At 32.5% G+C, this 72,089-nt stretch overlaps 2 protein-coding genes across 2 annotated transcripts; both read right to left on the reverse strand.

The window, feature by feature from the left end:
• Positions 1-23,466: 23,466 nt before the first annotated feature.
• LOC140054998 (uncharacterized) lies at positions 23,467-43,125 on the reverse strand. Its single transcript, XM_072100143.1, has 5 exons — positions 43,096-43,125; positions 42,739-43,048; positions 40,034-40,069; positions 39,634-39,687; positions 23,467-34,892 (listed from the first exon to the last, which is right to left on the reverse strand). Exons 1-5 carry the CDS (start codon positions 43,123-43,125, stop codon positions 23,467-23,469), a joined length of 11,856 nt encoding a protein of 3,951 aa, XP_071956244.1.
• Positions 43,126-56,367: 13,242 nt separating this feature from the next.
• On the reverse strand, positions 56,368-57,063 carry LOC140055003 (uncharacterized). Its single transcript, XM_072100151.1, has one exon. The coding sequence runs from the start codon at positions 57,061-57,063 to the stop codon at positions 56,368-56,370; it is 696 nt and encodes a 231-aa protein (XP_071956252.1).
• Between the last annotated feature and the right edge of the window lie 15,026 nt (positions 57,064-72,089).

A 72,089-nucleotide genomic window follows, 5' to 3' on the forward strand; every position in this document is an offset into this window, starting at 1 on the left:
GATGTTGATCTTTAACATATTTAAAGTAATTGTGTATCAAAGGACGATATGTTGATAAATCATTTGTAAGCCAATGCTTTAAGAATTTACCTGCATCAGCACCAAGAAATCCAACTGCAAACCTGTTTGCCGTTGTTAAATATGGACACTTTGTTACTACATTCCACTCAATCTCATATTGTTTACATTCAATCATTATTTCACTATCACACAGTTTATATAAGTAAAATCCTACTAGAGATTCTTGTATTAACTTGTGCGTAGGCATGTACATTTCACCGTCAGAATTTGATCTTAAATGTGATGCTTTTTTGTTAACAAATCCTAGTTTAAGTGCCAACTCAACCATTTCTCTACTATCATTAGCTTCCAAGATTCTTCTTGTTATTGAGAGCTGATTTTTTTTTAAGCAATCATACATACACTTTCCTAACAAATTCATAGCATTTACATATGTTTCTGGGATATTTTCAAATGTATAAACTCGTTCTAGGTGTTTATGCTTAGCAATGGATTGCTTCAATATAGAGCAAAATATTTCTTTGAAAAGGTCGGCATCATTAGAAGGAAGATTTTGTTGCTCTTCCCAAATAATACAAATCGAGAGAAGTAGCAAAGGATTTCGGCACAATGCATATGCCAAATTGTTCTTGTCAACCTCTAATTTTTGCCTAAGGTCATTTGCCAATCCAGGTTTTTGAAAATACTGAAAATGCTTGTCAATATACCTCTTAATGCTATCTTTATTAAATCCTTTAACCCTCGCATGCACATTACACTTTCTAATAAATTCATCCATGTTTTCTGATCGCGATGTCAGTAGCACAACACTCTTTCCTAATGTTTTACCCTTAAATATATCTAACAAGCTGTCCTTCTTACAACGTAATTCATCTAAACCATCTAATAACAACACTATTTTCTGGTCGTATTTTCTTACAAATTGTTTGATTGCGGGTGCATCTTGTTGAAGATCTGTTTCCATATAAAAATCGTCCATATCGATTTGTTTTTCAATCAAATCAAATATGGTGTTGCCTTCATCTAGATCCCTTACATTTAATAAAAACACAAGTTTACCTTCAAATGCGATTGGCTTCTCTTCAGTTGTTTTGTATGCTAAGTATCTTAACAGAGTTGTTTTGCCAATGCCAGCCTCGCCATCTATAAGAACTTTACATCCACGCGTGTATGATTCAATCGTGTTTAATAATTCTGGTAACGTCGTTGGGTGGCTGTCTCTCGTCTTGTTGTTTTCTTTGAGGAGGTCTAACTCAGTGAAGATGTTAATGTCGATAGTGTCTCTGCTATTCATTATTGATGGTGTGAATTCTTGGTTGTCAATCTTGCACAGTTGTTTTTGTCTTGCAAGTAAGTATTTTTCTATTATTCCTATGAATATAAATATTACCGTATTAAACGTGTGCTTAAAAGGCCCGTTATTCTTAGAATATAACCTAATTTTGCATCATGTGCAAGGACATGTACTATGTTCTTTTCGTGGAATAGATTTTTTTTTTTTTTTGGAATTTCTGCTAAATTGAACCATCTGAAATTTGACCACAAGTTATGAACACCACGTAAATGTGATGTGGTACCAGTCGTACTGTCCGAGCTGGGAGGAATACATTAATTAAAATAGCACTTTTAACTGTTGATGGAAAGAAAGATAAAAACTGACTGGTAAACTGAACCCATGTCTACATAAATTATTAGTATATACCTTCATTCTCATCTTGAATCAGTAACGTTGTACTAACTGAAGTATCTGTACAAAAACAACTAAAATTATTTTAATGTGTTTTATTTATGGAGCAAGGGACTAGAGGCGCATCAAGCACACCATTTTCCCGGTTTTTTTCAACAGTTTAGAAAACAAGAAACTCCCAAATTAAATAGACTTGACGGTTATAAAATAGATTAATACATTCATTCAACCATTTTTTCCTACTTTCTGCTTGCTTTTGATAGTATGTTTGTGTATTCATTGATATATGTTTTATCGGGTTCGTTTTTATAAAGAAACATAACCACATTTACTTCATTGCCGTATGCACTCCACTTTTCACTTTACATTGGCCGGTGGGCCAGAACTGTTTTGAATATTTTGAATAAAAATATAGTATCACTAATTAAAGGTTTGAAGTAATAGTGCAACTTTCGGAATCCTAGATATACCACGTTTCTAAAATTATTCTGCTTGGCCAACTAAAATTTTTTATTTTGAAAAGTGTTATATTGGTTTACTGTATGGAGTACAGGTTCAGGCCTATGCAAGGTTGGGTCTGAGTTTTAAATCTACATTGGCCTTAATTGTTTAAGTTTAGTTGCTAAATGTAGTTAACCTAGGACATATTGCCCCTAATCTGATACTACTGCCTACCAGTAGTATGCCTATTAGTAGTAATCGTGGAAATTTGAACATAAAATACCGCATATAAAAAATACAAAGCACTCAACACGTAATCAAAGATAAACAAGATACAGAACAAACAAATTAAATACACACGCCGGGCTGCGATTTTTTTTTTCGTACATAAGTTGGGGACCCCATCATGAAACGTCACAAAATAAACATGAATAATTCATCAGTTAAATTTTCTTGTTCCGTGTGCACCCAAGCGTATAGCAACAAGAAGTGATTACACAAGTGCGGTACGATTCTAGGCCTATCTCCGCTGTTGTTGCGGCGTGCGATTTCATAATAGAATAGCGGAGTTTTGTGTGGATTGTCGAAATAATCAGCCTTTAGTTTATGGTGTTTTTAATATAGTTTATTACTAAAGAATTACGTGTTAAAAGTATAGTTTCTATTGATACTATTAGGCCTAATTACTAGTCTCTAAACCCCTGTATATTCTAGTAGTAGCTGTGTGGGTGTGTGTGACTTGTGTCTTTGGGCTATGTCCAATTACTACTTAGTTTAATGTTTTGCCTAGCTGTCGATTAGCCTCGACACATTTTGCATAGTGGACGTGTGTGTGAAGAAGAGTGCGCGAAGGCAATCACGTGAATTGACCTAGAATCCTAGGCCTATTATTGTAGAAAGAATCGTATCGCAGTTGTTGTTCCGTGTGCACCCAAGCGTTCTTGGACATAGCCCAAAGAAAGCTTAGACCCACAAGAATAAAGAATTTGTGTACTGTATTTTTTAAATTCTGCTATCAATTATCAAACAATATGCAATGTACTCAAAGGAACTTTAAAAATGCGCGTATATGAACACATGAGATGGGAAGATTTGACCCACGAGAATAAAAAATGTATTTTTGTGTAATGTTTATTGTTTAATTTTGCTGACTTATTACTCGGATTGTGTCATACCAAAGATAGTGTAACTATTACCAAAGATAGTGTACGGTATAATATAGTGTAACTATCTTTGGTCATACCTAACACACACACACACGTCACACACATCCACACAGCAACTACTAGAATAGACATGGGTTTAGAGACTAATAATTAGGCCTAATAGTATTAATAGAAACTATAATTTTAACACGTAATTCTTTAGTAATAAATTATATTAAAAACACCATAAACTAAAGGCCGATTATTTCGACAATCCACACAAAACGCCGCTATTCTTCAACAGCGGAGATAGGCCTAGAATCGTACCGCACTTGAATTGTGTAATCACTTCTTGTTGCTATACGCTTGGGTGCACACGGAACAAGAAAATTTAACTGATGAATTATTCATGTTTATTTTGTGACGTTTCATGAGGGGGTCCCCAACTTATGTACGAAAAAAAAAATCGCCGCCGGACTGTGCAATACTTTACCAGTTCATGAAAACACAATGGTTTGTCATGTAATAAAAGATTTTGATCTTTTAGGTTTACATAATGGTAAACAAAATTCGTTACTGTGTGTTAGACAAGACGAAGTATATTTTGCAAATTCAAAATCATTCATTATATCATAAGTATTAATATTCATTTTATTCAGGGAAAATCATCTACATTAACATATCTATCAAAAAAACAATTTTTGGAGATCAACTGATGTTACATATTATAGTAATTATGAGATAGACATTTTATTTTACACATAAAAACACAGGAAATGAAATACAAAAGTGTCATTTTCTCAAAATGTTCTTTTCACATAATTTTACACAGTTTTATAATAGACTTTCCCCAGTCTGTTGATTGTATGACCTAATGTTTAGAAGTTTTGTTGGGGTCTATGTAATTATTGAAACATTTTTGTTGTTCAATCTTTCAATGAACACAAGTTTTTTGAGTTTGAGTTTCAAGAAATCTCAAAAGAGACACCTGAGTATCGAGTCTTTGTTTTCAAAAACTCTAACTATTGGACTTTATCAAGGTTGGAAAGAGTGGTAATTGGGTTCTCTTTCTTGAGGCCTTTGTATCTATGCTATCTTGGCGGACGGTGATAACAGATAGGCCTTAGGCCTATGAAACTCCTTAAATAATCAGAACCAAATATTTTAAACACTGAGTGGATGATCCATAGATCCAAATAGAATCATTGGTATAACAAGAAACAATTACTGTAATTAAGTTGTAAATTCTGCATGAAATGGTCAGACTGATCACGAATCACACAGAATACACAATATTCTTTCGACATGACAGATGAGGACTCACATGTAATGTAACTTATTGAAAGAAAAAACAGTAGAATGTCATGACCCACTGAGAAAGCTCTAAACCGAATTTCTATAAGGCAACTTTTTTGATAAAGTATATCAAAACTGAAATCTGCTGACCAACCATTGGAGTTGGTGAATATTATAGAGTATGATCATAGCCCAATTTTATTATCTTTAGCCAAATCTGCGTTGAAATACCCAGAGATGTTCCAGAAGAAAATTTACAAAGGATTCAGTAAACATGGCTGTAAACATTTGGTGATTACGCAAGTATTTATGCAAGTTACCTAGATATTTTTTTGTGTTGTTGTATTTGAGCATTACATTGAAAAGGTGTTGATAAAAGCAGTGAAACGATTGAAACGGATAGTCCCAAAGTACTAATCTGTATTTCCATGAGTTTGGAGTCACAATTCATCAGTTTGGATGAGAACAAATGTCACCTTACAGTATAATGAATATAGAGAGCGAAATACAGAGGGTGGATTTTCAGAATGCAAGGCCAACAAGGAGAAATGATGTTCTTCTATGTCAATCACACAGAAGCTTATGCGCTTATACATGAAAGTTGATGTAATTATATGCACGTTGCAACTCCAATAACAACCGTATTAAACTATGGACGATGTCTGGTATAGTGAAAAACAGAGTGGCTGAAACCCTATTAAGAATAATCTAATCAGCTTCCGTGCCTTTACAAGCTGCAGCACGTCATTATTTGCTGGTTATGGGAAGAAGTGAATGAGTTGGTGGCCAAGTGGTTAAGACAGTGGAACCGTAATACATTGCCATATTAACATCGAAATGCTACCTCTAACTAGACTCAGTGGCCTTATATACCAATCACACTTAAGTGATATATTTCCCTTCACTATTAAGTATTTCACTTTACTTATTAAATATTTAAGTACTGTATTTCCCTTGACGGTTTTTAAATGTATTTTAAGACATTCCAATTCCGGTTATTTTGATACTCTATGACTCATTCTCCCATTTCCAGGAGTGATTACAAATAATTTAAAGTTTAAAATCTTCCCAGTACAATTCTGATCTTGTTGACACCACCACACTATAACCATTAGCCCCAGGCTATCCTCATAAAAATTGTATTTATTTAAATTATTATTACCGATTATCTAACAGGTTTGTGCTCTATTTGACCTTGAAAATGAACTTTAAAGTTGAAAAATTGATGAACTTGATTATCTTCCGCAATGCCAATAATGGTTACATTTTTTTTAATTAGCTTATAAATTGTTGAAAACAGCTTAAACCCTATTTGACCATATTTGACCTTGATATAAACTTGAAAATAACCTTTGACTGAAATTTGAGAGCATCATCCACATCTATCTTTTATGTCATCCCATATCGGATATCTACATGGTTTCCTGCTATACTATAACCATCAGCCAGAGGCTATCCTCATGAGAATAATATTTATTTTAATTACTATTAATACCGATAATTAACACTCTATTTGACCTTATGCCTTTGAAAATGACCTTCAATGACTATCTTCCGCAATATGTCAATAATGATCCAATAATGGTTACATTTGTTTTAATTAGCTTATAATTCGTTGAAAACCCTATTTTACTATATTTGACCTAATTACCTTGAAAATGACATTTAACCTGAACTTTGAGAGTGGCATTAACAGAAAATGCCTCCATGATATATAAGCTCACATTGGCCTCCCTACTATATTATATTATGTATAACAAGCGTTTACATAGTTCATTATGTAAAATGAACATCTAAATGCATTCGTTTCTTTTTTATTAACCAATAGTGCATGTTAATCTTCTTTTATGTCTGCGTATGTTTTATTTTAAAACAATATCGTGATTTTCAAACCATCATCAAACATGAGTCTTAATTAAATAATAAACATTAAAAAGGCTCTCTTCACTAATTTTATTTCTTTAATTGCGTAATAAAAATTGTTGCAACATCGCGGATATTCAAATTAAAATTGTTTAATTATTTGTATATGGTTAATATCGGATGATTATTAAAATTAAACTATATATTATTAAATAGACAGTAGCAGTCTAAAAAGTAAAAACCGACAAATTCAAAAGCCTAAGTAATTAATTGTCATGGATTTTCATGGAGGTTTATATGTTTTCAATTAAAAATTTCAAATAAACGTTTGTTACATTTTTTCACATATAGGCCTAATTTCAATATAAAAAATACAGTATTTAAAAAGAATCTAATCCTGTCTAATGGAAGTGATCTCAACGTGTTAACAGTTATTATATTCAATTTATTATATTGAATGAAGGTTTTTAGTCATTGAAAAAATCAGCACTAAATCTATCTCATCATTAAACTAAATAGTAAAATCAAGGCAATGAAATACATACCTGTACTAAGTAGGCCGATTTCTTTCTGGGCTCGTTCCCCAAGAAGACTTGCAAACTCAGTTAACTCTTTTGGTAAAATGAGTCTCTTCTCCAACTCAAATACCACATCCCAGAGGCTTTTTTGTGGATCTAGTCGATAATTTGCTGTAACCCTCCGTGTCGCAGCAGGAGATCCAGATTGTTTAACAGCCCGAAAGAGTCGTTCTCGGTCTGGTTTCAACTTATTTTCACCAGTACATTTGATATTGTTATCTGTTATATACTGACGTACAAGATGTTCAGCATCTTTTGGGCCGGTTAATCTGGTAATCTCCAACAAAAGGTTGACATCATTTGGTGTAATAACACCACGGCCACCTTCGCTATCGAGCTTGTTGAATAAATCATGTGCAATGGTTTCTGCATCAGCAAGGTCTCCTAGTTGCAGATGATCACCTAGGCAAAATCTCAACAATTTGTAGTCTTCGCCTTCATAATGCTTACTAAGTTTGGCTTTCAACCCTCTAAACTTACTCTCAAGGTCTGACATTATTCAAAACATGTGTTTGTCTGCAAAAACAATTTAATTTGAACATGTCGAATGTAATCAAGATTATATGTATATATGTTTCATGTTGTATTTTTTATTTTGGTGGTTTATTGTGCGCTACTTATGGCTGTCGTCTAATTGTATTTTACCGTCATGAGTTGGCTACAGAATTAGAGTTAGAATTTTATTAGAGGAATATAAATATATATAATACAGACCTAAACTGCTCTTTATATATATAGTTTTAACCTTTAACACACCTCCTACAATGCCCTTTCCTACATTCACAAATTTTGCACTGAATAAACACACATTATAAAGTTACAAATACAGTACTCACTGTGCCGAGACCACTACCTCGTGGTATTCCGATTTCAATGTTTCTTTTTTGTTGGACATTTTATTATCGTATCATCAACCTGTGTTCTTTCACTAAGGATTTTTTTTTCAATAGTGTGATCAACTGTATCGACTAATTGGCAAATATCTAAGAAACATTTTTCGATCATTCAGAGATTCAATTCATTCATCAATCAATGATTGTTGGACGATTTTATCTAAATGCTTATTAGTCTATATTTATTAATATTAATTTAAGCTGAATTGTTTAAATTAGATGGTGATGGTACCATCTAGGTCGTGCCCACAGATGGTTCTTGAATACACAGTAATTTCAGCGTAAAAAAACTAGCGATTTCAAATGTACGTACTGCAGGACTATAAAACATTGTCGTTTACAGAAATAAATAAATAGACACAATGATTTATGTAGTCAACCAAAATTAGCACCCTGGGAATTTCTTCCGAAAGAGAAACTTGTCACAAAATGAGTCCAAATTTTTGATTTGGACTCATTTAAACAAACTCAATTTGTGTTTTGTATCTAACATTAGGATTGAGTGTTGGGGATGATGATAGGTACAAAAAGAAACCATTTTTAAATATATTCTTTATATTAAATTATTCTGTATATTTCTGTATTATCCACTCAGTAACGAAATATTTTTAGGCCTATAAATAATATACGACTAAATAGAGTAAAACATTTCCGATTTAATAATTTGTTAAAACTGTCACTGTCATAGTCGATTGAAATAGTAAAGTACATGTAACGACCAGTACGACGTTTATATTTTTTGTAATTATTAATTAATACAAACGTTGAGAAGCAACTGTCAGCAATAAAGTATTATATTACTATGTGTTTATAATCTAAAAGAAGACCCACACTCACAGTAATAAAGTTTATTAGTATATTTGTTTATACTAGATGGTTCTCGAATACACAGTAATTCCATCGAGAAAAACCTGGCGATTTCAAATGTACGTACTGCAGGACTATAATACATTGTCGTTTACAGAAACGAATAAATAGACACGATGATTTATGTAGTCAAATAAAATTAGCACCCTGGGAATTACTTCCGAAGGAGAAACTTATCACAAAATGAGTCAAATGTTTTAATCTGGACTCATTTAAACAAACCCAATTTGTGTTTTGTATGTAACATTAGGGTTGAGGGATGGGGGAAGAAGATAGGTACAAAGAGAAAACATTTTTAAATATATTCTTGTTCACTCAGTAACAAAATATTTTTTAATGTTTTATAGGCCTATAAACAACTTAACACCAATTATCGTAAGAAGAGATAGGAAAATGCGAAGCATCCTCGTATTATACGGGCGGGTATTTTCAAGATAGACATCCATTAGACAGTGTATACCACGATCGGAAAACACTCCTGGAGCAAATCGTTGAACCTAAATTCGTTTTAATTGTCAATAACTAATTATCAAACTCAATTTAATTAGTAAACAGGGTTAAATCAGGTGGTTAAAATCAGTACCGAAAGTACGAACCAACTTTATATACCATCGAGTAAACATTCTAGAAATAACGCACAATTTACCGAATTTTGCCCTTATGTAAATTTATATATAGATTATATCTAACAGTACCAACACGCACAATAAGAAATTTTCGATTCAAATGGCGATCAAAAGTGATTGATACCTATTTACAGTATTGTATAGCATTACAATACTATTTATGTTTATTCTCCAAATGCCCATAAATTTACCTACTTGTGTTAAACCATGGAGGTATGCAAGCGTGGTTAAACCAAATAATTTGGAATGTTCCATTCATTGCAAATCAATACATTTGTATAATCGTATATTAAATCTATCAAAATAGTATTTTTTAAAGAAAATCGGCCTGTCTTCAACATTATGATGGTGTACTCTAGCTGTTCTGTTAGCTATCTATATATAAATTTACGTAAGGGCAAAATTCGGTAAATCGCGCCTTACTTCTAGAATTTTCACTCAATGGTATATAAAGTTGGTTCGTACTTTCGGTACTGATTTTAATCACCTGATGTAACCCTGTTTACTAATTAAATTAAGTTAGATAATTAGTTATTGACAATTAAAACGAATTTAGGTTCAACGATTTGCCCCAAATAGGGGTGTTTTCCGATCGTGGTATACACTGTCTAATGGATGTCCATCTTGGAAAAATACCCGCCACAAAAATGCGAGGAGGCTTCGCATTTTCCTATCTCCTCCTACGATAATTGTTTTTAATAGCTGAAAATCGGTTGAACAGCTAGAGTACACCATCATAATGTTGAAGACAGGCCGATTTTCTTTAAAAAATACTATTTTGATAGATTTAATATACGATTATACAAATGTATTGATTTGCGATGAATGGAACATCCCAATCTCTCAGTCTGCCAGAGTTTGGTTTAACACAAGTACTGTAGGTAAATTTATGAGCCCTTGGTTTAACACATACGGTAGGTAAATATATGGGCCCTTTGAGAATAAACTTGCAATACTTTGACAATACTGTAAATAACTATTTTTGGAACTCATTTGAATCGAAAATTAGATAATAATAAACTGTTAGATATATAAACACATTATTATATACAAATACACTTTATACTGACAGTTCCCTCTCAACGTTTGTATTAATTAATAATTACCAAAAATATAAACGTCGTAGTGGTGTATCGTGACATGTATTTTAATATTTCAATCGATTATGACAGTGACAGTTTTAACAAAGTATTAAATCGCAAATGTTTTACTGTATTTAGAGGTATATTATGTATAGGCTTATAAAACATGAACAAAATATTTCGTTACTGAGTGGATAAAGAATATATTTAAAAATTGTTCCTCTTTGTACCTATCCGCTTTCCCATCCCTCAACCCTAATGTTACATACAAAACACAAATTGGGTTTCTTTAAATGAGTCCAAATCAAAAATTTGGACTCATTTTGTGAAAAGTTTCTCCTTCGGAAGTAATTCCCAGGGTGCTAATTTTAGTTCACTACATAAATCATCGTGTCTATTTATTCGTTTCTGTAAACGACAATGTATTATAGTCCTGCGGTACGTACATTTGAAATCGCCAGTTTTGTTACGCTGAAATTACTGTAGGCCTATATTCGAGAACCATCTGTGGGCACGACCTAGATGGTACGCGAGCGAAGCGAGCGTACCATCTAGTTAAAAACAATTATCGTAGGAGGAGATAGGAAAATGCGAAGCCTCCTCGCATTTTTGTGGCGGGTATTTTTCAAGATGGACATCCATTAGACAGTGTATACCACGATCAGAAAACACCCCTATTTGGGGCAAATCGTTGAACCTAAATTCGTTTTAATCGTCAATAACTAATTATCTAACTTAATTTAATTAGTAAACAGGGTTACATCAGGTGGTTAAAATCAGTACCGAAAGTACGAACCAACTTTATATACCATCGAGTAAAAATTCTAGAAGTAAGGCGCGATTTACCGAATTTTGCCCTCACGTAAATTTATAATATAGATTATCCGCTAATTGATCTATAGTCAATCTTTGTTTCTTATTTTATCTTACTTATAGACCCAAAGAAGATGATGGATATGGTTATATTTAGACCTAAACAATTATACGATTCACAAACAATTACACATTACATAGAAGTAGCCAATTCTTCTAAAACAGGAAACTTCCAAAATCCACACAAACTTGTTGCTCAAGAAAAATGATTTAAAAAAGTATTTCTCTGTTTGAAACCATCTACCGCTCGGTACTTTACACATTGGCCAATCAATGTCACTTTGACCCCGTCCCCAACAAAAATCATTCCGTGCACCTAAATCATGTTCAAGACTTACCTTTGAATATACAAGCAAATATGACAAGCAAAATTTTAAAGCAATGTAATATTTCTAAATGATAAGATTTCTTTTATTTTATTTTACTTTGTCGACGAATTACGGAACTAGAGCGTGAAAATTAAGCATAAATAATACTAATACATATTTCGTTTATGACAAAGTTAATCGCTTAAGATTATTTTATTGAAATTAATATAAATAAAATAGTTAAAACGACATATTTGAACTCATGAAACAGTTACATTTCACTGATCAATCACATACGTCCGTTCTCCCTTTTAGTCTAAGTTTTACTACTAGAACTAGTGAGCCCTGTTAGAAAATAAAAGGAAGAAAAATTATAATAATAGAAAACCCGACTGCTTCTGGTATACTAACCTTCTCACGCAAGGTACCTTATAATAGGTCTGTAAATCCTGTGATGTGCTGTAATACAATTGATCTAGAACTTGCATGCTTACTTTTCAATATGAACAACAATGGAATGAAACGCTTGAGGTACAAATCAAATACCAGGCTTACTGTTATAGGTCCATGGTTATAGTAAAATCAACGATCACTGATTCACAACATTGAACGACTATTATTCAGATACAGACATACTTTTATTATGAAACAGAATAAAAGTAACATATCTTACTAAAATTGCGATAATCATCAGTATTAAACATTTTCTTTTTTTTAAGCAGACCAGCATTAGCAGACATCACCTTTACCTTTACGAAAAACGAATATGCGTCATCAAGTAAAATATCTTTGTTTAATGTTATCTCTTCGGAATTGCAACTTTGTCAATATATTATGCGAAAGATGAGGACAAGTTTAGTTTTTTATAATAATTATAGCGCGTGTACAAATATTTATCGTAAGAAACTTATGGTAACATTGCTATTGCTATCAAATCTGACGTTTAAAATACTACAAATTCAACAAATGCGTAGAGAATAAATATATAATTGTATAGGCCTGTATATAAAATGTATACACTTATACACCAGTAGCTCACTTTAAAGAACTCATGCGACATATTAAAATATGCTCAGACCATTTCTTACTTCGTATAAGCCACTAACGCGTTTAGTGTGAGGACGAATATTACAATCAAACAATGATGATAATAATAATTAGCTTGTAGGGTTTATTAGGTATTATTCTGTCGAAATTATTAAAGCAGTGCTTTCTCTAATAAAATGAATATTCACCAATATAACGTTGATGATGTGTTAGGATGCGGTTGACAAAACAAATGACGTAGTATAGGGTCGTGTGCAAATTGTTTAGTACCGTATGTCAATTGATGCATGCAGCCTTTTTTTAGGGCTAGGATCTTCATGGACAAACTGTGTAACTAAACATTTTGAATATTGAGTCTGATCTTGAGTCTCACTTTTTTTTCCACATAAAGTAGTTACTTAACTTACTGTTACACATTACATAAATCATTTGTTAATGAATATAGTTTTTCTTTTTTTTCGTTTCACCTTAAAGCAATACGTGCAATTAATTTTTATTTTAGTAAATAGTTTTACGTTAGTATGTACTTCCTCGAACCCTTAAAATACCAGAATGGTGTCCGGCGGGGTTTAGTTTTTTACCAACCCCGAAACCGGGATGGACCGGTGTTTCACCATGTAGTTTAAGTTCTATTTATTTGTTGTTATCCGAAATCGTTCAATTCATTTCAATTTAAATGTTTGTTATATATTTACAAATGACAATAAATTTACTTACTTAATAATGTATGGTACAAAAAATTATAAATTAAATCAGTTAATTTAATTTAAAATATTATAGATTGATTTTATCTAATTTCATTAAAAAAAGAATTACATTTCAGGATGTTAGAAGCCACTAATTTATCAGACAAATTTCAAAAAACAGTTTAGCAGAATCTCGGCCACTAACCTCTCTCCGATGATGTAGAATAACACAAAGTATAGTTTCTCTGTAACGTTAGCTTGCTACCAGGGAAGAGTGAGCGAATGAGTGAGTCTCACTCTTCCCTGTTTTGGTGGTTGCGTAGCGTATGCACGATATAATCCGTAGTTGACATCAACGGTTTTCAGATCTCAAATGATTCTGAACCCTGATACTAAATACAAATACCCGTTATGGCATTGTAATAATCACAATAATAGATTCAACCAATGAAATATAAGCAAACAAACAACAATAACAAGATTTTAAAAGACCTGGATATATTTAACAGATATAATACAAAGAACGTCCAACAATAACACACAAAATATTGTTAACAAAAGGAATGTTAACAGATTTGGCAGGGCATATCGTTTCCTTTTATAGACACGTACCAGAATATTCAAGGGTTAACAAACTTTATCATAACTGAATAGTAGGGTTCTCTTCGCTGATTGTATGAAAAATGATAAATGATAAAAATTAGGCTGAAAGAAAAATATGTTTAAATAAATTAGTTAGTGTCACGTATATGACCTACAGTAAGACCTAAGACTAATACACGATTATGGCAGGGCATATCGTTTCCTTTTATAGACACGTACCAGAATATTCCAGGGTTAACAAACTTTATCATAACTGAATAGTAGGGTTCTCTTCGCTGATTGTATGAAAAATGATAAATGATAAAAATGAGGCAGAAGGAAAAATATGTTTAAATAAATTAGTTAGTGTCACGTATATGACCTACAGTAAGACCTAAGACTAATACACGATTATGGCAGGGCATATCGTTTCCTTTTATAGACACGTACCAGAATATTCCAGGGTTAACAAACTTTATCATAACTGAATAGTAGGGTTCTTGTTGAACCCACAAATGTGAAAACGCCCACAAATGTGAAAACAACCACAAATGTGAAAACGCATCACCCACAAATGTGAAAACAACCACAAATATGAAAACGCATCACCCACAAATGTGAAAACAACCACAAATGTGAAAACGCATCAACCACAAATGTAATAAACAGCGCCCACAAATGTGAAAACGATCATCGCCCACAAATGTGATAACGCCCACAAATGTAAAAAAAAATGAGAATTTTTCGGCCACAAATGTAAAAAAAAAAATCAGATCAAATTTAATGCTAGACTCAAACAATTTTGATCGAGGTACTACATTATATCATGATTGTATTGAGTTGTTTCAATAATTGTTTGTTCACGATACGTCTGTTAGGGTCGTGGTTAACGCGTTGGATCATTATAATTTGCTGCTCATGCGCGCGATATTTGCACGTTAACTCGTTTGTTTAATGAACGTAATAGTTCAAGACGATATTTGTTATTTGCTGCGCGCGTACACGATACTTCAAGGTCAAGGCCATGTTATATCATTGTTGCTTCTACTGTATGTGTGGTTGTTGGCTTACTATTATGTACGTATAGTTATAAGTCGATGTTCGATGTTTTTTTGCGCGTGCACACGATACTAAAAGGTCAAGGTTAAATTGCTACTTGTATGTAGTGTGTGGTTATTAACTCGTTGGCTTACTGTTATGACTTCTAATGCTCATACAATTAGTGTTTCTTATAGGCATCTCCAATCAAGTGTAAGCCTACTATTAGTAGATAACATTATTTAATCGCATTGCAAATTTTGTTAGGTAATTCATGAAGCCAGTTTGTTCCTCATTAACAATACCGTTATACCTTGTACGTTGACTTATTTACTTATAATTATATTATACATAATTCTATTTCTTTAAATTGTCGAATATACGTTTGATAAGTAAATCAGTTAAATTTTAATGCATTCAATAGGTAATATTATTCTCCGTATATCTTTATAATTATCCGCTAAAAATAGATATACAAATTAAACAATAAGCATCAGATTAAACCACGAATGTAAATTAATAGTAGTATAGTAGGAAGTTTTGTCCATTAGTATAATTGTTATAGATTTCATAGTATGTTTTCGTGACAAGTTTGATACTATCGTATCGTGTATTATATTTGTTTGGATATTGGTGTTACGGTATTATTCTATGTTACAATTTGTTTATCGCTCTAAAATAAAGAAATATTCTTTTATTAGTTGTTCTTGCTCTAGCTCTTGTATTATTATCTTGTGGTTATAGTTTTGTAAAAAAATTGAACATTAGGAACTACTGCAATAATTGAACGACGAGTATAGCATTGATCTTGTAGTATCGTGTACACCGAGCATCGACTTGGAGCTATAATACGTACATAATACTAATATAGTAAGCCCAACTGCACTTCAAGCAGCAATGATATATGACCTTGTAGTATCGTGCACGCGCACAAAAAAACATAGAATCGACCATCGACTTGGAACTATACGTACATAACAATAAGCCAACGAGTTAACAACCACAAGTAGCAATAGTATATATGGCCTTGACCTTGTGGTATCGTGTACGCGCCCAAAAACATCGAATCGAGCATCGACTTGGAACTATACGTACATAACAGTATGCCAACGAGTTAATAACCACACACTACATACAAGTAGCAATTTAACCTTGACCTTGTTGTATCGTGTGCGCGCAAAAAAAAAATATCGAACATCGACTTATAACTATACGTACATAATAGTAAGCCAACAACCACACAGTAGAAGCAACAATGATATAACATGGCATTGACCTTGAAGTATCGTGCACGCGCGCAGCAAATAACAAATATCGTCTTGAACTATTACGTTCATTAAACAAACGAGTTAACGTGCAAATATCGCGCGCACGAGCAGCAAATGATAATAATCCAACGTGTTAACGACGACCCTAACAGACGTATCGTGAACAAACAACTCAATACAATCATGATAATAATGTTTGTCTGAATCTAGCATTAAATTTGATCTGATTTTTTTACATTTGTGGGCGAAAAAGTCTCTCTTGTTTTTACATTTGTGGGCGTTATCACATTTGCGGGCGATGATCGTTTTCACATTTGTGGCCGCTGTTTTCACATTTGTGGTTGATGCGTTTTCACATTTGTGGTTGTTTTCACATTTGTGGGTGATGCGTTTTCACATTTGTGGTTGTTTTCACATTTGTGGGTGATGCGTTTTCACATTTGTGGTTGTTTTCACATTTGTGGGCGTTTTCACATTTGTGGGTTCAACAGTTCTCTTCCTTCGCTGATTGTATGAAAAATGATAAATGATAAAAATTAGGCTGAAGGAAAAATATGTTTAAATAAATTAGTTAGTGTCACGTATATGACCTACAGTAAGACCTAAGACTAATACACGATTATGGCAGGGCATATCGTTTCCTTTTATAGACACGTACCAGAATATTCCAGGGTTAACAAACTTTATCATAACTGAATAGTAGGGTTCTCTTCGCTGAGTGTATGAAAAATGATAAATGATAAAAATTAGGCTGAAGGAAAAATATGTTTAAATAAATTAGTTAGTGTCACGTATATGACCTACAGTAAGACCTAAGACTAATACACGATTATTCTACTCTCATCAAACATGAAATACACCAATAGCAAGGTGTTTACAAGTGCCACAGTGTGGTACTTAATTTCTCTTTAAATCGATTCCGAACGGATTCAAACTTTCTGAACAAAGACAAAAGTATGAAATATATACATAAAAAAACGAAAATAAAAAGTCGAAGATTCCAACATTTTGTTTATAAAGACTCCAATCCTAAGAAAATTCCGTTTGAGAGAATCAATTGAGCTGTTGAATTACTACAAAAGCCAATCTTTGTGTTTATGGGCTTGTTATAGTTTTTCCTAAACTATGCTTCTAATGAAGCTCTGATTTTGCAGTATCAGTTCCATTTCACTGATCAATTGCATACGCTAGATCTCTCATATTTATCTAAGTGTTACTACTATAGGATATTGAAATTAGAGAAGCCTGCTAGAATACGGATGATTTTAAAGGAAATATTGACTTCTGACATGTTATTTGTATAATTGTATCATGTAAATCGTGCATATCAAACTTCTCACGCAAGGTACCTTAGATAATAGGCCTGTAAATCCTGTGGTGCTGTAATACAATTGGTCTTGAACTTGCTCGCTTACTTTGCAATATTAACAACAATAGCAGGAATGAAACGCTTGAGGTACAAATCAAATACCAGGGTCACTGTCAATAGTCCATGGTTATAGTAATAATCACAGATTCACAATATTGAACGAATATCATTCAGATACAGACATTAATTTTTCTAATCAGAGTATTAGAGCAGAATAAAAGTAACATATCTTATTTACTAAAATTGCGATATATCATCATTATTATTCCTTAGACAAGTTTCATTTTTTAAAGCAGACCAGCAGTAACAGAATCACTTTTACGAATATGCGTCAACTAGTAAAATATCTATCTTTATGTTATCTCTTTGGAATTCTAACTTTGTCAATACATGCAACAGATGAGGACAATTTTACATTTTAACATAAAACCATTTTTAAATAGAATTTTGTTTAAACACATTATGGTCCTTGATAATTCAATTCAATTCAATTCAAATCAACATTTATTTCTTCCACATAAAATAAGAACAAACATCCTTTTTTTTTTATTAAATGTTTAATCTTACTTTTTATTTATACTTGCTTGATTGATGAAAATAAATATGTAAATATCTTTTTTTTATTATTATTTTATTTTCTATATTTCATAAAACAGTATACATTACTTAACTTGATTACAGTACATTACAAAGTAATACAAAATAATAATAAAGTAACATTTTCAAGTTACAAAACATATATATGGCTATTTTTATACATAAATATCAACACAGATTTCATTTTAACAAAAAAAAAAGAATGATGCAAAATAAAAGTCTAGCTATTTTTAAAAACAATGTACTTTTCAATTTCTTTATACCTCTCATATACCGATTTGAAGTGATTTATGTGAGGTTTTTGTTCGTTAACTTTGCAGTTATAAATATACAATTTTGCAATCAGTATTAAGTTATTAATTGCATTGTTATTTCTATGATTTTCAATACCAAAACATATCCTTTCTTTATCTAAAGTCACTTTTCTTTTAAACTATTGTTCAATAATAACTTGTATTTACCTCCACATGACATCAATTATTTTGCATTCCACGAACATGTGTATTAAAGTTTGTTCTTTTTCTAAACAAAATTCACAAATTGGTGATTCAACAATTGATATATTATGTAGAAAAGAGTTAGTATAAATGATACGGTGAATAAATTTATATTGAAAGGTTTTAAGTTTTGTATTGATTGTGCATTTATGCAAAGTTGTGAATATCATATCCCATTGCAATTGTATAGTATCAAGTTCATTTTCCCATCTGGACTCGATTCTATCGGGCACTGTTGCATATTTTTTAACGAAATAAGAATACAAGTGTTTACAGCTTCTTTTTGTTTTCATCAATTTGTTTATTTTAGAATGTTCGATTATTAAATTTGATGGGTTTGTATCGGTGTTCTCAAATATCCAATATAACTCATTTTAATGATTAAAACAAATTCAAACAAAAAAACCCTAAAGCCTATAGCAATGTGTTTTGTGTTTGTGGGCCTCCTTTTGTTATTGTTTCTCTCAACTATAATGAAATTTCACTTTTGCAAAGTATTAGTTCTATTTCACTGATCAATCAAAGATATGGTGTATTGTCTGGCTGGGCTCTGTATATTCAATCGGTATGCTTTTTGAAATACAATTTATTCTTTCTGATTATGCTAGTATTGACTAAATAAACACTTTATATCACAGTTAGGCCGCAACTTATAACCGCTTAGAATTACTGTATATTGCAATTTTTACCAGGGATAGTAATATAAGCCTTTATACATTTCTTTTTTTTCCGTCAGTTGCAGCTCCGCCTTATCAATATATATATATACTTATTGTTTTCACATTAAAACATGTTGGCATTGTAGTATTTTCTTAAAGTAATTCCAGGTGAGGAAAAGTCATTTTATACACATTTAATATTATAACCAATGTTTGTCCATTATTATTCAATGCGTCAATATGTTTTTAATAAATACAGAAATACTCCGCTAAAGCATTACATACATAACGTATGTTAAAATAATGTAACCTTTAGGATGTTAAATGCAAGTTTGATGCTAGCCTTGTAATTGTTATCACTGATACCGGTTACACAGATGTCCAGTCAGGCAGCGAAACCGAACTAAAGAGTGCTGTAGCCACTGCTGGATCAATCTCAGTTGCAATGGGTACTAGCCACAAGTCATTTCAGCTCTACCATCAAGGTATTATTTGTTTCTATCCCGATTTTCTTGTTCATGGTGAGGAAACCCAGTTCCAACAAGTCAAACGAATTATGTTTATATATTCATCCATATGTACGTGTCCTGTGGTTTTAATAACACAACACAAGCCAGTTGACCAATCACGAGCTCACATTGCTTGTGATTGTTCAAATCAATTGCGTTAAGCTTACGTCATTGCCTTTCGTGTCTAGTGGAAACTAAGCATAATGCAGTCTCCAATAAAGTTTTGTTAAATGGCAGAAGAGTAGCAGTTTGTATCTTTATGTTTGTTCCTTAATTGCAATTATTTAAATGTTTTATATATTATAACGTTATATGTATTTGTTTTAATTTTTGGATAAGTAAAGAACGAAGTTATAAATCCTATTTATTATCACTGTGCGCTACTGCTACTAAAATGGGTATAATAGCGTACAGTGGTAAACTAATCATATTTATTATCACTGTGCGCTAGTGCTACCAACATGGTATAGTAGCGCACAGTGGTAAACTAATCATATTTATTATCACTGTGCGCTAGTGCTACCAACATGGTATAGTAGCCCACAGTGGTAAACTAATCATATTTATTATCACTATGCGCAAGTTCTACCAAATGGGTATAGTAGCGCACAGTGGTAAACTAATCATATTTATTATCACTGTGCGCTAGTGCTACCAAAATTGATATAGTAGCGCACAGTGGTAAACTAATCATATTTATTATCACTGTGCGCTAGTGCTACCAAAATGGGTATAGTAGCGCACAGTGGTAAACTAATCATATTTATTATCACTGTGTCATAGTGCTACCAAAATGGGTATAGTAGTGCACAGTGGTAGTTTGACGTCGTTCCGTTACTGTACCGTTATAGTATACGTTGTATTTACTTTTCAAAGCCTATTGTTGTCACAGTATAGAAAACGTTCAGCTGACATGTATTATAATAAGCGTATTGTGTATACTATTACGCTACGTCTGTAGTTTTCCGTGATTAGACGTCGTTCCGTTACAGTACCGTTACAGTATACGTTGTAGTTACTTTTCAAAGCTTATCGTCAAAGTATAGGAGACGTTCAGCATGTATAAGCGTATTGTGTATGCTATTACGATACGCATGTAGCTAGTTCACCCTGAATAGACGTCGTTCCGTTACTGTACCGTTACAGTATACGTTGTAGTTACTTTTCAAAGCTTATCGTCAAAGTATAGGAGACGTTTAGCATGTATAAGCGTATAGTGTATGCTATTACGATACGCCTGTAGCTAGTTCACCCTGATGATTAGACGCTTATCGTCAAAGTATAGAAAACGTTCAGCTGACAGCCATAAGCGTTTTGGAGTACTGAAAACGCTCTTTGAATATTATATCTAATATCATCATCCTCATCACTAAAGCCTGTTTTCCTGTCGACGTTATTCGACGCTATCGTCCTTGGTCGTTAACAGTTCAACGACGATCGTTTGAAAACAATCAAGTTGAAATGATAACGATAGCGAGTACCCTTTCCTGTAAATCGTTTACATTTCAATGATTACGTAGGAGATCGCGATTATTGTTAACGATAGCGTCGAATAACGTCGACAGAAAAACATGCTTAAAATAATCATCATCGTTGATCGTTCATCGTAGTCATCGTCATCATCATCATCATAATCGTCGTCATCATCATCAACGTCGTCTTCATCATCGTTGATCGTTCATCGTAGTCATCGTTGTCATCATTATCATCATCATCGTCGTCATCATCATCATCATCATCATGGTATTGTTGTATCTGTGTTACATACGTTTGGTTTCATTTGCTTTATCATAAACCACGACATGATTCGTATACATTTAACAATTTAACAACATTGTGTGCAATCATTTCAATTTGTTTTTATTATCATTATTCAATCATAACTAATAATAAAGTATATACGAACAAATATTCGTAAACATGAACAAACTACGCCCATTAACACGGCATACATGTAATGTAAACTTATTATTAGCTACTATACTGTACTGCTACTAACTACTACTACTATACTGTACTAAAGGTGTGTTGTGCCACTTCACGATAACTAAAATCTATTAATAAGTATAACATTGACCTATATAAAACCTTCTTAACAAGTACGTATTGAATTAATTTGTATACAAAGTTTTCTATACTGTGGATATTCGTTAAAAAAAAAACTAAACTATAACATATTTGCCTCTAACTACATATTCCTGTATATTATACGATAACTTACATTCTTACTAAAGCTTATTCTTACTAACAGGCAAATTGTAACATATTATTACTCTGAGATCTGTGTGTGAACAAAAAAACATGAAAAATTAATGAAAACTTAGCGTAAATGTAGTAAAACGAGTACTGTAATATATAGTTTGCTAAAAAGAAATATTATTTCATGTAAATACTCTATACAAGTATTACTATTCAGCATATAACACTAATATAACTATAATGTATACATTTTCTAATAATTATGCACATATGCATTATTATTGAATAAAGAAAAAATTATTGAAAAACGTATGCAGTTACATTATCAGTTATTATAATATAGTTTAATATAATATATAGTTATATAATGTTATAATTCACAATAATATTATTGAACGTATTTAGGGCCTACACAACTACAATGTTTAGAACGATAGTAAACTACAATATCTACTGTACCGTCAATAATTAAATTGAGGGCGTAGTTTGTGTTATTAACTCGAACGCGTTCATTCAATTAACCCCATGAAGCATTTGCAAGTTGTATTTTTATTTAAAGTAATAATCATTTAAAATGATATTTCTGGTTCATATTAACAAACAAAATGTATATAAAAAATAAATTAGAAATTGTTTTCTGGTTTTCTAAACGCTGTGCCTTAGTATTAGGCCTAATGCAAAATCATGTCAGTATTGAAAGCAACAAAACGTCTAGATATATTTAAATCTCCACTAAACTCCACAACTTCACGCCACGCATTTATGTCACTATTTTTTATATTATCAAAATCAGTATTACTGGGCAATAGTATCGTAATGTTGGGCAAGAAGTAAAATATGAGAGTGCATATTGTCAAAACGAAGTTGGCATGTTAAAATCATAATAGATTATCTTTGTAACATCAAGTTTATTATTTTTACTTTAAGAATGTTTAGAAAGTGTGAAGAAGTAAAACAAAGATTAATCTAATGAATAATTAATGTGTGCATCATGTAAAACGAGCTGGTTTAAAACTGCTTCATTGTATGATGCATTTCATTGAATAGGTCATTATGTAATATTGTCATGTCAATTTCATTGAAGTTGTTCAACTTATTAAACAAATTCGGGTTTATAATATTTAGTACAAATGTCACATGGTAGTTTGAAATTAGGCATGTCGAGCTTAAGCAACTTTGGAAACTTGGTTAAGAAAGTACCCATTAAACTACCATCAATACTACTGATATAATCATTATAAATCGTCCAAGCGTAGATTATGTAGCTTAGGACACTTACTCATGAAAGTACAAAGTAAAGCAACATCGATGTCACTAAAGTCATTTTTATGAATATTAAGCTTGCAATTGTAATTTCAATGTATTTCCTGAAAACATTCTCATCATTTCATTCATTACATGACTTGTTAGTTTACAATCATGCATGTCAAGCTTAAGCAGCTTCGGAAACTTACTCAAAAAAGTACCTAGCAACGTACCATCTATGTCTCTGATATCATTGTTATAAATTGAAATCACTTGTAATTCTAACTCATCTCCTGAATACGCTCTCATCATCTTGTTCATTACGTCTCCTGATAGTTTACAATCATACATATAAAGACCAGCAAGTTTAGGACACTTACTTAAGAAAGTACCAAGTAAAGCGCCATCAATATCACTGAAATCATTATTATAAATATTAAGTAATTGTAAGTCTGACTTATATCCTGAATACGCTCTCATCATTTCATTCATTACATTTCCTAATAGTTTGCATTCATGCATGTCAAGCTTAAGCAGCTTTGGAAACTTGGTTAAGAAAGTACCCAGTAAACTACCTTCTATGTCTCTGATATCATTATTATACATTGAGATCACTTGTAAATCTAACTCTTCTCCTGAATACGCTCTCATCATCTTGTTCATTACGTCTCCTGATATTTTACAATCATACATATAAAGACCAGGAAGTTTAGGACACTTACTCAAGAAATTACCAAGTAAAGCACCATCAATATCACTGAAATCATTATTATAAATATGAAGCAATTGTAAGTCTGACTTATCTCTTGAGTACGCTCTCATCATTTCATTCATTACATTTCCCGATAGTTTGCAATCATGCATGCTAAGCTTTAACAGCTTTTGACACCTACTTAATAAAGTACCCAGCAACCTACCATCTATGTCACTGATATCATTATTATAAATTGAGACCACTTGTAATTCTAACTCATCTCCTGAATACGCTCCCATCATCTGGTTCATTACGTCTCCTGATAGTTTACAATCATACATATAAAGACCAGGAAGTTTAGGACACTTACTTATGAAAGTACCAAGTAAAGCGCCATCAATATCACTGAAATCATTATTATAAATATGAAGCAATTGTAAGTCTGACGTATCTCTTGAATACGCTCTCATCATTTCATTCATTACATTTCCTGATAGTTTGCAATCATGCATTTCAAGCTCAAGCAACTTTGGAAACTTGGTTAAGAAATTACCGAGTAAACTACCATCTATGTCTCTGATATCATTATTATAAATTGAGACCACTTGTAATTCTAACTCATCTCCTAAACACGCTCTCATCATCTTGTTCATTACATTTCCTGATAGTTTGCAATCGTGCATGTCAAGCATAAGCAACTTTGGAAACTTGGTTAAGAAAGTCCCGAGTAAACTACCATCTATGTCTCTGATATCATTATTATAAATTGAGACCACTTGTAAATCTAACTCATCTCCTGAATACGCTCTCATCATCTTGTTCATTACTTCTCCTGATAGTTTACAATCATACATATAAAGATAAGGAAGCTTTGGGCACTTACTCAAGAAAGTACCAAGTAAAGCACCATCAATATCACTGAAATCATTATTATAAATATTAAGCAATTGTAAGTCTGACTTATCTCCTGAATACATTCTCATCATTTCATTCATTACATTTCCTGATAGTTTGCATTCATGCATGCTAAGCTTTAACAGCTTTTGACACCTACTTAATAAAGTACCCAGCAACCTACCATCTATGTCACTGATATCATTATTATAAATTGAGACCACTTGTAATTCTAACTCATCTCCTGAATACGCTCTCATCATCTGGTTCATTACGTCTCCTGATAGTTTACAATCATACATATAAAGACCAGGAAGTTTAGGACACTTACTTATGAAAGTACCAAGTAAAGCGCCATCAATATCACTGAAATCATTATTATAAATATGAAGCAATTGTAAGTCTGACGTATCTCTTGAATACGCTCTCATCATTTCATTCATTACATTTCCTGATAGTTTGCAATCATGCATTTCAAGCTCAAGCAACTTTGGAAACTTGGTTAAGAAATTACCGAGTAAACTACCATCTATGTCTCTGATATCATTATTATAAATTGAGACCACTTGTAATTCTAACTCATCTCCTAAACACGCTCTCATCATCTTGTTCATTACATTTCCTGATAGTTTGCAATCGTGCATGTCAAGCATAAGCAACTTTGGAAACTTGGTTAAGAAAGTCCCGAGTAAACTACCATCTATGTCTCTGATATCATTATTATAAATTGAGACCACTTGTAAATCTAACTCATCTCCTGAATACGCTCTCATCATCTTGTTCATTACTTCTCCTGATAGTTTACAATCATACATATAAAGATAAGGAAGCTTTGGGCACTTACTCAAGAAAGTACCAAGTAAAGCACCATCAATATCACTGAAATCATTATTATAAATATTAAGCAATTGTAAGTCTGACTTATCTCCTGAATACATTCTCATCATTTCATTCATTACATTTCCTGATAGTTTGCATTCATGCATGCTAAGCTTTAACAGCTTTTGACACCTACTTAATAAAGTACCCAGCAACCTACCATCTATGTCACTGATATCATTATTATAAATTGAGACCACTTGTAATTCTAACTCATCTCCTGAATACGCTCTCATCATCTGGTTCATTACGTCTCCTGATAGTTTACAATCATACATATAAAGACCAGGAAGTTTAGGACACTTACTTATGAAAGTACCAAGTAAAGCGCCATCAATATCACTGAAATCATTATTATAAATATGAAGCAATTGTAAGTCTGACGTATCTCTTGAATACGCTCTCATCATTTCATTCATTACATTTCCTGATAGTTTGCAATCATGCATTTCAAGCTCAAGCAACTTTGGAAACTTGGTTAAGAAATTACCGAGTAAACTACCATCTATGTCTCTGATATCATTATTATAAATTGAGACCACTTGTAATTCTAACTCATCTCCTAAACACGCTCTCATCATCTTGTTCATTACATTTCCTGATAGTTTGCAATCGTGCATGTCAAGCATAAGCAACTTTGGAAACTTGGTTAAGAAAGTACCGAGTAAACTACCATCTATGTCTCTGATATCATTATTATAAATTGAGACCACTTGTAATTCTAACTCATCTCCTAAACAAGCTCTCATCATCTTGTTCATTACATTTCCTGATAGTTTGCAATCGTGCATGTCAAGCTCAAGCAACTTTGGAAACTTGGTTAAGAAAGTACCAAGTAAAGCGCCATCTATGTCTCTGATATCATTGTTATAAATTGAAATCACTTGTAATTCTAACTCATCTCCTGAATACGTTCTCATCATCTTGTTCATTACGTCTCCTGATAGTTTACAATCATACATATAAAGACCAGGAAGTTTAGGACACGTACTTAAGAAAGTACCAAGTAAAGCGCCATCAATATCACTGAAATCATTATTATAAATATTAAGCAATTGTAAGTCTGACGAATCTCCTGAATACGCTCTCATCATTTCATTCATTACATTTCCTGATAGTTTGCAATCATGCATGCTAAGCTTTAACAGCTTTGAAAACTTGGTTAAAAAAGTACCCAGTAAATTACCATCTATGTCTCTGATATCATTATTATAAATTGAGACCACTTGTAATTCTAACTCATCTCCTGAATACGCTCTCATCATCTGGTTCATTACGTCTCCTGATAGTTTACAATCATACATGTACAGTTCAAGCAGTTTGTGAAACTTACTCAAAAAAGTACCTAGCAACGTACCATCTATGTCTCTGATATCATTGTTATAAATTGAAATCACTTGTAATTCTAACTCATCTCCTGAATACGTTCTCATCATCTTGTTCATTACGTCTCCTGATAGTTTACAATCATACATATAAAGACCAGGAAGTTTAGGACACGTACTTAAGAAAGTACCAAGTAAAGCGCCATCAATATCACTGAAATCATTATTATAAATATTAAGCAATTGTAAGTCTGACGTATCTCTTGAATACGCTCTCATCATTTCATTCATTACATTTCCTGATAGTTTGCAATCATGCATTTCAAGCTCAAGCAACTTTGGAAACTTGGTTAAGAAATTACCGAGTAAACTACCATCTATGTCTCTGATATCATTATTATAAATTGAGACCACTTGTAATTCTAACTCATCTCCTAAACACGCTCTCATCATCTTGTTCATTACATTTCCTGATAGTTTGCAATCGTGCATGTCAAGCATAAGCAACTTTGGAAACTTGGTTATGAAAGTACCGAGTAAACTACCATCTATGTCTCTGATATCATTATTATAAATTGAGACCACTTGTAAATCTAACTCATCTCCTGAATACGCTCTCATCATCTTGTTCATTACGTCTCCTGATAGTTTACAATCATACATATAAAGATAAGGAAGCTTTGGGCACTTACTCAAGAAAGTACCAAGTAAAGCACCATCAATATCACTGAAATCATTATTAAAAATATTAAGCAATTGTAAGTCTGACTTATCTCCTGAATACATTCTCATCATTTCATTCATTACATTTCCTGATAGTTTGCATTCATGCATGTCAAGCTTAAGCAGCTTTGGAAACTTGGTTAAGAAAGTACCCAGTAAACTACCTTCTATGTCTCTGATATCATTATTATACATTGAGACCTCTTGTAATTCTAACTCTTCTCCTGAATACGCTCTCATCATCTTGTTCATTACGTCTCCTGATATTTTACAATCATACATATAAAGACCAGGAAGTTTAGGACACTTACTCAAGAAAGTACCCAGTAAAGCACCATCAATATCACTAAAATCATTATTAAAAATATTAAGCAATTGTAAGTCTGACTTATCTCCTGAATACATTCTCATCATTTCATTCATTACATTTCCTGATAGTTTGCATTCATGCATGTCAAGCTTAAGCAGCTTTGGAAACTTGGTTAAGAAATTGCCCAGTAAACTACCATCTATGTCTCTGATATCATTATTATACATTGAGACCACTTGTAATTCTAACTCATCTCCTGAATACGCTCTCATCATCTGGTTCATTACGTCTCCTGATAGTTTACAATCATACATGTACAGTTCAAGCAGTTTGTGAAACTTACTCAAAAAAGTACCTAGCAACGTACCATCTATGTCTCTGATATCATTGTTATAAATTGAAATCACTTGTAATTCTAACTCATCTCCTGAATACGTTCTCATCATCTTGTTCATTACGTCTCCTGATAGTTTACAATCATACATATAAAGACCAGGAAGTTTAGGACACGTACTTAAGAAAGTACCAAGTAAAGCGCCATCAATATCACTGAAATCATTATTATAAATATTAAGCAATTGTAAGTCTGACGTATCTCTTGAATACGCTCTCATCATTTCATTCATTACATTTCCTGATAGTTTGCAATCATGCATTTCAAGCTCAAGCAACTTTGGAAACTTGGTTAAGAAATTACCGAGTAAACTACCATCTATGTCTCTGATATCATTATTATAAATTGAGACCACTTGTAATTCTAACTCATCTCCTAAACACGCTCTCATCATCTTGTTCATTACATTTCCTGATAGTTTGCAATCGTGCATGTCAAGCATAAGCAACTTTGGAAACTTGGTTATGAAAGTACCGAGTAAACTACCATCTATGTCTCTGATATCATTATTATAAATTGAGACCACTTGTAAATCTAACTCATCTCCTGAATACGCTCTCATCATCTTGTTCATTACGTCTCCTGATAGTTTACAATCATACATATAAAGATAAGGAAGCTTTGGGCACTTACTCAAGAAAGTACCAAGTAAAGCACCATCAATATCACTGAAATCATTATTAAAAATATTAAGCAATTGTAAGTCTGACTTATCTCCTGAATACATTCTCATCATTTCATTCATTACATTTCCTGATAGTTTGCATTCATGCATGTCAAGCTTAAGCAGCTTTGGAAACTTGGTTAAGAAAGTACCCAGTAAACTACCTTCTATGTCTCTGATATCATTATTATACATTGAGACCTCTTGTAATTCTAACTCTTCTCCTGAATACGCTCTCATCATCTTGTTCATTACGTCTCCTGATATTTTACAATCATACATATAAAGACCAGGAAGTTTAGGACACTTACTCAAGAAAGTACCCAGTAAAGCACCATCAATATCACTAAAATCATTATTATAAATATGAAGCAATTGTAAGTCTGACTTATCTCTTGAATACGCTCTCATCATTTCATTCATTACATTTCCCGATAGTTTGCAATCATGCATGCTAAGCTTTAACAGCTTTTGACACCTACTTAATAAAGTACCCAGCAACCTACCATCTATGTCACTGATATCATTATTATAAATTGAGACCACTTGTAATTCTAACTCTTCTCCTGAATACGCTCTCATCATCTTGTTCATTACGTCTCCTGATATTTTACAATCATACATATGAAGACCAGGAAGTTTAGGACACTTACTTAAGAAAGTACCAAGTAAAGCACCATCAATATCTCTGAAATCATTATTATAAATATTAAGCAATTGTAAGTCTGACTTATCTCTTGAGTACGCTCTCATCATTTCATTCATTACATTTCCTGATAGTTTGCAATCATGCATGCTAAGCTTTAACAGCTTTTGACACCTACTTAATAAAGTACCCAGCAACCTACCATCTATGTCACTGATATCATTATTATAAATGAAAAGCTCTTGTAATTCTAACTCATCTCCTGAATACCCTCTCATCATTTCATTCATTACTCCACCAGTTAATTTGCAATTCTGCATGTAAAGTTTAAGCAAATTCGAAGACCTGCTCAAATAAGTACCAAGTAAATCAGCATCAATGTCATGAATATCATTATTCCCAATGTTAAGCAATTGTAATTGTAACTCATCTGTATCTGCATATACTCTAATAATTTCATTAACTTTCTCCCCAGATAAATTGCAATTAAACAAATTAAGTATAAGAAGTTTGGGACACGTGCTCAAGTAAGTACCAAGTAAAGCACCATTAACGTCTCTGATGTCATTATTCCCAATATAAATCTCCTGCAATTCAAACTTAACTGCTGCACAAACCCCTGCCATTTCATTAATTACGACACCTGATAGTTTACAATCATGCATGTCAAGCTTAAGCAACTTTGGAAACTTGGTTAAGAAATTGCCCAGTAAACTACCATCTATGTCTCTGATATCATTATTATACATTGAGACCTCTTGTAATTCTAACTCTTCTCCTGAATACGCTCTCATCATCTTGTTCATTACGTCTCCTGATATTTTACAATCATACATATAAAGACCAGGAAGTTTAGGACAATTACTCAAGAAAGTACCAAGTAAAGCACCATCAATATCACTGAAATCATTATTAAAAATATTAAGCAATTGTAAGTCTGACTTATCTCCTGAATACATTCTCATCATTTCATTCATTACATTTCCTGATAGTTTGCAATCATGCATGCTAAGCTTTAACAGCTTTTGACACCTACTTAATAAAGTACCCAGCAACCTACCATCTATGTCACTGATATCATTATTATAAATTGAGACCACTTGTAATTCTAACTCATCTCCTGAATACGCTCTCATCATCTTGTTCATTACGTTTCCTGATAGTTTACAATCATACATATAAAGACCAGGAAGTTTAGGACACTTACTCAAGAAAGTACCAAGTAAAGTGCCATCAATATCACTGAAATCATTATTATAAATATGAAGCAATTGTAAGTCTGACTTATCTCCTGAATAGGCTCTCATCATTTTATTCATTACATGACCTGATAGTTTACAATCATGCATGTCAAGCTTAAGCAGCTTCGGAAACTTACTCAAAAAAGTACCCAGCAACGTACCATTTATGTCACTGATGTCATTATTAGAAATTGAGACGACTTGTAATTCTAACTTATCTCCTGAATACGCTCTCATTATCTGGTTCATTACGTCTCCTGATATACTGCAATTATTCATTAGCAATATTAGTAACTTTACAGATTCACGCAAAAAGGTACCTATTAAAGTACCATTAATTTTACTGAAATCATTATTTCCAATATCAAGCTTTTGTAATTGTAATTTAAAATTGTCTACAGCATACGCTTTGATGATGTTATTCATTACGTGTCCTGTTATTCGGCAATTACTCATGCTAAGTGTAAGCAACTTAGGGGCCCTACACAAGAAATTACCAAGTGAAGAACCATCAACCTCTCTCATGTCATTATGTCCAATATAGATCTCTTGTAATTTCATCTTCCCGCACTCTCTGGTCATTTTGTTCATTACGTCACCTGATATTTTGCAATCATTCATAAGAAATTTACTCAGGTTAGGACACTTACTCAAGAAATTACCCAGTAAAATACCATCAATGTCACTTATATCATTATTGTCAATAAAAAGACATTTCAATTGTAACTCTTTTGCTGCATATGTTTCCATCATTGTATTAATTATTTTACCTGATAATTTGCAATGACCCAGGTCAAGTATTTGCAATTTAGGAGACTTCATTATTAAAGTACTAAGTAAATTACCATCAATGTCACTGATATCATTATTCCCAATATAAAATTCTCTTAATTCTATCGTATCTCTTTCATATCTGTTTATGATTTCGTTCATTATGCCACCAGTTAATTTGCAATCATGCATCACAAGCTTGGACATTTTAAGAGATTTTCCCAAAACAGTACCCAGTAAAGTACTATCGATGTTACTAATATCATTTTTCCTAATATTAAACTGTTGAAGTCGGTACTCTCTTTTTGCGTACACTCTGTTCATTTCATTCTTATCTGAATGATCCTCTATTTCATTCATTTTTAGCTTATTAGGTTTACTAAAAAATGTACCAATTGAGGTACCGTCAATTTTACTGATGTCAATTTTCTCCGCATTATTCGCTTGTAAATAGGTCTTATCTGATAGATTGAAATCATTGAGGTCAACTATGCTTAGCTTTGGGGAGGTACTCCAGAAATTACCCAGCAAAGTGCCGCCAGTTATGTCACATATATCTTTATTTCCAATATTAAGCTCTTGTAATTGTAACTCATTTCTCTCATTCAATTCAATCATTAATGTATTCAGTACTTCACCTGATAGATTACAATAATGCATGTCAAGTACACTCAGATTAGGAGACTTACTCAAGAAAGAACCCAGTAAATTTGCATCGATATCACTGATATCGTTGTTTGCAATATCGAGCACTTGTAATTCTGACTTTGGATACTCTCTCATCATTTTATTCATAACGTCACCAGACAGTTCACAGTCATGCATGCCAAGTTTAAGCAGCCCAGGAATCCTAGTCAAGAACTTCCCTAATAAATTACCATCAATGCCACTGATATTGTTTTTCTCGATACAAATCTCCTGTAATTTTAACTCATTTCCTTTATACGCGCATATCATTTCATTCAATGTGTGCCCCGATAGTGCGCAGTCATGCACGTCGAGTGTTAAAAGCTTAGGAATTGTGCTAAAAACGTTACCCAGTAACGTACCCTTTACGTCACTGAGATTATTTTTTGCTATATTAAGCATAAATATTTCCATACTTTCTTTACAGTACGTACTAATGTCATTCATTAGTTTACCTGAAAGATTACAATCGATCATATCAAATGACAGGTAGAAATTTACCGACGTCATTAATTCATGAAGTAATTTGGCATCAATCCCATTGAGATTATTTTCGCTGATTATGAAACGGTTAAAATTCAGCTCACCGCCCATTTTAGACCATTCTGTAATCATAACATTCATTGCACCACCTGTTAGATTGTAATTATGTAAGTCAAGTGTATGCGTACAAAAATATACAATGTGTGCAAGGACATTTCCTCTACTATCAACAGATAATGTATTACAAAATGTTCTCAAATCAAGTTCATTAAGATTCAAGATACTGAGTTGCATTACACGATCTATAAAATGCTCGCCAACAACAGCTAAATTTGAATTAAAGTAATCAATACATGCTTTTAATGATTTTAATACATCTGTGTATTGGTTTACTTTTGTGGGAATTTGGATTAAGGCATGTTTCACTTTTCCCCAATGTTTATCGTTAACAAATTTCAAAAAATGATGTATCAAAGGACGATACGTTGATAAGTTATCTGTAACCCAATGCTGTAGTAATTTATCTGCATCAGCACCAAGAAATTCAACTGCAAATATATATGCACTAATAAGATATTTAGATTTTTTTACATCGGTTGTACATTCATTTATCATATCTCCTCGTTCACAAAGTTTGTAAATATAAAATCCTACTAGTGATTCCAGTATTGATTTGTGTGTTGGCATGTAAATTTCAGGCTCCGAGTCAGATCTTAAAAGTGATGGTATTCTACAAACAAATCCTAGTTTAAATGCCAGCTTAACTAAATCATCTTCATCGTTCTTTTCAATTGAAAGTTGATTTTTTTTCAGGCTACTATACATACATTCTCCTAAGAACATCATAGCATCTACATACTTTTCTGGAATTTTTTCAAATATAGCAATTTTTTTTTGCTGTATCCCATTTTTTTTAATGTAATGATTCAGAATACAACGGAAAATTTCTTTAAAGAGGTCAGCATTATTCGAAGGAAGGCGTCGTTCATCTTCCCAAATAATACAAATTGAGAGTAGAAACATAGGGTTTTTGCACAATTCATTATGTTGCATCTCTGATACATTCTGGTCAATTTGTAATTCATGTATAAGGTCATGCCCCAATTCAGGGTTTTCAAAATAATTAAAATGGTTCTTAATATATTTCCCAATGCTATATCTGTTAAATCCTTTCACCGTCACATGTATATTACAGTCTTTTATGAATTCATCGATGTGTTCTGATCTTGAAGTAAGTAGCACAACACTCCTACCTAATAATTTTCCTCTAAAAAGATTTACCAAGCTTTTATTTTCAAAACGTAATTCATCTAATCCGTCTAATAACAGCACCATTGTATCGTCATATTTCTTTATAAATTGTTTAATCAACTTTGGATTTTCTTCGAGACCTGTATCTAAATTGAAATCTTCCATATCAAGTTGTTCTTCAATCACGTCAAAGATGCTGTTGTCTTTTTCAAAATCCCTTACGTTAAATAGAAAAACAATTTTACCTTTGAATGCGATAGGTTGCTTTTCAGTTGTTTTGTATGCCAAGTACCTTAACATGGTTGTTTTTCCGATGCCAGCCTCGCCTTCTATAAGAACTCTGCATCCAGGTGTGCTTTCTATAGTAGTTAATATGTCTGGCAATGTTGTTGGTTGGTTTTTTCTTGTCTTATCATTTTCTATTATGAGGTCCAACTTGGTGAAGACGTCAATGTCGAGATTGTCCTTGCTATTCATTATTGATGGTGTCAAATTTTTATACTCCTTCTGACACAGCATTTGTTGTCTTGCAAGCAGGTACTTTTCTATTTTTTCTATGAATATAAACAATTGAATTATGGCTGGGATTACATCACATTATATCACAGTATGCTTTGATAGTTATTGACATGATAATGTGAACTTTCTGACGAAGGTTTACATGGCGAGATTAAATGTTGATATAAAGTTCACGGTACACCACCATAAAGGCCCTGGGCGTTTATTGGAGGGGCGTTTGTTCAGGCGTGAGTTTATTTGGGGTGTTTTAAATAAATACGTTAATAATTATATTATTAGCAACAATTAATTCACTAATAAACAAAATGTTAAATTCCTACAGTAATATTACTCAAAATATAAAATAGCATTATTTAAATAATAATTATTACTTATACAATGCTAGTAACCATCAATCACAACATCAACAACTGATATAAATACCGTCATTAGAATCGAGTGAATGAAATAATTTCTATCCCTTATAACAAAGAATATATATCACAAGAATGAGTATTCCGCGATTTTTGCATGAGAAATTTGTAACAGAGAGCTCCAGTGAGTGATGCCCGCCCTCATAAGGGCGGATGTATACATACTAAATAAGACTTGATTTAATAGACATGATACATGTCACATTAAATAGAATTATGATGATAGTTTTTGCAATTGTAAACTATTTTATAATACATATTTATTAACAAACTAGTGTTTATTCACTTTTACAGACAATTATTTACTAACATTAACGTTTGTATTAGTCATAGTCATATATACTTATACTTTATTGTCCATTTAAAAAACAGAAATGTGATTTGAAAACTGGCAAAATACAAAAATATAAAATACAATTTACAAAAACACACACAAAAAGTTAAGAGGCTAAAAATTGTTAAAATTAGATAAAAATTATCGGTTACATTTTACCTTTGTACTCTGGAGTTATATAAGTGTATAGCATTAGGTACAAACGAGCACCTAAACCGTTTTGTTTTGGTATTAAGTGCACGTAGTCTTATGCCAGAATTCATGAGAGCAAATTGTTTGTGAAGAGGATGTGTTTCATCATCAATGATACTTTTTACTTTTTTTAACACATTTTCTTTATACAAGGATTCAACATCAGGTAAGTGCTCTCCTACTAGTCTAATTGCTCTATTTCCTATTCGATTAAGTTTAATTTTATCTTTTTGCATTGTATTACCATAAAAACAAACATTACAAAAAAGTATTACACTGAGAATTACAGAGTTATAAAACAATTTAAGTATAGTTTTGTCAATTTGTAGGTACTTCATTTTTCTTAAAATAAACATCCTTTGGTTGGCTTTGCATGTGGCTTTATTTACATTATTTATCCAATTTAGCTTATTGTCAATTATACAACCCAGATATTTGTACTCATTTACTACTTCAATCTCATTTTCATTTATAATCAGAGGTTCTAAGGGTTCTTTAATTTTCCTAAAATCAATTTGCATTTCTTTTGTTTTCTTTATGTTTAGTTTCAGGTTGTTATTGCAGCACCAGTGATAAAAATCACATCCTAGTTGTCTATAGCTTATAACATGCTAAGTTAGTTCACAAAAAAGGCCTAACACAGCAACACCAAAAATCAACGAATATTACTCAGCACGGCCTATTCTTTACCATTGCCGTGTACTACTGTACGCCCGGTAAATTAAGTATTGTTTTTATGATATAAATTAGTATAAAACACATGTTATTAATAGGAGAAAATGTTAGATGTCATTAACATTTATTTGTTTTACCAGAAACAAGTTAAATATAGGAATATTATTAAACTATCCTTCGTGAAAACGCGTAAACACCAACACGCCCGGTCACGCTATCGTAGCGCCCGGTTGATAAATCAAACTGTTTATACGGCAGTTTTTACTAAATAAATTGCATAAAACGAACAATTAAATATTCAAATAGTATTTAACATAATGTTGGCATGTAGTTGATAACATTTTTATCATCGGAAAATACTCCGGTGGTCCAGCATTTGATTAGTGAAACCTTCACAAAAAGTTGTATACATCCCAGATACATCCACACTTATGGCGGCGCCCTACCACATGGACAATATTACTGTTACAGGGAAAATCGCGGATTACTCAATCTTGTGATATATATTCTTTGCTTATAATTATATGATAAGACCTTTTCAACACATTTAAGCATGGTTCGACTCTCTTATGATTCCTGTTTGTTATTCTTTACTAACAGAAACACAAGCTAAATCAGAATTGAGAGTAAGAAGGCTGGATTATGATTTAGACTTACAAAAGAAGATTCTGAAAAAATCGAATCAGATAACCAATTTCAGCTATCTCGGTATCATGATCATTTTCTACTGTTTTTGATGTACTGTAAAACTATTTAGACCAATTTTGTTTAACTTTATTATTTCTTTAAATAAATCTAATGACAAAAAATAGTTATTATGAGCAACTTCCATGGTAAAGTCGATTGCAGTGTGTGCGTTATTTAGCTTGTCCTGAAAACTTATAAGTCTCAGTCATTGTTTGCTTCCCGTAAAATCGATTAACCTGAAAGTTGTATGCAGTAAAATAAGCATTGATTATATTGACTTCAAATTGTTTTAAGACCTATATTTTCTTATTTCTACTTTTGTTTACTGATCATCATAAAGAAATAAAATATATACTTTCACCAGATGCCTGTGGGGGTGTTACTGGATTTACTCCATTATCTGGACAAAAAAACACCTTTTTAGTCGCGTGGACGCGACTCTATAGTTCACTATGTCGGTCGGTTGGTCGGTCTGTCTGTCTGTCTGTCGGTCTGTCTGTCGGTCCGGTATCACTATGCGTTTTATCGCTTTCTGACCTTATCTTGATATCAGTTTAATCTAGCTAGGTCAATTTTTCACAGTATTTTCCTTATGGCCAGGAATCGATGTGGTTATGTTTTCACGGTGCGCAATAAAACATTACGCGGTCTACGCACGATTTAACGAAATCACGTTTGTAATCATATCTTCACAACCATGAATCACAATTAAATAAAATTTGGTACTCATAAATTTCAGGGCATAAATCATCATATGGCAATACAAATACGTGCGTAGCGCATGTAACGCATGCGTACGCACGCTTAAAATTTTCAAATTTTATTTTCGATGAAATAAGAGTACGTTTCAGGCAATTTTAAGCGTTTACAAAATTGCCATGAGTGCGCATATTTTTGCACGTGCACTGCGCGTTAAATGTTATTGCGCACTCTTTTTGCCCGATTTCTGTTTTCTTGACTTACTTTTCAACTCGAAATCACGTTATACGAGCACGTCAAAAGTGACAGGCTACGCACGTGTAAATTAAAAAAATATAAATGTTTTTAAACATTTCAACATTTTTAAACATGTTCAGTAATTTCGGTCAGTATAGTTCACTATGTCGGTCGGTCGGTCTGTCTGTCTGTCTGTCGGTCTGTCGGTCTGTCTGTCGGTCTGTCTGTCGGTCCGGTATCACTATGCATTGTAGCACGCGACTTAATGGCTGTTGGCCTTGTTTCTTATTAGACAAGTTTATTTTAATAGATTCACTTGCAAGATTAATATGCCATGATAGGTCTATACTAATATTAATAATACAATACTTAAATTGTTGTTAGAACCAGGTGATAAGGGTGTAATTTATTTTACAAATAAAGTGCAATTATTTGTCTTCATTTGTTTGGTTCAATTCAAGTAATTTAGTTAATTATCACGTTTTTGCTCTCTTTGTGCTGCTACAATGTTATACTAGACAAAGTATATTTTACAAATTTAAAATCATTTATTTTATCACAACTATGTATGACAAGCGTTTACATAATCTAAATGCATTCGTTTATTTAATTATTCAAACGTGTGTCTTTCTATAACTGTGTATGTTTTTTTTAGTCGCGTGGAAGCGACTCTATAGTTCACTATGTCGGTCGGTCGGTCTGTCTGTCTGTCGGTCTGTCTGTCTGTCGGTCCGGTATCACTATGCGTTTTATCGCTTTATGACCTTATCTTGATATCAGTTTAATCTAGCTAAGTCAATTTTTCACAGAATATTCCTTATGGCCAGGAATCGATGTGGTTATGTTTTCACGGTGCGCAATAAAAAATTACGCGGTCTACGCACGATTTAACGAAATCACGTTTGTAATCATATCTTAACAACCATGAATCACAATTAAATAAAATTTGGTACTCATAAATTTCAGGGCATAAATCATCATATGGCAATACAATTACGTGCGTAGCGCATGTAACGCATGCGTACGCGCGCTTAAAATTTTCAAAATTTATTTTCGATGAAATAAGAGTACGTTTCAGGCAATTTTAAGCGTTTACAAAATTGCCATGAGTGCGCATATTTTTGCGCGCGCACTGCGCGTTAAATGTTATTGCGCACTCTTTTTGCCCGATTTCTGTTTTCTTGACTTACTTTTCAACTCGAAATTACGTTATACGAGCACGTCAAAAGTGACAGGCTACGCACGTGTAAATTAAAAAAATATAAATGTTTTTAAACATTTCAACATTTTTAAACATGTTCAGTAATTTCGGTCAGTATAGTTCACTATGTCGGTCGGTCCGTCTGTCTGTCGGTCTGTCTGTCTGTCGGTCTGTTTGTCTGTCGGTCCGGTATCACTATGCATTGTAGCACGCGACTTAATGGCTGTTGGCCTTGTTTTTAAATATATTTTGTCTATCTTATTTGTTAATAATCTAAATCTAAATGAAATACAAGACATTAGATTGCAACATCACGGTTTTCATTTTTTCTTAATTACCTTTACTGGAACTAGTTGTTTCAGCTGCATCTTTTTCATTTTTCTTACTATCATCTAGAAACAAATTGTTAATTATTTGTATATGATTAATTATGATGAGTATTAAAATTAAAGTATGCATTAAGTAGATAGTAGAGGCTAAATAAGTTTTTTTTAAAGTCTTGGATTTTTATGGATCCCATAGCATGGATGTTCATATATTTTTTATTAAACTAAAATAACATTTTGAACATATATTTTTATTTTTGTTTCTACAAATAATTTCATTATAAGGAATATTCTAAAAAGAAATATTTTAAATGCTTTATTCACGAATTTAGTATTTGACTATGACATGCACAAACTTTACGGTTGTCGAAATTATGATAATTTCATTATATACCTTTACTCGTTGCTTTACCTTCATTGGCTTCAAGTTCTTTACTCTGATCAAGATCTAGAAATAAATAATGATTGATATTGTTTAATTAATTGTAATGATTAATACATAATAGTAAATCAAAATCAAATCAATTTCTAAGAACCGGCAAATAATCATCCAATAAATTGAAATCATCAGACAATCATAATGGTGTATTGTTTACTGGAAATGATTCACACAACGTGTAACATTTATTATATTCAATTAAAAATAAACATAAATTAATATCTCCTTTCATACATAAATGTCATAGTGAAGATAGCTTAAAAAGCGGGAGCTGCACTCAGACTTTCTCACCTCACTGATATACAAAAATGCCTCAGTTAATATTAGTATATATTATTCAAAAATTAGTAATTTTATATGTTATTCAGTCTATTATATTTAACTAGTTTTGTGTACGATTTTATTGGATTTGATTCCAAAGATAAGAGATCAATGTTTAAATACGAAACCGTGTATGTTTTAATTTTATAACGGCATACAATGTGTAACGCAAAATGAATTATATTTATAACAAAAACACACTTTTCCAAACCTTATATACAACCGATGTATTCAAATTGTATTTACATTTATGTATAGGAGGATCATCAAATAATGACATTTTGTTGGAAATAAAGAGGTTTTAAGAAGAATGGGCACGAGTGGAGCACAAATACTGTATGAATGAAAGGAAGTAAAGAAAGAAGCGTTACAGAGGATAATTTTGTGGAATGAAAGTTAATAGGAAAAGAAACAGAGGCCGGGAAAAAATATTTTAGGCTATTACTATTATATTAGAAATCATGAATAATTCATTACCTTATTTAGTTTCTATTATAAAGAATTGCAACATAGCTGATCTACTTCCTAAACCTAACCCTCTAAATAATCTCAACTATTAAAAAAAAACTTGATAAACCTTGAACCGAAGGCTTCAGTGTTATAGGTTAAAGCCTTTACCACTAGACCAAACATTTTGGTTGGCAAGCACTGTAAGAAACTAGTAGGCCTACATTTTTCGAATGCGGTTACCCGGTGTGCTAGTTCACATACTGTCGTGGACAGACGTAATGCCGCCGTCGTTGGCTGCCGATGACACGATGTGACCCTTAGGGGAGAAGAATGTTGTTGAAAAAGTGTAACATCTAAGTCCACAGCGCTCTGATCTTCATGAAATAGCGCTATAAATATCGCATTATATTATACTTATATAGCGCCCTCTATAATGTCCCGTATTTAAGATAATGAAGTATTCATGATTTCTGCCTTAACCTCATAGGTAAAAAAAATAATGCGGCCGGGAATAACATACACTAATAACAGAATGGACAGCAATGAGTTATGATGAATGCGCATTCCTCTTTGTAGGCCTATAATTATTGATTAACTAAAAATAATGTTGGAACCAGTGATGATATGTGTGTTATTTTACAAATAAAGTGCAACTATTTGTCTTCCTTTGTTTGTTTCAGTACTGTAGTTTGAGAAAACATTATGTAGGAACTTAAAAAGCTCATATTGCTCTATTGATGGTTGCGCTGCTAACATTTTAACTTAACTTGAACTTTATTATCGCAATTCATTATAGAAATAAATTGAAGTTGAACTTTAAATATCGCATATAAAAAATACAAAGCATAGCACTCGTAATCAAAGATAAACAAGATATCGAACAAATACACTCGCCGGGTTGTTCAGTATTTTAACAGTTCATGAAAACACAATGGTTTGTGTAATAAATGATTTTAAATTTACATAATGATAAATAAAATGTGTTACTGTGCGTTAGACAAGACGAAGCGTATTTTGAAAATTCAAAATCATTCATTATATCACGAGTATGTATAACAAGTGTAAAATCAACATCTAAATGCATTTGTTTCTTTTCTAATAATCAATACTGCATGTTATTCTTCTTTTATGTTTATACTGCATATGTTTTATTTTAAAACAGTATCGTAATTTTCAAACCGTCCTATTTTTTTTTGTTATGAGTCTGAATTAAATAATAAACATTCAAAATGCTGTATAGAAAAATGCTGTATTAGTATTCACTAATGTTATTTCTTTAATTGCGTAAAATTAATGCAACATTGCAGATATTCAAATTAGATTTAGACTCTACAGCTCACTATGTCGGTCGGTTGATTGGTCGGTCAGTTGGTCGGTAAACACTAACTTTAGCACGCGACTGCAGCCATATATATGGCCTTGTTTTTTTTACTGGGAGCTACTTGTTTGGAACTCATTGCTTCACCTGCATCTTTTTCATGTTCATAATATTACCATTTAGAATTTTTCTTAATTACTTTTACATGATTAATACCTGATGATTATTAAAATTTAACTGTATATTAAATAGACAGTAGAAGTCTAAAAAGTAAAAACGAACAAATTGAAAAGCCTTACAATATATTAAGTAATTAGAAAGTCATAAATTGTCATGGATTTTCATGTCGGTTTATATGTTTTCAATTAAAACTCAAATAAACTTTTGTTACATACATTTCGTTCCACAAATAATTTCAATATAAAGAATATCTATAAAGAATCTAACCATTTTTACTGGAATTGATCTCAACAGTTATTATATTCAATTTATAATATAGAATGAAGGTTTTTAGTCATTGAAAAAAATCAGCACTAAATCTATCTCATCATTAAACTAAATAGTAAAATCCAGGCAATGAAATACATACCTGTACTAAGTAGGCCGATTTCTTTCTGGGCTCGTTCCCCAAGAAGACTTGCAAACTCAGTTAACTCTTTTGGTAAAATGAGTCTCTTCTCCAACTCAAATACCACATCCCAGAGGCTTTTATGTGGATCTAGTCGATAATTTGCTGTAACCCTCCGTGTCGCAGCAGGAGATCCAGATTGTTTAACAGCCCGAAACAGTCGTTCTCGGTCTGGTTTCAACTTATTTTCACCAGTACATTTGATATTGTTATCTGTTATATACTGACGTACAAGATGTTCAGCATCTTTTGGGCCGGTTAATCTGGTAATCTCCAACAAAAGGTTGACATCATTTGGTGTAATAACACCACAGCCACCTTCGCTATCGAGCTTGTTGAATAAATCATGTGCAATGGTTTCTGCATCAGCAAGGTCTCCTAGTTGCAGATGATCACCTAGGCAAAATCTCAACAATTTGTAGTCTTCGCCTTCATAACACTTACTAAGTTGGGCTTTCAACCCTCTAAACTTACTCTCAAGGTCTGACATTATTCAAAACATGTGTTTGTCTGCAAAAACAATTTAATTTGAACATGTCGAATGTAATCAAGAATAAGTTTCATGTTGTATTTTTAATTTTGGCGGTTTATTGTGCGCTACTTATGGCTGTCTAATTGTATTTTACCGATGAGCTGGCTACAGAATTAGAGTTAGAATTCTATTAGAGGAATATAAATATATATAATACAGGCCTAAACTGCTCTTTTTATATATAGCTTTAACCTTTAACACACCTCCTACAATGCCCATTCCTACATTCACAAATTTTGCACTGAATAAACACACATTATAACGTTACAAATACAGTACTCAGTCACCAGTCACTGAACTGTACCGAGACCACTACCTCGTGGTATTCCAATTTCAATGTTTCTTTTTTGTTGGACATTTTATTATCATATCATCAACCTGTGTTCTTTCACTAAGGACTTTTTTTTTTCAATAGTGTGATCAACTGTATCGACTAATTGGCAAATATCTAAGAAACATGTTTCTTCGATCATTCTTCCTGCTCATTTAGAGATTCAATTCATTCATCAGTCAATGATTGTTGGGCGATCTTATCTAAATTCTTATTAGTCTATATTTATTAATATTAATTTAAGCTGAATTGTTTAAACTAGATGGTACCATCTAGGTCGTTCCCACAGATGGTTCTCGAATACACAGTAATTTCTGGGTAAAAAAACTAGCGATTTCAAATGTACGTACTGCAGGACTATAAAACATTGTCGTTTACAGAAACAAATAAATAGACACAATGACTTATGTAGTCAACCAAAATTAGCACCCTGGGAATTTTCTCCGAAAGAGAAACTTGTCACAAATCAAAAATTTGGACTCATTTAAACAAACTCAATTTGTGTTTTGTATCTAACATTAGGATTGAGGGTTGGGGATGATGATAGGTAAAAAAAGGAACCATTTTTAAATATATTCTTTATATTAAATTATTCTGTATATTTCTTTATTATCCACTCAGTAACGAAATAATTTTTTTATAGGCCTATAAATAATATACGACTAAATAGAGTAAAACATTTCCGATTTAATAATTTGTTAAAACTGTCACTGTCATAGTCGATTGAAATAGTAAAGTACATGTAACGACCAGTACGACGTTTATATTTTTTGTAATTATTAATTAACACAAACGCTGAGAAGCAACTGTCAGTAATAAAGTATTATATTACTATGTGTTTATAATCTAAAAGAAGACCCACACTCACAGTAATAAAGTTTATTAGTATATTTGTTTATACTAGATGGTTCTCGAATACACAGTAATTCCAGCGAGAAAAAACTGGCGATTTCAAATGTACGTACTGCAGGACTATAATACATTGCCGTTTACAGAAACGAATAAATAGACACGATGATTTATGTAGTCAAATAAAATTAGCACCCTGGGAATTACTTCCGAAGGAGAAACTTATCACAAAATGAGTCAAATGTTTTTATCTGGACTCATTTAAACAAACCCAATTTGTGTTTTGTATGTAACATTTGGGTTTTTTTTTTTTATTTTTATTTTATTCAATTTTCAGGTACAACAATACATGACAATACAGCGGTGCAGCATCCTGAGGATTGCCATGAGTGCAAATCACTATCGAGATGGCTCTCCATATACTGCACTAGAACATATAAGACAAACATATACACAAGATGCTCTACATAAACAAAGACTTATTATTAAGTCTTTGGGAGTGGAGTTGTAAATTGTCATGAGAAAAAAACCCTGACATATGACAGGACTTGAACCCAGGACCCTTAGATTGGTAGCCAAGCATCATAACCACCAAGCCACAGCTTGGTGGTTATGGAAGAAGATAGGTACAAAGAGAAAACATTTTTAAATATATTCTTGTCCACTCAGTAACGAAATATTTTTTTTTATGTTTTATAGGCCTATAAACAACTTAACACCAATTATCGTAAGAAGAGTTAGGAAAATGCGAAGCATCCTCGTATTATTACGGGCGGGTATTTTCAAGATAGACATCCATTAGACAGTGTATACCACGATCGGAAAACACTCCTATTTGGAGCAAATCGTTGAACCTAAATTCGTTTTAATTGTCAATAACTAATTGTCAAACTCAATTTAATTAGTAAACAGGGTTAAATCAGGTGGTTAAAATCAGTACCGAAAGTACGAACCAACTTTATATACCATCGAGTAAACATTCTAGAAATAACGCGCAATTTACCGAATTTTGCCCTTATGTAAATTTATATATAGATTATATCTAACAGTACCAACACACACAATAAGAAATTTGCGATTCAAATGGCGATCAAAAGTGATTAATACCTATTTACAGTATTGTATAGCATTACAATACTATTTATGTTTATTCTCCAAATGCCCATAAATTTACCTACTTGTGTTAAACCATGGAGGTATGCAAGCATGGTTAAACCAAATAATTTGGAATGTTCCATTCATTGCAAATCAATACATTTGTATAATCGTATATTAAATCTATCAAAATAGTATTTTTTAAAGAAAATCGGCCTGTCTTCAACATTATGATGGTGTACTCTAGCTGTTCAACCGGTGTTTAGCTATTAAAAAACAATTATCGTAGGAGGAGATAGGAAAATGCGAAGCCTCCTCGCATTTTTGTGGCGGGTATTTTTCAAGATGGACATCCATTAGACAGTGTATACCACGATTGGAAAACACCCCTATTTGGGGCAAATCGTTGAACCTAAATTCGTTTTAATCGTCAATAACTAATTATCTAACTTAATTTAATTAGTAAACAGGGTTACATCAGGTGGTTAAAATCAGTACCGAAAGTACGAACCAACTTTATATACCATCGAGTAAAAATTCTAGAAGTAAGGCGCGATTTACCGAATTTTGCCCTCACGTAAATTTATATATAGATTATCCGCTAATTGATCTATAGTCAATCTTTGTTTCTTATTTTATCTTACTTATAGACCCCAAGAAGATGATGGATATGGTTATATTTAGACCTAAACAATTATACGATTCACAAACAATTACACAACATTACATAGAAGTAGCCAATTCTTCTAAAACAGGAAACTTCCAAAATCCACACAAACTTGTTGCTCAAAAAAAATGATTTAAAAAAGTATTTCTCTGTTTGAAACCATCTACCGCTCGGTACTTTACACATTGGCCAATCAATGTCACTTTGACCCCGTCCCCAACAAAAATCATTCCGTGCACCTAAATCATGTTCAAAACTTACCTTTGAATATCAGATATGACAAGCAAAATTAGCTCTTTGAAAGCAATTATAATCTTTATGATTGATAAGATTCTCTTTTATTTTATTTACTTTGTCAACGAATTACGGAGCTATTAAACATAAAAAATACTAAAACATATTTCGTTTATGACAAATATAACCGCCTAAGATTATTTTATTGAAACTTATTCTAAACAAAATAGTTAAAACGATATATTAAGACTCATGAAACAGTTCCATTTCACTGATCAATCACATACGTCCGATCTCCCGTTTAATCTAAGTTTTACTTCTAGAACTAGTGAGCCCTGTTAGAAAACGAACGGAAGAAAAATGATATTAATAGAAAACCCGACTGCTTCTGGTATACTGAACTTCTCACGCAAAGTACCTTAGATAATAGGCCTGCAAATCCTGTGGTGTGCTGTAATACAATTGATCTAGAACGTGATTGCTTACTTTTCTCACTGTATGAACAACAATGGAATAAAACGCCTGAGGTGGTACAAATCAAATAACAGGCTTACTGTTATAGGTCCATGGTTATAGTAATAATCAACGATTATTCAGATACAGACATGCTCTTTTTATAATCAGTTTATTAAAACAGAATAAAATTGCGATAATCATCAGTATTAATCATTAGACACATTTTCTTTTTTAAGCAGACCAGCATTAGCAGACATCACCTTTACGAATATGCGTCATCAAGTAAAATATCTTTGTTTTATGTTATCTCTTCGGAATTCCAACTTGTCAATATATTATGCGAAAGATGAGGACAAGTTTAGTTTTTTATAATAATTGTAGCGCGTATACAAATATTTATCGTATGAAACTTTGGTAACATTGCTATTGCTATCAAATCTGACGTGAAAATACTACAAATTTAACAAATGCGTAGTGAAAAAATATATAATTATATAGGCCTGTATATAAAATGTATACACTTATACACCAGTAGCCCACTTTAAAAAACTCATGCGACATATTAAAATATGCTCAGACCATTTCTTACTTAGTATAAGCCACTAACGCGTTTAGAGTGAGGACGAATATTACAACCAAACAATGATGATAATAATAATTAGCTTGTAGTGTTTATTAGGTATTATTCTGTTGAAATTATTAAAGCAGTGCTTTCTCTAATAAATGAATATTCACCAATATAACGTTGTTGATGCGTTAGGATGCGGTTGACAAAACAAATGACGTAGTATAGGGTCGTGTGCAAACTTTTCAATAGCGTATGTCAATTGATGCATGCCGCCTTATTTTAGGGCTAGTATCTCCATGGACAAATTGCGTAACTAAACATTTTGAATATTGAGTCTGAACTTGAGTCTCACTTTTTTTCCACATAAAGTAGTTACTTAACTTACTGTTACATAAATCATTTGTTAATGAATATAGTTTTTCTTTTTTCGTTTCACCTTAAAGCAATACGTGCAATTAATTTTTATTTTAGTAAATAGTTTTACGGTAGTATGTACTTCCCCGAAACCTTGAAATACCAGAATGGTGTCCGGCGGGGTTTAGTTTTTTACCAACCCTGAAACCAGTTCTAGAAATATTGGAATGGTGTTCGGCTGGGTTTAGTTTTTTGCCAACCCCAAAACCAGTTCTAAAAGTACCGGGATGGACCGGTGTTTCACCATGTAGTTTAAGTTCTATTTATTTCATTTCAATGTAAATATTGTTTTATATATTTACAAATGACAATAACTTTACGTTACTTACTCAATAATGTATGATACAATTAATTATAAATTAAATCAGTTGATTAAATTTAAAATATTAGATTTATTTTATCTAAGTTCATTAGAAAAGAATTACATTTCAGGATGTTAGAAGCCACTAATTTATCAGACAAATTTAAAAAAACAGCATATTAGAATATTAGGACACTAACCTCTCTCCGATGATGTAGAATAACACAAAGTATAGTTTCTCTATAACGTTAGTTTGCTACCAGGGAAGAGTGAGGAAATGAGTGAGTCTCACTCTTCCCTGTTTTGGTGGTTGCGTAGCGTATGCACGATATAATCTGTAGTTGACATCAACGGTTTTCAGATCTCAAATGATTCTGAACCCTGATACTAAATACAAATATCCGTTATGGTATTGTAATAATCACAATAATAGATTCAACCAATGAAATATAAGCAAACAAACAACAATAACAAGATTTTAAAAGACCTGGATATATTTAACAGATATAATACAAAGAACGTCCAACAATAACACACAAAATATTGTTAACAAAAGGAACGTTAACAGATTTGGCAGGGCATATCGTTTCCTTTTATAGACACGTACCAGAATATTCCAGGGTTAACAAACTTTATCATAACTGAACAGTAGGGTTCTCTTCGCTGATTGTATGAAAAATGATAAATGATAAAAATTAGGCTGAAGGAAAATGAATATGTTTAAATAAATTAGTTAGTGTCACGTATATGACCTACAGTAAGACCTAAGACTAATACACGATTATGGCAGGGCATATCGTTTCCTTTTATAGACACGTACCAGAATATTCCAGGGTTAACAAACTTTATCATACCTGAATAGTAGGGTTCTCTTCGCTGATTGTATGAAAAATGATAAATGATAAAAATTAGGCTGAAGGAAAATTAATATGTTTAAATAAATTAGTTAGTGTCACGTATATGACCTACAGTAAGACCTAAGACTAATACATGATTATTCTACTCTCATCAAACATGACCTACACCAATAGAAAGGTGTTTACAAGTGCCACATTGTGGTACTTAATTTCTCTTTAAATCGATTCCGAACAGATTCAAACTTTCTGAACAAAGACAAAAGTATGAAATATATACATAAAAAAACGAAAATAAAAAGTCGAAGATTCCAACATTTTGTTTATAAAGACTCCAATCCTAAGAAAATTCCGTTTGAGAGAATCAATTGAGCTGTTGAACTACTACAAAAAGCCAATCTTTGTGTTTATGGGCTTGTTGTAGTTTTTCCTAAACTATGCTTCTAATGAAGCTCTGATTTTGCAGAGTATCAGTTCCATTTCACTGATCAATTGCATACGCTAGATCTCTCATATTTATCTAAGTGTTACTACTATAGGATATTGAAATTAGAGAAGCCTGCTAGAATACGGATGATTTTAAAAGAAATATTGACTTCTGACATGTTATTTGTATAATTGTATCATGTAAATCATGCATATAAAACTTCTCACGCAAGGTACCTTAGATAATAGGCCTGTAAATCCTGTGGTGCTGTAATACAATTGGTTTGGAACTTGCTCGCTTACTTTGCAATATTAACAACAATAGCAGGAATGAAACGCTTGAGGTACAAATCAAATACCAGAATCACTGTCAATAGTCCATGGTTATAGCAATAATCACAGATTCACATAATTGAACGAATATTATTCAGATACAGACATTAATTTTTCTAATCAGAGTATTAGAGCAGAATAAAAGTAACATATCTTATTTACTAAAATTGCGATATATCATCATTATTATTCATTGGACAAGTTTCATTTTTGTAAGTAGACCAGCAGTAACAGAATCACTTTTACAAATATGCGTCAACTAGTAAAATATCTATCTTTATGTTATCTCTTTGGAATTCCAACTTTGTCAATACATGCAAAAGATGAGGACAATTTTACATTTTTTAACATAAAACCATTTTTAAATAGAATTTTGTTTTAACACATTTTAGTCCTTGATAATTTAATTCAATTCAATTCAAATCAACATTTATTTCTTCCACATAAAATAAGAACAAACATCCTTTTTTTTATTAAATGTTTAATCTTACTTTTTATCTATACTTGCTTGATTGATGAAAATAAATATGTAAATATCTTTTCTTTTTTTTTATTATTTTATTTTCTATATTTCATAAAACAGTATACATTACTTAACTTGGTTACATTAAAAAATAATAATAAAGTAACCTTTTCAAGTTACAAAACATATATATATATATGGCTATTTTTATACATAAATATCAAAACAGATTCCATTTTAACAAAAAAAAAATGATGCGAAATAAAAGTCTAGCTATTTTTAAAAACAATGTACTTTTCAATTTCTTTATACCTCTCATATACCGATTTGAAGTGATTTATGTGAGGTTTTTGTTCGTTAACTTTGCAGTTATAAATATACAATTTTGCAATCAGTATTAAGTTATTAATTGCATGATTATTTCTATGATTTTCAATACCAAAAAATATCCTTTCTTTATCTAAAGTCACTTTTCTTTTAAACTGTTGTTCAATAATAACTTGTATTTTCCTCCACATGACATCAATTATTTTGCATTCCACGAACATGTGTATTAAAGTTTGTTCTTTTTCTAAACAAAATTCACAAATTTGTGATTCAACAATTGATATCTTATGTAGAAAAGAGTTAGTATAAATGATACGGTGAATAAATTTATATTGAAAGTTTTTAAGTTTCGTATTGATTGTGCATTTATGCAAAGTTGTGAATATCATATCCCATTGCAATTGTGTATTATCAAGTTCATTTTCCCATCTGGACTCGATTCTATCGGGAACTGTTGCATATTTTTTATCGTGGCGTGAATACGGTTACATTCCGAGATTACGGAGATCTGTTGTTGACCTGATAACAATCTTCTTCTTATTTTTCTTCAGAATGCAGTTTATCCGTCCAGAGAGACCACGCAGCTTCCACTGCGTCTCATGTGCTGTCATTTCGCGTAGTAGATTCATACGCAGAGGCGTTAAATTTTCAGTTATAGAGAAAGACGAGTTTATAAGTAGTTTCTTATTTCGAAATACCTCTGCTCTTGCGCGGTAGGTGGAGAATGTGACGATAATTGGACGTGGTCTGGTTTTAGTACGTGATTTGTTCTGTTGAATTCCTAGTCCAATTTTCTTTCGTCCACGACGGTGTGTGCGGTCTAAATCGATAAGTTCAATGTCGTCGCAAATATGAGATGATATGATATCTAAGGCTATCTTATCGGTGTTTTCGCTATTAGAGAGCTTTCACTATCTCGATCGGGAACGAGCCGCCGAGAAAGTAAGGGTTTTTTGAACGAGTACGAGATCGAGAACCGGTAATTAATGCTGGTTCTCGTTCTCGATCCGAGATAGCGAAAGTTCTCTATTATCTGTATCATGTACGCCGTGTATTAGTAGGCAATTACGTCTACTATACTGCTCAAGGTCATCGACTTTTTTAAGTAAGCTGTTATGATCTTTCGTCAGCCTATTGTTTTTCTCTCGTAGTGACGTAATGTCACTGGCTATTGTCTCGTTGTCAAGGGAAACGCTGCTATAAATATTTTTACTGACCTGGTCAAGAATGGCGTCACTTAGGCCTATTGATCGTATTACACATTCGTTACCACATATGGATGCAATAATTTTATCCATAAGATTTGAAGATGAAAGAATATGTTTAGCGATATATACTTACGAGTTCTTTATCGTCTGAAAGGAGGAGCTCAATATTTCGCATTGTCGATGAGTCCGTTGTCCGTAGGCCAATGTTTATGTTGTTCCGAGTTACCGGTTTTTGGTATACCGGGTGACTCAACGGGCTGTTTGACAGCTTGACATTCATCGCCGATCGTGCCTGGATTGACAGTAAACTCCGACATTATTTCGGTTGATTTTCCAGTCGATCGTTTAGATTTAGTACTCGTTCTAGTTGACGTCATACTTTTACAATATTAATGTATAATACTTATTATAAAGTTGGATGCCGTAATGTGTTATTATAGAGCAATTCAATGTAATTTTGTGTGCGATTACAACATTCGTTGTTTAGCTCATAGCATCCTTGATCCTTTTATTAACACTGTGAGCTAGTGCTACCAAATGGGTATAGTAGCTCACAGTGGTAAACTAAATTATATTTATTATCACTGTGCGCTAGTGCTACCAAATGGGTATAGTAGCGCACAGTGGTAAACTAATCATATTTATTATCACTATGCGCTAGTTCTACCAAATGGATATAGTAGCGCACAGTGGTAAACTAATCATAGTTATTATCACTGTGCGCTGCGCCAGTGCTACAAACATAGGTATAGTAGCGCACAGTGGTAAACTAATCCTATTTATTAACACTGTGCGCTAGTGCTACCAAATGGGTATAGTAGCGCACAGTGGTAAACTAAATCCTAAATGTTATCACTGTGCACTATTGCTATCAAAATGGGTATGGTAGCGCACAGTGCTAAACTAAATCCTACTTATTATCACTGTGCGCCAGTGCTAAAAAAAATGGGTATAGTAGCGCACAGTGGTAAATTATTCATATTTATTATCACTGTGCGCAAGTGCTACCAAAATTGGTATAGTAGCGTACAGTGGTAAACTAATCCTATTCATTAACACTTTGCGCTAGTGCTACCAAAATTGGTATAGTAACGCACAGTGGTAAACTAATCATATTTATTAACACTGTGCGCTAGTGCTACCAATGGGTATAGTAGCACACATTGGTAAACTAAATCCTATTTATTATCACTGTGCGTCCTGTGCTACCAATAAGGGCATAGGATCGCACAGTGGTAAACTAATCATATTTATTATCGCTGTGACATAGTGCTACCAAAATGGGTATAGTAGTGCACAGTGGTAGTTTGACGTCGTTCCGTTACTGTACCGTTATAGTATACGTTGTATTTACTTTTCAAAGCATATTGTCACAGTATAGAAAACGTTCAGCTGACATGTATTGTAATAAGCGTATTGTGTATACTATTATGCTACGTCTGCAGTTTTCCGTGATTAGACGTCGTTCCGTTACTGTACCGTTACAGTATACGTTGTAGTTACTTTTCAACGCTTATCGTCAAAGTATAGGAGACGTTCAGCATGTATAAGCGTATTGTGTATGCTATTACGATACGCCTGTAGCTAGTTCACTGTGATTAGACGTCGTTCCGTTACTGTACCATTATAGTATACGTTATAATTACTTTTCAAATCTTATCGTCAAAGTATAGAAAACGTTCAGCTGACAGCCATAAGCGTTTTGAAGTACTGAAAACGCTCTTTGAATATTATATTTAATATCATCATCCTCATCACTAAAGCCTGTTTTCCTGTCGACGTTATTCGACGCTATCGTCGTTGGTCGTTAACAGTTCAACGACGATCGTTTGAAAACAGTCAAGTTGAAATGATAACGATAGCGAGTACCTTTTCCTGTAAATCGTTAACATTTCAATGATTACGTAGGAGATCGCCGATTATTGTTAACGATAGCGTCGAATAACGCCGACAGGAAAACAGGCTTAAAATAATCATCATCGTTGATCGTTCATCGTAGTCATCTTCATCATCATCATCATAATCGTCGTCATTATCATCATCATCATGGTATTGTTGTATCTGTGTTTACATTCGTTTGGTTTTATTTGCTTTATCATAAACCACGACATGATTCGTATACATTTAACAATTTACAAAATGTTGTGCAATCATTTCAATTTGTTTTTATTATCATTATATAATCATAACTAATAATAAATTATATACAAAAAAACATTATTAAACATGATGAGCAAAATATGCCCATTCTTAACACGGCATAAATGTAATTTAACTTATTGTTAGCTACTATACTGTACTACTACTAACTACTACTACTACTACACTGTACTAAAGGTGTGTTGTGCTACTTCACGATAACTAAAATCTATTAATAAGGATAACATAGACCTATTTAAACCTTCTTAACAAGTACGTATTGAATTAATTTTTATACTGTGGATATTCGTTCAAAAAAACTACACTATAACATATTTGCCTCTAACTACATATTCCTGTATATTATACGATAACTTAAACTAAACTAACTAAAGCTTATTCTAACACGCAAATTGTAACATATTATTACTCTGAGATCTGTGTGTGAACAAAAAAACATGAAAACTTAGCGTACTGTAATATATAGTTTGCTAAAAAGAAATATTATTTCATGGAAATACTCTATACAAGTATTACTATTCAGCATATAACACTAATATAACTATAATATATACATTTTCTAATAATTATACACATATTCATTCTTATTGAATACAGGAAAATTAATTTTAAAACGTATGCAGTTACATTATCACTTATTATAATATAGTTTAATATAATATATAGTTATATAATGTTATAATTCACAATAATATTATTGAACGTATTTAGGGCCTACACAACTACAATGTTTAGAACGATAGTAAACTACAATATCTACTGTACCGTCAATAAAGTTGAGGGCGTAGTTTGTGTTATTAACTCGAACGCGTTCATTCAATTAACCCCATGAAGCATTTGCAAGTTGTATTTTTAATTAAAGTAATAATCATTTAAAATGTTATTTCTGGTTCATATTAACAAAATGTATATAAAAAATAAATTAGAAATTGTTTTCTGGTTTCCTATAAGCCGTGCCTTAGTATTAGGCCTAATGCACAATCATGTGAGTATTGAAAGCAACAAAACATCTAGCCTAAATATATTTAAATCTAACTCCACAACTTCACGCCACGCATTCATGTCATTATTTGTTATATTATTAAAGTCGGTATTATTAGGCAATAGTATCGTAATGTTTGGAAAATAAAATATGAGAGTGCACATTGTTCAAAACGAAGTTGGCATGTTAAAATCACATAAATTATCTTTGTTTTATCAAGTATATTCATTTTACTTCTTTAAGAATGTTTAGGAAGTGTGATGAAGTAATACACAGATAATCTTATGAGTAATTAATGTGTGTATCATGCACATCGGGCTGGTGGGTAAGCTCCTCTAAGATATTACCCAATCTAACCTCTCCCATCATTTCATTCATTAAGTCACTAACCAATATATTTACTCCAATTTCACTGTTGTGTTTACTCAAAAAATACTGGTGAAAAGTATTCAGATTGATATTTGACAAAAACGGTTGTAGAAAGCTCGGTAACTCATCTGATGACGACGTTCTTAATATGTCATTACACAAATCAATGGAACGAATAATCCTATCGCTCTCATCGTCACTGATATCATTATTGTTATTAAACAATTGCAATTCTTTTGGATTAGCTCTGGTCAGTGTGTTCATTACATCATCTGAACTGAACTGAATTGAACTTTTATTGTATCTCTTTTAAATCAGAGGCACAGTCTCAATGAGATGTGCAACAAGTTTACAGTGAAAAATAAAACATACACACTTAAATATACTAAGTACAAAACAAGAAATTAGACATAAGAACAAATTACAAAAAAAAGTTTAAGAAAACTGAGAAAGATTAAATACTAAGAAAATGACTAAATTAAGTTTGAGAAGGAATTGTATTATAAATATCATTTCGTGTGTTCCAAGCCATGGTCAGAAAAATTTTACAATGTGATAGTTGGCAATTGTTCATATCAAGTATACGCAGTTTAGGAGAGATAATCACTAAAGTACACAGTAGAGTAGTGTCAATGTCACTTAAGTAGTTATTCCCAACATTAAGCTCATGCAATTGTAACTCATCTCTTGCAAACTCTCTGACAATTTCATTCATTATACTACCTTGTAGTTTACAATTATTCATGTTGAGTGTATGCAGCTTAGACGAGTTATTCAAAGTACTTCCAAGTAAAGTACCATCAATGTCACTGATATCATTATTTCCAATGTCAAGCACTTGCAATCCGCTTTCATACACTCTACTCATAATGTTACATGGCAGTTATTAACAATTATTCATGTTAAGTACAGACAGCTTTGGTGACTTATTTAATAAAGTACCAAATAAAGTACCGTCGATGTCACTAACATTATTATTGTAAACATAAAGTTCTTGTAATTGTAACTCAGCTTTTGTATATCATACTTTGAGAATTGTATTCATTACATCACCTGGTAGTTTACAAGCATGCATATAAAGTTTAAGCAGCTTAGGAGATTTACTCAAGAAATTACCTAGTATATGACCATCAATGTTTCCGATATCATTATTCGCAATATTAAGTAATTGTAACTGTGGCACATCAACTACATATACTCTCATCATTTCATTCATTACATCACCCAATAGTTTACAATTATGCATGTAAAGTTTAAGCAGCTTAGGGGATTTACTCAAGAAATTACCCAGTAAATTGCCATCTATGCTTCTGATATCATTATTCGCAATATTAAGTAATTTTAACTGTGACACATCAACTACATATACTCTCATCATTTCATTCATTACGCCACCCGATAGTTTACAATCATCCAAGCGAAGAGTATGTAGATTACGCGACTTACTCAAGAAATTACCCAGTAAAGCACCATCAATGTCACCAAAATTATTGTTATTAATATGTAGCTCTTGTAATTCCAACTGATCTCCTACATACAATCTCATCATTGTATTTATTACGTCACCCGATAGTTTACAATCGTCCAAGCAAAGAGTATGTAGATTACGCGATTTACTCAAGAAATTACCCAGTAAAGCACCATCAATGTCACCGAAATTATTGTTATTGATATGTAAATCTTGTAATTCTAACTGATCTCCTACATACAACCTCATCATTTTATTTATTACGTCACCCGATAGTTTACAATTATGCATGTAAAGTTTTAGACTTGCCCCAAGTCTGTATTTATTGTCTTTTTTTATATTTATTTGTTTTTATTTCGACCGCGATTTTTCTCTGAAAATACAGACTTGTGAAACACGTATAGAAATCGATTTGCAGACCGCAAACATCCGATAAGAATGACGTAGGTTATCATACCGTATTTGGCTATATGGGGCGGGCGGTATGTAAATATGGATTTCGAATCAACCAATGATCATTTTGTTTCAGAATGAAAAAGATAGAGTACGTTCAGTGCTGAATGTACGATCGAGACTGAACAACTGTTGAAATATAAAATCGTGTTGCCAAGTTGTTTTGTTTATTAATTGTTTAGTCCTGGCCTAGGCCTCCTTCGTAGGGATACTCAACTCGTACGTATGACCTGCTAAATAGAACGCCAATAAGGTACATACCACCACCGACCCGCACACAACAGGGCTACACCGGCACACAACAGGGCTACACCACCACAAAGAACAGGACAGGGTGGGAAATAAATTAAATTATCTCCGCATAATAAATGATCCATTCAATGTTTGATTTGCGGAGAAGCTAGCCTATCATATCAAGACGAGTTTTCATGTTCTTGGGAAAAATCCCATCAAATGTTTACCAGACTACTAGGCATATAAAATCATTTCTAGCTTTCAGAAACTTTCATCAATGTACCCAAGTACACATTGTCTAAACGTAATGTAGCGCATGCGCATCATCTTAGATGTTGAGTCTTTGAAATTCTGAAATATGAATATTAAAACAGTGTACGAGTGAGTAGCCAATCGCATGCAGCTGAAACTAGTCAACCGGATAATCGTATGCACCAAGAATTCTTGGTGTCAAACCACGTGACTTGTGCGTGTTTCCCCAGACGGAGTATCCAAACTCAAGTAATACACGTATGAAACGCCATATGTGCAAAAATATTTATATTTTTACTAATATTAAGACAAAACTCCGTCTGGAGCCCAGACTAGTAAAGTTTAAGCAGCTTAGTGGATTTACTTAAGAAATTACCCAACAAATTGCCATCAATGTTTCTGATATCATTATTCGAAATAGCAAGTGATTGTAATTCTAACTGATCTCCTACATACAACCTCATAATTGTATTCATTACGTCACCCGATAGTTTACAATTGTCCAAGCGAAGAGTATGTAGATTACGCGACCTACTCAGGAAATTACCCAGTAAAGCACCATCAATGTCACCGAAATTATTGTTATTAATATGTAGCTCTTGTAATTCCAACTGATCTCCTACATACAGTCTCATCATTTTATTTATTACGTCACCCGATAGTTTACAATTATGCATGTAAAGTTTAAGCAGCTTAGTGGATTTACTTAAGAAATTACCCAACAAATTGCCATCAATGTTTCTGATATCATTATTCGAAATAGCAAGTGATTGTAATTCTAACTGATCTCCTACATACAACCTCATAATTGTATTCATTACGTCACCCGATAGTTTACAATTGTCCAAGCGAAGAGTATGTAGATTACGCGACCTACTCAGGAAATTACCCAGTAAAGCACCATCAATGTCATCGAAATTATTGTTATTAATATGTAACTCTTGTAATTCTAACTGATCTCCTACATACAGCCTCATCATTTTATTTATTACGTCACCCGATAGTTTACAATTATGCATGTAAAGTTTAAGCACCTTAGTGGATTTACTCAAAAAATTACCCAACAAATTGGCATCAATGTTTCCGCCGATATCATTATTCGAAATAGCAAGTGATTGTAATTCTAACTGATCACCTACATACAACCTCATAATTTTATTCATTACGTCACCCGATAGTTTACAATCGTCCAAGCGAAGAGTATGTAGATTACGCGATTTACTCAAGAAATTACCCAGTAAAACACCATCAATGTCACCGAACTTATTGTTATTAATATGTAGCTCTTGTAATTCTAACTGATCTCCTACATACAACTTCATCATTTTATTCATTACGTCACCCGATAGTTTACAATTATGCATATAAAGTTCAAGCAGCTTAGGAGATTTATTCAAGAAATTACCCAACAAATTACCATCAATGTTTCCAATATCATTATTTGCAATATCAATTAATTGTAACTTTGACACATCAACTACATATACTCTCATCATTTCATTCAGTACATCACCAAATAGTTTACAATTATGCATGTAAAGTTTAAGCAGCTTAGGGGATTTACTCAAGAAATTACCCAACAAATTGCCATCAATGTTTCCGATGTCATTCTTCGCAATATTAAGTAATCGTAAATGTGGCACATCAACTGCATATACTCTCATCATTTCATTCATTACGTCACCTGATAGTTTACAATCATCCAATCGAAGAGTATGTAGATTACGCGACTTACTCAAGAAATTACCCAGTAAAGCACCATCAATGTCACAGAAATTATTGTTATTAATATGTAGCTCTTGTAATTCCAACTGATCTCTTACATACAACCTCATCATTTTATTTATTACATCACCCGATAGTTTACAATTATACATGTAAAGTTTAAGCAGCTTAGGGGATTTACTCAAGAAATTACCCAACAAATTACCATCAATGTTTCCGATATCATTATTCGCAATAGCAAGTGATTGTAATTCTAAGTGATCTCCTACGTACAACCTCATCATTTTATTTATTACGTCACCCGATAGTATGCATTTATCCATATAAAGTTCAAGCAGCTTAGGAGATTTACTCAGGAAATTACCCAATAAATTACCATCAATGTTTCCGATATCGTTATTAGAAATAGCAAGTAATTGTAACTGTGACACATCAACTACATATACTCTCATCATTGTATTCATTACGTCACCTGATAGTTTACAATCGTCCATGCGAAGAGTATGTAGATTACGCGACTTACTCAAGAAATTACCCAGTAAAGCGCCATCAATGTCACTGAAATTATTGTCATTAATATGTAGCTCTTGTAATTCTAACTGATCTCCTACATACAACCTCATCATTGTATTTATTACGTCACCCGATAGTTTACAATTTTGCATATAAAGCTTAAGCAGCTTAGGAGATTTACTCAAGAAATTACCCAACAAATTACCATCAATGTTTCCGATAGCATTATTCGCAATATTAAGTAATTGTAACTGTGACACATCAACTACATATACTCTCATCATTTCATTCATTACATCACCCAATAGTTTACAATTATGCATGTAAAGTTTTAGCAGCTTAGGGGATTTACTCAAGAAATTACCCAACAAATTGCCATCAATGTTTCTGATATCATTCTTCGCAATATTAAGTAATTGTAACTGTGACACATCAACTACATATACTCTCATCATTTCATTCATTACGTCACCCGATAGATTACAATTATACATAGAAAGTTCAAGCAGCTTAGGAGATTTACTTAAGAAATTACCCAATAAATTACCATCAATGTTTCCGATATCATTATTCGCAATATTAATTAATTGTAACTGTGAGACATCAACTACATATACTCTCATCATTTCATTCATTACGTCACTTGATAGTTTACAATCATCCAAGCGAAGAGTATGTAGATTACGCGACTTACTAAAGAAATTACCCAGTAAAGCACCATCAATGTCACCGAAATTATTGTTATTAATATGTAGCTCTTGTAATTCCAACTGATCTCCTACATACAACCTCATCATTTTATTCATTACGTCACCCGATAGTTTACAATTTTGCATGCAAAGGTTAAGCAGCTTAGGAGATTTACTCAAGAAATTACCCAACAAATTTCCATCAATGTTTCCGATATCATTATTCGCAATAGCAAGTGATTGTAATTCTAATTGATCTCCTACATATACTCTCATCATTTCATTCATTACGTCACCCGATAGTTTACAATCGTCTAATCGAAGAGTATGTAGATTACGCGACTTACTCAAGAAATTACCCAGTAAAGCACCATCAATGTCACAGAAATTATTCTCATTAATATGTAGCTCTTGTAATTCCAACTGATCTCTTACATACAACCTCATCATTTTATTCATTACGTCACCCGATAGTTTACAATTATGCATATAAAGTTCAAGCAGCTTAGGAGATTTATTCAAGAAATTACCCAACAAATTGCCATCAATGCTTCTGATATCATTATTCGCAATATTAAGTAATTGTAACTGTGACACATCAACTGCATATACTCTCATCATTTCATTCATTACGTCACCCGATAGATTACAATTATACATATAAAGTTCAAGCAGCTTAGGGGATTTACTCAAGAAATTACTCAGGAAATTGCCATCAATGCTTCTGATATCATTATTAGAAATAACAAGCACTTTAAATTCTAACACATCTCCTGTATACGCCCTCATAAATCCATTCATCACATCACCTGATAGTCTACAATTGTGTAAGTCAAGAGTATGTAGCTTAGGAGACTTACTCAAAAAAGTACCCAGTAAAGTACCATCAATGTTTTTGATTTCATTATAACCAATCGAAAAAACCTCCAATTGTAACTCACCGTTTGCATACACGCTCATCATTTCATTCAATTCCTTTCCTGATAGTTTACAATTTCTTACGACAAGTTCTTTCAGCTTAGTAGACGTATTCAGAAAAGTACCCAATAATGCACCATCAATATTGTTATTCCTAATATCAATCACTTGTAACTCATCACCTACAAGCACTCTCATCATCTTGTTCATTATGCCCCATGGTATTTTACAATTCTGCATGAAAAGTTTGACCTTGGGAGACTTACCCAAAAATTCACACAGTAAATTTCCATCAATGTCACTGATATCATTATTCCCAATATCAAGCATTTCTAATTGATCTCCTTCATATACCACCATCATGCTATTCATTACGTCACTGGATAGTTTGCAACCATGCAACGAGAGTTTACTAAGCTTAGGACACTTACTCAAGAAAGCACCTAGTAAAGATCCATCAATATCACTGATATCATTGTTCTCGATCTTTTTTAGTTCTAACTCACTAAATGTGTCCAGTATCTTTTTATTTAACACATCATCTGGTATTTTACGATTACTTTTAAATTTAATCAGCTTTTGAGATTCAATGTCACTGTTAACATCATTTCTAAAATAAAGCCCCTGCAATTCCAACTCTTCTCCAGCATACACGCTGTTTTCCGCCTTCATTATGTCACACGATAATTTGTATTCATGTATGTCATGTATACGAAGCTTTAAAGAGTTAATTGATAAAACACTCAATAAATGCCTTTCATTGTCACTGCTATAATCATTTCCAATATCAAGCTCTTGCAATTCTGATATATTTTTTGTATACGATCTAATTATTTCATTAATTAACTCACCGGTCAATCTGCAATTATGCATAAAGAGCTTACACAATCTAGGAGATTTACTCAAAAAAGAACCAAACTGAGAACCATCAGTGTCACTTATAGTATTCTTCCCAATTCCAAGCTCCTGTAACTCATTTTCTCCATACACTTTCATCATTTCAGTCATAACTTCACCTGATAGTTTGCAATTGTACATGTACAGTTTAAGCAGCTGAGGGCATTTACTCAAGAAAGTACCTAGCAAAGTACCATCGATGTCACTGATATCATTATTCCCAATATCAATCGCTTGTAAATGCCCATCCCCTACGTACCCTGTCATCATTTTGTTCATCGTCTCACCTGATAGTTTACAATTATGCATGCTAATGCTATGTAACTTATGTGATTTACTCAAGAACGCACACAGTATAGTACCGTCGATGTCACTGATGTTATTATTCCCAATATCAATGGTTTGTAACTCATCTCCTGCATACACACTCATTATTTTGTTCATCGTGTCCCCTGATAATTTGCAATCACGCATACAAATTTCAAGCAGCTTAGGAGACTTACTAAAGAAATTACCCATTGAGGTACCATCAATGTCACTGATATCATTGTTTCCAATATCAATCACTTGTAATTCATCACTCTTATATACTCTGATCATTTCATTCAATATGCGTCCTGATAGTTTACAATCACGCACGTCAAGTTTCAACAGCTGGGGAATCTTACTTAAGAAAGTACCCAGTAAAGTACCATCAATGTCGCTGAGATTATTTTTAGCGATATTGAGCATACTTATTGTTAGAATATCTCCATCATTACACTTACTGACTTCATTTATTATTTTACCTGATATATTACAATCAATCATTTCAAATGAAAGAGGAAAGGGAGACAACTTCAATAAAGTAAGCAGTAATTCAGGATTAATGCTGCTCAGATTATTTTTGCTGATAATGAGACTGTTTATTATCAACCCACCACCCATGTTAGACCACTCTCTAACCATATCATTCATTACATCACCTGATAGATTGTAATTATGTACGTCAAGTGTGGGTGTAACAAAATATGCAATGTGCGCAAATAATTTGCCTCTTTTTTCAATTGATAATGTATTAGACCATTTTCGCAAATCAAGCTCATTAATATGCATGTTACTGAGTTGACATATGCGATCTATAAAATGCTCACCCACATCTAAATTTGGTTTTATGTAGGCAATACAATCATTAAATGAGTTTGATATAATATCGGTGTGTTGATTTAATTTTTCACTAACCATGTGATGTCTTAAGGCTTTATTCACACTACCCTTATGTTGATCTTTAACACATGCCAAGTACTTGTGTATCAAAGGACGATATGTTGGTAAGCTACATGTAACCCAATACTGTAGTAGTTTATTTGCATCAGCACCAAGAAATTCTACTGCAAACATATTTGCCCTAATTAGATATGTGGAGTCTCTTAAATCTTTTATAAAATCATTTGTCATATCTCCTTGTTCACAACGTTTGTAAACATAAAAACCTACTAGTGACTCCAGTATTGATTTGTGTGTAGGCATGTTAATCTCAGGCTCTGAGTCAGATCTTAAATTTGAGGATATTTTGTAAACAAATCCTAGTTTAAAAGCCAATTCAACCAAATTACTATCTTCGGCTTTTAAATCATTCTTTTCGATTGTAAGTTGATTTGTTTTTAGATTTCTAAACATACATTTTCCTAATAAAACCATAGCATGTACATAGTTTTCTGGAATATTTTCAAATTTTAAAATCTTTTTCTGGTTTCCATGCTTTCGGTTGTAATGATTCAAATTGCAGCGAAATATTTCTTTAAAAAGGTCAACGTTATTAGAAGGAAGGCTTTGTTTATCTTCCCAAATAATACAAATTGAGAGTAGAAACATAGGATTTTTGCACAAATCATATGCATATGGATATTTACGTTGTATCATAGATACATCCGTGTCAACTTGTAATTCCTGTTTAAGTTTAATTCCCAATTCATGTTTTCTAAAATGCTGAAAATGGTTCTCAATATACGTCCCAATGCTATCTCTGTTAAATCCTTTTACTCTTACATGTATATTACAGTCTTTTACGAATTCATCTATATTTTCTGATCGTGAAGTAAGTAACACAACACTCCTACCTAATGTTGTCCCTTTAAACATATTTATCAAGCAATCATTCTTAAAACGTAGTTCATCTAACCCATCTAATAACAGCACAATTGTTTCGTCATATTTCTTTATAAATTGTTTAATCAGTTTTGGATTGTTTTTTAGACCTGTACCTAAATTGAAATCTTCCATGTCAAATTGTTTCTCAATAAGATCAAAGATGCTGTTACCTTTTTTCAAATCTCTCACGTAAAGTACAAAAACAAGTTTACCTTTAAAAGCAATTGGTTTCTTATCAGTTGTTTTGTATGCCAAATACCTTAGTAGAGTTGTTTTTCCAATGCCAGCCTTGCCTTCTATAAGAACTCTACATCCAGGTGTGTTTTCTATAGCAGTTAATAATTCTGGTAACGTTGTTAGCATGTTGTCTCTTGTCTTATTATTTTCTTTAAGGAGGTCCAACTCGGTGAAGATGTTAATGTCGAGAGTGTCTCTGCTATTCATGATTGATGGTGTGAATTTTTCATTCTCCTTCCGACACAGTATATTTTGTCTTGCACGCAGGTACTTTTCTATTTTTTCTATAAATAAAGCGTTATGGTTAGGAGTAGCAAGTTATATTTTGATCAGATTATGCTTTCATGGTTATTGGCGTTATAATCATCCAATCACCATGATCCAATATCATGTTTGGAAATGTCATGTCTGTGGAAACGTATCTTGTATTCCAGTTGATGGTAAAATTTAATAAAATAAAATAGTTTATATAGGATATTAGAATTCCACGTATAATATTAATTATTATAATTATAATATTTATAATTTAAAATTATAAATATTATAATTATTAATGTAAGTAGTAGTAGTAAATTTTACTTGATTAACAAAAATACAACTGGTATACATACCGTCATTAGAATCCCGTGGATGTGTTGCTCGATTAGCTGGAACATCTTTAAAGAAAATAAGTACTGATATTAAGACTTTCATGTCATGTTTGTGTCTTTATGTATCATTCCTGGTATTACATTATGTTTAAGATTATTTTTTTTTCTATTCCTTACATTTCTACCACCAACATCTTCAAGTATGGATAGGCTCTCTTATGATTCCCGCTTTACTCACGTTGGTCGTTTATTGTCATGATGCCTAATCAATAATTTGGAAATACTTTCAATTGCACAATCTCGCACATCCGGAACTGCATTTTATACATGTTGAAATACCTTGGATTTTGTATCTCTAATCAGATGTTCAGCAACCATTGTTTGTAATTGGCGGGAAATTAAACGAACGTCTTGTTTCCTTTTAATTTCCAGGCCTAACTTCTTTTCATGTCAATCAAAAACAGTTTAACCACTTTTTTATATTTCTTTCCATCGCTTTGATGCAATACAATATATTTCTAAATAATTTAAAACTCTTATCTTACTTCAGTATTGCACTTAAGTCATTTTTTTAAACACAAAATCCGCTTGACACATTCAAGTAACATATTACATGGTGGCCAGTAACTGTCTAGCAGGATACAAACCAGAATTTATTTTTTTTTTTTTAATTTAAAAAGAAATAGAAAAGGAACTTATGGCTTGAAATAAGTTTGATTTTTAAAGTTACCCTGGATCCAACTGGATCGAATGCTCCGTCTGTAGAAAATAAGGTAATTTACTAAAACTTGAATGGGTGAATCAATAACATTAGAACAATACTCAGTAAACTCATGACATATTTAGAGGTACACGAGATCAAATAATTATAAATGTAATATTCAAGAAACGAAGAGAACAAAATCGAGATGGAGCTCTCTGTTTCATAGACTACAAGAAGGCATTTAAAACAGTTATTCACGGTGTTTTATAAAACTCATTTCCATGTATGGGTTTTCCGAGTCATTGTACTCTGCAAAGATGGCAGCGGTAAGCGATGATTTGACAAAATGGTTAGATTAGACAAGGAGTAAGGCTGCATGGTGTATTATTCCATCGTATAAATCGGTATGCAGAAATAGTAATGAGGTAAACGTTAGTGTCAAACTTTTAGGCCGGGTCATGAAGAACTTCCACTTTGTAGATGACGTCATATTAGCAGAAACACAAGATGAACTAGAAAATCTTGTGGAAAGAGTCAGCATTGAAAGTGAGAAGGCTGGATTATGTTTTAATCTTACAAAAGCAAAAGCGATTCTGAACAAAATCATATAACCAATTTCAACCATCCTTAAACGACAAATTCAACTATCTCTGTGTCAATATAAAATTCAATGGCACACAAGAAACTAGAAGAAGAATCACTATGGCAAGGGAAAGTACTTCTCTTACAATGATTTGTGCACAGGTTAAACTGCTGAAGACTTTGTATTCCCGATTGCAACGTATGGAACAGAATGTTAGAGCATGAAACAAACGTAGTATCAAAAGAAATCTTCAGTTATAATTACAAAAGCTTCAAGATTGTTCTGAAAGATTGGTATCATGGGTACTCGTACTAATCCAGTTTTGAAATAATTGCATTAGTTGTCAGTTGAGCAAACTGTAAAGTTCAACATTTGAAGTTCAGGGGCCGGATTTATGAAACTTGCTTAGCAAAAAAAATCGTCTTAACTTTGCCTTAAATCCTTGATTGTGCTTAAGTCGAATTTATCAATAATACTTAGCAAATATATTTCTTGCTTTATAGTGAACAATTTCGTCTTATCTATGCAACAGAAAAATAATGTTTTGACAACGCGAGCGCGCTGGGCCAGAACATCGAACGTTCGGTATCGTGGACACTAAAATAATGATATTGATCTTCAGTAAGATGGCCTAGAAATTGGGCAAGCAAAACTATTATATCGGGATAGGTACGACTCATTCGACTAACCAGCAGTGAGTTACTTTTAGAAAAGTGTATTTGATAAAAATGTTGATTTGATTTAAGTTTAGAGCGAATTATTTGCGGATATATTTCCATGGAGGAAATAGGGAGTTTTCGCAATCTTACAAATACGATAACGAAAACGGAAAACGTATTCGTTTTTCGTAAGCCAGTAAAAATCTGTTTCGCATGGCAACAAAAAATTGAGGGCACCGTTCAAAATATAACTGGTGGTAAATTTGAGCAAAGCGCAGGTGCTTGGTGCTTGGCTGCCTAGGCCTGGCGTAACATCAAAGCGAGTGAGAACTTTAAAAACTGCTATTTTTCTAAATTGACCTGGAATTGTAGTAAATTACTTTAGTAAATTACTTTCAATAAAAGTATAATTATATTATAATCATGAATCATTCCTGATTCAAATGCAAAATAGATCAAACACTATACTCGTTTTGTAGTCACGAATTATGACTGGTGATATTCGTCAACACGAATACGCTTTACGAATATGAAATGGGGATCAGCTCAACAGTTTCACAAATGTGTGACGTATCCGTTTTCGTTATCGTATTCGTAAGGTTGCGAAAACTCCCTAATATATGGTATTTCCGACTTTTGTGCTCTTTCTCTTTTTCAAGTAATACAAGCATGCAAGACAATGTTTAAAATAAGACGGTTTGCAAATTAATAATAACGATAAATGCCAACCCTGGTTTTTATACAGTAATTTTGTATATATTGTGTTATATTGCGCCGGTCTGTATGTGTGAATTATTAAGCAATAGGGAGGTTTCGCAACCTTACGAATACGTTAACAAAAACGGATACGTCACACATTTGTGAAACTTTTGAGCTGATCCCCATTTCATATTCGTAAAGCGTATTCGTGTTTACGAATATCACCAGTTATATTCGTAACTTCAAAACGATTATAGTTTTTGATCTATTTTGCACTTTTGCATTTAAATCAAGAATGATCCTTGATTATAATATAATTATAGATTTATTGAAAGTAATTTACTAAAATGCTAGGTCAATTTTGATAAATAACAGTTTTTAAAGTCCTCACTCGCTTTGATTTACGCCAGGCCTAGGCAGCCAAGCACCAAGCAACACGTACCTGTGCTTCGCTCAAATTTACCGCAGTCATATTTTGGACGGCGCCCCCTCAATATTTCGTTTCCATGCGAAACAGATTTTTTACTGGCTTACGAAAACGAATACGTATGCGTGACGTATCCGTTTTCGTTATCGCATTCGTAAGATTGCGAAAACTCTCTATAACATGGTGTTACAAAAAATAATGCTCTTCGTGTTCACAAATCATCAATTGAACATATACATTTTCAACATTTGATTCGAAATTGTGGAATAACTCACTAAAACAAAACGAACCACCATCAGTGGCAAATTAAAACAAAATCTTAAAAATACACTAAAAACAAAAATCACAGGATAATCGGTTCTTATAATAAGCGCTTTGTAAAGTGATAATGTTATAATATCTCAAAATACATTTTTAATTATATTGTGGCGTTTAGTAACCATTTATCAACAATAAACAGTATACATACCGTCATAACTACCCTGATTAGGTAACGTTGAACTATCATAAAAATCTGTAAAAAAAAATCCAAAAAACATTTATTTAAAATGTATTAAATACCAATCGACCAATTAGTAGATTCGTAAACGGTAAATACTGAACTTATTTAAAAAATGTAAAACAGAATGGCCAAATAAAATAGCCGATACAGTTCTTAAAAATGTCCAATTTTAGTATTTACTGTATTTGTTTCACTGGTTTTATGTACGACTGAGATTGCTTCAATTTACTCTAAATAATGGCAGAACCAGTTTAAGACGATTTAATTAACTATTCTGACGTTACAATGGAATCAAGAAAAATAATATTTACCGGTACTTAGGCCCAGTACTTTCTGGGCTCGTTTCCCAAGAAGACTTGCAAACTCATTTAACTGGTCTGGTAAAATGCTTTCCTTCTCCAAATGAAATATTACATCCCAGAGACGTGTATAAGTAAACTTTTTAAGTTCATAATTTGCAGTAACTCTCTTTAATGCAGCAGGAGATTCAGATTGTCTAACAGCATTAAAGAGTCGTTTTCGGTCTGACGACAATTTATTTTCCTCGGTATTTGTAATATTGTTATCTTTCATGTACTGAGTTACAAGACGTTCAGCTTCTTTCGGACCTGTTAGTGTTGTGATATCTAACAAAATTTTGACATCATTATCTGAGATAACACCACGGTCACCAAGTGTATTGAATAAATCATGTCCAATGAAAGTTTTATCTGTAAGGTTTTCTAGTGGTAAAATATCAAATAAGCAAAATTTCAGCAACTTGTAGTCTTCACCTTCATAATGCTTACTGAGTTCAGCTTTCAACTTTCTAAACTTGTCTGACATTTTGTTCGTGTGTCTGCAAAAACAAACGTTTACAAATGTATTTCTGCTCAACATGACAACTGAAGGTAGTCACCATGATATGCATTGTTATTCTTATTTTTGTTTGATTGATTGATTACTTTATTTCAGAATAACATTCCATATAAACAAAACAACATACAAAATGAGTGTTGTTATTATTGCAGATTACTCGCTGCTAGCGGGTGCACGAGTCTGGGTAGGCCTATATTATTTTTTTTTCGTTATTACTAATAATAGGCCTGTAAAATTGTTGTGAAGTGATGTAATACAATTGATCTAGAACTTGCTTGCTTACTTTGTAATATAAACACAAATAGCAAGAATGCAACGACTGAGGTACACATCAAATACTATATAGTTTACTACTGTTATAGCAAATTACAATGATCAATACCGAATCGTCCAGCCACCGTTTAGTTATAGTAATAAGGGATAAATAGTTCAAAATATTCAAAGATTATTATCAGATACAGAAATTTAGTTATTCTAATCAGAGCATTAAAATAAATTAAAGTATTTTAGTATTCCTTATCATTATAAATTACCAAAAAATGTATGTTTTGGATACGTTTCCTATTTAAGCAGGTCAACATTATAATATTAGCCGATGATTGCAACTGAAATTTACGATATTTCGTTTTCATAATATTGTAATTAGAATATTTGATATAATCTAAAATGTATTGGACAATTCAATTCAAAATCAAATCAAATAATCGCCTACTGGTTTTAAAATGTTGGAAGAATAAAAATAAAAACATGATAAATTCATAAGTTTGAAATTAAAATCATGAGTCACTATTTGAATCTGAAACATGTAAGAATTAGTCTGATTCAGTGATTAACGCCATTTACGTATATGTGTAAATAAGTAAAAACATATTTGCTTTATGTTATATCTTCGGATTTGAAAAGTTGGACAGTTTTTCAATTTTATTTTGTAGAGTGTGATCTCATGATGCGTCCCACTAAACCCTACTCCTGAGCTTGGTGTTTGCATTTCTTAGTGTAGCCTGTCTACAAGCCCTATTTTTATTCAACCATGAGAATTTTAAACTTTCTTAGATTAATAACTCACTCTAGGAATATCAACAAGTGTATTTGTTATTATATTGGCCTAAATACGAATAAACCACGCTTATGATAAGCTTGCTTGTAGTGTTTATGTAAAGCCAAATAAAGTTTATTCTGTCTGTGGTTGAAGTACTGTTTTCTCTAATAAAATAATCACCAATATGAAATTAGTGTTCCCTCTTTAATAAAATATTAACAAATATAAAGTTGGTGACGTGACAACAAAAGAAAGACAACAAAATGACGTACTAGGCCATTATATAAACATCACAGGCACAGAACAAATTCTGAGTACTGAAAATGAAAGAATTAATTTAAAACGATAAAGATGAGGAAATGTAATATTGAGATTCGAACCTTAACCCGGAACCTTCTGTTTGACATGCATTATATAACTGGGGTTTTCGTAGTATTCAAATGTAATTGGATAACAACTCGTCAACAAAATTATGTTTTCCGAGTCTTCATAAGCCAAATTTTCATTTCTGATGTGTTTTTTAGGGGTTGTTGACCAATTCATTTTGCGTAATTGACGTAATAAAAAAAACTATCCACTTGGGCAAAGTTGGTAATTTTTACTTTCTAGGGAGTCAATCAATCTGTGCGCATGCGCCTGCTTTTGGTTTTCCTCCTCCTCCTCTCTCATTCGAGTCGCTCTTCGATCCTCACGAAAATACTGTACTGACATGGTTCTTCGTTTGAACCAGAAGCTAGGCTAATTGAATCGTCACTACCTGCCAAAGATGTAAATCAGACTCGGCCTAGGTAGACCTAGGCTTCAGCAGCGACGCTACGAATAGAGATCGGACTCACTTGATTGGTGTCGTTTAAAGATGGTCAACTAAATTAAATTAAATAGGGTTTGTTCGATCGGGATGTAGAGAGTGCGTCTCGCCAAGCTGCGGCAGCTCTCGTTCGAGTATGCAGCAGCAGCGCACGCGAGAGAAGGGAGAGAAGACGTGACGTAACATAACTGCCACCTAACTGCTTAACAAATAATTTAATTATTTAGTTTAGTATTTTTCTGGTTTCTCAGAAACTGCTTGTTTCTATATATAAATTATGGTTAATTAAGACATAGGCGAGCACAATGGAAAAACTTCGGTACTAATCTCCGCCTTATCTATCTCAGATGTACTGCGAA

The sequence above is a fragment of the Antedon mediterranea genome, chromosome 7, assembly GCF_964355755.1.
Source record: "Antedon mediterranea chromosome 7, ecAntMedi1.1, whole genome shotgun sequence".
In the NCBI taxonomy this organism is placed as follows: domain Eukaryota; kingdom Metazoa; phylum Echinodermata; class Crinoidea; order Comatulida; family Antedonidae; genus Antedon; species Antedon mediterranea.

Bases quoted from the DNA above. Each gene is read 5' to 3' on its own strand.
- LOC140054998 (XM_072100143.1), bottom strand. From the start codon at position 43,125: ATGATTTATTCAACAAGCTCGATAGCGAAG. The intron at 43,049-43,095 runs GTGGCTGTGGTG...CTTTTGTTGGAG, and splicing joins CAACAAGCTCGATAGCGAAG to ATTACCAGATTAACCGGCCC. The intron at 34,893-39,633 runs GTAATTAAGAAA...TTATATTCATAG, and splicing joins AACAACTAGTTCCAGTAAAG to AAAAAATAGAAAAGTACCTG.
- LOC140055003 (XM_072100151.1), bottom strand. From the start codon at position 57,063: ATGAGGTTGTATGTAGGAGATCAGTTAGAATTACAAGATTTACATATC.